The 56497-nt window shown below is 36.0% G+C and overlaps 2 protein-coding genes across 2 annotated transcripts; both read right to left on the bottom strand.

Moving 5' to 3' along the window:
• Positions 1–904: 904 nt before the first annotated feature.
• Positions 905–3600, bottom strand: LOC106053566 (uncharacterized). Its single transcript, XM_013209147.2, has 2 exons — positions 3440–3600; positions 905–1264 (listed from the first exon to the last, which is right to left on the bottom strand). The coding sequence occupies exons 1-2, from the start codon at positions 3485–3487 to the stop codon at positions 956–958; spliced, it is 357 nt and encodes a 118-aa protein (XP_013064601.1). The 5' UTR covers positions 3488–3600; the 3' UTR covers positions 905–955.
• Positions 3601–30674: 27074 nt separating this feature from the next.
• LOC106053570 (neo-calmodulin-like) lies at positions 30675–51583 on the bottom strand. The gene is made up of 4 exons (XM_013209152.2): positions 51552–51583; positions 35726–35891; positions 32267–32355; positions 30675–31924 (listed from the first exon to the last, which is right to left on the bottom strand). Exons 2-4 carry the CDS (start codon positions 35861–35863, stop codon positions 31726–31728), a joined length of 426 nt encoding a protein of 141 aa, XP_013064606.1. The 5' UTR covers positions 35864–35891; positions 51552–51583; the 3' UTR covers positions 30675–31725.
• Positions 51584–56497: the final 4914 nt, after the last annotated feature.

Genomic DNA, 56497 nt, shown 5'->3' with positions numbered 1-56497 from the left:
TGAAAACAGCTTGATTCGGATTACATGTTTTCTTAGGAGTGAATCTTACTTGGATAGTAATTTCACAAACTCACAAAATTACCTAGATTTTGGCTTCGCAATTCTTCTTCAACTTGTTCACGATGCCTATTGAGTGCCAGATTCTGTTTTGAGAGAAAAGAAATGATATCCAAGATTCTATTTAGGTAGCACTATCAGATTATTTTCTTAGTGAACAATACTAAATATAACTTTTATTACATTAGAAACAAATTCAACTTGAGATAAAAAGAAATCAATGTAGTAGACACTAGTATAACACGTCTTTACAGTCTGGCAATATGGAGTCATCCGTCCTACCTAAGACCGCAGACGACAGTACCACTCATCTTGCATAATTCACAACCAATCGCTAATCTTTTTTCACTGTCACCTTAGAAACACACACACATACACTGTGGTATTCTGTCTATGAGTGAGAAATGTTTGGCTGCACATCCATGTAAACCACCCGAAACCCGAATAAACTGCCATTGAAAAGGCCCAACTGTAAGCATTGCTCAATAAGAGAAGATTCAACATCCAATTAATTGTCCTTGTCCTTTATCTAGGTCTTCAAAGTAATTTCTCTCAAAATTTGGCCATATGGTTAAATATTCCATCACATTAGCTTCAGTTATAGTACTTATATCGAATATGTAATTAAATCACCGTTTGAAAGAATAAGCAACAACATTCAAATTATTCGGAAAGTTTCTTATGAACAGAAAGTCTGACTATTTTTTAAAGACAGACAGACAGAAAAGTATTCATTGTGTACTGCATTTCATATTTTATTATGCCGATATTTATTTTTCATATTTATAACTGTCTAATTATTAAAAATAAGGAAAATATTTAATAAAACCTTTAAGAAAACTCAAAGTTTTTGCAGATAGTACAATTTAATGCACATTTATCTCACATAGAGCTACATTCACTTCATGATTGAGTTGCAAAATCCTACAGTTCCATATTTCGGATCAATCTGTTCAGGGTTTTGATAAGGAAGACAGTAATCATTCAGCATGCAAGGACATAGGTCAGTCTCGTTCCAAATGCCAGCTGGTCTTTCACGACCGTTACCATACACGGAAGTGTAGCACTTGTCCAAAGTAGCTCCCGTTCTGCTGCACTTTCCATGAAGGCAACATCCTGTGTGTCCGCAGTCTTTTGCAAGTTGACAAGCTATGGGTCCGGGGAAATCGCTACTATAAGGGTTATTGACTGCTTTTGAAATAGCGAACTGCAATTGAAGACAAAAAAAAATCAAAGATCATGTATATATAACAGGGAATTATATATATAATTATATTATATTATAAGGGCTTGAAATAGTGTGTATGTGTGTGAAAAATCGATACGAAGTAGTTTATCAGAAGTGTTTCAAATCACAAATGTTTTTTTCTTCTAACTATACTACGATGAAGCATATTGTTAAAGTGTTTTCACGCAATATTTAGGCCTACGTGTCCTTGAAATTTTTAGTTCTGAGTGGTCTGTCTGTTCCTCTTTTGTCCGTCCGTCTGTCCCAATTAGAAAAACTATTGCAAATTCAATTTCACCCTTCTTTATAGTTTGCTAAATTTAGGCTTTCCGAAAGAAAATTCTTTTGTTTTTAAAATTAATTACGCAATTTTTTCCCCTAGAAATAAAACGTTTTTTAAAGCAATATTAAATGAGTTTTATCATATCTTACTTATAATTGCTACCTGGAAGAAGATGTTATAAATTCTGGTTATCACTAAACTTATATAATAAGTAAATTGTTTTATTTGATAAGAATTTATAGTGAAAATTCTTGTTATTGTTTTTTTTTTGCATATAAGCAGCCACAACTTTCTCTGCGGCCATCCACAATCTACAAATGTGTAATACACGTGTTTATGTCTCTTGTTTCCAAAAACGTGATAGTGATGATGTTATTACACAGAATGGGCTATAAATAAGAAGTGTTTATGCATACTCTGTAATAGGGAGTTGTGGGCCCTTCGTTTGTAGGATGAAAGAGACAAAAAAAAAATGGGCATACGAGTTTGAGGGCTAGAAAAGTGTGTTGAGGGGGGGGGGAGCGTTGTAATGCGGGCGGCTTAAGAGTTTTCCAGGCAAAATAAACATGTCTACCAACTCAACTAAGCTGGCTAGAAGAAGAAGAATACCAACTCAAGATAGCAATATTCGGCGACTGACATATTTTTAAAATATAAATCTCAAAAGCACAATGGATTCTTGTTTCGGAAGTTCGGAGGCTTCTGCAGAAACTGCGACAATTACTTGACGCCCCCATACAAAATTCGTTTTTTTTTTTTTGTTTGTTTTTTTTCTATGTCGCTTGGAGAACTATCAAGATTGATTTCCATCTAAGGATTCAATAAAGGCGACTAAAAATTATATTTATGTGCCATATTATGACGTTGTTCTTATGGGGTAATTATTTCTTGAACAATTAGGTCCAAGGAAGATATTTCCATCAGTAGTTCTTTCTTGTGTGTTGATAAAACATCTAGAAATACAATGCCATATTGCTTCTCCTTTGATAAGACTCCCAATGAGGTATTTCATTTTTCTAGTCCTAGTAAGAGTCCTAGTTTGATAACTTATTGACTAAAGCTTCATAATGGTCACTCCTCTTTGTCCAGTGTTTATTATGACTACAATTTTTTTGTCAGTCTATTTTTTTTTATATTAGCCATTTACTTGTTTGTTCTATTGCCTAATTCTTTATTCTTTGGAAAATTACAGAAAGACTTTTTCTAGTCTTAAAATAGACTAATACTAGAGTGTAAAAACATGTTAATGTGTTTGTTGAATGTTTAAAGGGGCGAGTATTTTGGTGTAAACAACTGTCGATCTTTATAGTCAAGTGATATTGTGTATCTTATAATCTATGTGTTTATCCCGTAAGTAGAAACGTGTTCACGTAAACTGGGAACATGTATGAGTATCTAGCAGTCACATGTGTTAAGCGTCGGCCTGGGTCAAAACTTAACCGACATTTGAACATTCATTTAATTCCATTGTCTTTTTGTAAAGAACTTGTCTGCCCTACGTTCAATAAAATAAACGTATATGTTTATGTCAAAAATAGTTGTTACATTTCAAAATAGCCAATATTCCCCACAGGCAACGTTTGATGACTTATAGATTATATTTATGTAGATTATTTTCTCATTGTTTTCAGTTTAAAAAAATATTAAAGAAGGTTGATATTTAAATAACAAAGCATTAATGGTAAAACAGTCTGCTGGCTAGTCACTTGCATTTGCAGACAATAAACGAACGTGTTATGAGAATCATCACATGCAAGTCTCGGCTACTTATTAGCGTCTGTACCTCCTTAGTCAAAAAGTGTCTGCATATAAAAAAAAAAGTCGAATGATCTAAGAGCAGTCAATTACGTATTGTAGGTTATTCAACTTACTTGAATCCCGTACAGAATAAGAATAGAGACAAAAGTGTAAATCACCATGTTGACTAGGAACTAGTCCGGCAAGTTGTGGTCTAACCAAAGGTGGGCCTAATTGTGATAAATAGGCGGAAGCAGAATAGCATCTAGGACACATGAGACACACACAGGAGCACGCACGCACATACATGACAGGTAAAACAGCGAGAAGTTAATGACCGAAGAGAGAGAAATACTAAAACGGATTCATTTTGCGGAGTTTGTGTTTGTTTGTCATTAAGTTTCTTTCACCTTGTGAGATTGCTTTATCTTAGCTTATTATACACCAAAGGAGAACATCAATCGGCTTATGAGCAAGTCGATAAATAGAATACCAATAAATGTTCATCTCTGTGACACAGATGCATTACCATCTTTATACATCTTGTGGGCCTCCGATCAGCTTTTTGGACCTCGTCACTCTACTTTATACCTTGCCTGAGCAATACGTATTCAAATAGAATTGCTTTATTTACCTAAAATTTAATAAGACAGACTTTGTTTTAGATGCTACTGAGTATAAACAATGGTATAAACGTAGCTAACATTGGCATCAATTTTTCTGAGGCAGATCATGTGGAAGTGGTTGAGCTTCTTTATATACTGTTAACGTTTCAGGGGCGTTCAGGAAAGTTGGAAGGATGAATGCCCGACAGACCCCACGTTTTAAACGTGTGGTGATGCCTCTTCTGTTCCGTATACCACAGGATGTAATGGCCATGGCAATTCTCTAGTCAATTTCATTATCCATGTTTCGTTTCGGGAGAGTGTACTTGCAAGATATATGAATTTTTATCCACTGCATTCATTGTCTGTTTACAGACTACCTCAGGATGCACTGGCTTTGACTATTCACAAGTCAATTCCTGTTTCGTTTCGGGAGAGTGTACTTGCAAGATATATGAATTTATCCACTGCATTCATTGTCTGTTTACAGACTACCCCAGGATGCACTGGCTTTGACTATTCACAAGTCAATTTCTGTTTCGTTTCGGGAGAGTGTACTTGCAAGATATATGAATTTATCCATTGCATTCATCGTCTGTTCGTTTATTTTGATTGTTTGTTGTCTGAATTCTTTTCCTGGAGCTGGCAGGTAGAGCAACAATATCTTGTTAGTATTTTTTGTGAGACCAAATCGATAGATGCTTTGAAAAGTTACTGACGACGCCCTTTAATTTTGTTTTGGAGCAGGTATTTAGGGCGTAGTCATCGGCAAACAATAGGTACCTAATTGTCTCCAAGAATATCTTAGATAACTTTTACTGCGCGACTATTCAAAATCTGCTAACCTATGGAATAACTTGGCAAGGCAACGTTCTCTCTAAACTGTTGCGCTGCTGAGGCAAAATTAGTTTAAAAGCATTAAAAAAAAAACATCACACGTACAACACTACCATATTTAAATGAACTTTTTAAAAACAAAAATGTCTCAGAAAAATCGGAAAAATCTTTGAATGACAACAGCCACCCGCTCCATCATAACTATGTCGTCGTCGCGAAGTGGGCGACTTCTCTATCAAGACTAGAACCGAGCGGTACAAGAACTCGTTCGTTCCTTACTCGGTCAGACTATATCAACGCCACTCGTTGATCAAGAAACATGAAAAGGATCATGATATCTGTGTGTAGTCGCTCAATGAACTCTTTATGTTGTGTCTGTTCTATTTATGTGAATGTTTCTGTTGTGTTGCTTTATATGTAATTACAACAAATATCAATACGGATCAATAAACCTGTCTTAGTCTTTAGACACTCAGGTTTTCGCGCATATACTCATAATACTTACGAATATAACCCGCACACGAATATACCCCTCACAAATTACAAAATAAGTAAAAACAAAATCGAACAACCCGCACACTTATATGTGCAAAGCGGGACTTGTCCTACGATTGGCCAGAATGTGCATCGGCTGATGCTCGACCTTAAAAGATAAATGGTCACCAAACATTTAAACAAAAAGTAGAAGTTCTGGTTAGGAATTTTGTTTAGTTGAGCAGTCTAAAATAAGTTTTATACGAAAAGCGCATAACCCAGGAGGAAATTTTTTTTTTTTTTTTTAACAACGCAAGAAGTATGCGGCTATTTATTCACGTGGCAATCAACAATACGGGCATTCTTGTAGTTCGAACTTCGTAGTGTATAGTGTGCAACATGTGCAAAAATAACACAGTGCAATTAAAGTGTATTGATTATATTCAGTACTTAGTAGAGTTTTTTAAGCTTAAAAATAGCAAAGCGTAATTCATATACAGCCGATTTAAATGAGTAAAATAAATTTTGTAAACCCTGCACCATTGTATACCCCGCACAACTGCCATTCGTTTGTAAAGACTTCTAAAAACCCCTGGTTATGTGCGCGAAAATATAGGTCACTATAAGTTCGATTCATTATACATGCTGTACAGACAGGCAGAAGTCCATTATTAAGCTTCTTTAGCTGTAGTTTTTTTATTTTCTATTCTTGAACGTCGTGGCTGTTGTCCTTTTAGCCTACTTCATTGTTCAACCAAAAACTTAACACTGTTAGCTTCCCTTTAACTTCTATTCAAAAGACTAAAATAATTACTTTAGACTTTAGCCATAGTCTATGATAAAAATCTATAGGTCTGTGAATCGATCAATCGCGGATAAATATAATATATAAGTCATTGAATCACAGACGGTCCTACAAAAGAGAAGTTATAGCAGTTACTTACGTCCATTGCGTATTCTCATGTCCTGGAGTGCGTGCTAGAATTGTTCAGTATTAGGGTCCTAGTGATTGTGAGCCTAGTGTTAGGTCTGTCTGTCTTACTATCTGTCTGTCAGTCCATAGTCTGTATGTCTTCTATCTGTCTGTTTATCGTTTGTAGGTCTTCTGTCTGTCAGTCCATGGTCTGTATGTCTTCTATCTGTCTATCTATCTGTCTGTCAGTCCATCGTCTGTATGTTTTCTATCTGTCTGTCTATCTGTCTATCGTCTTTTGTCTTCTATCGGTCTGCCTATCCATCATCTGTATGTCTTCTATATGTCTGTCTGTCTGTCTGTCAATCGTCTGTATGTTCTATCTGTCTGTCTATCTGTCTGTCCATCGTCTGATATCTTCCATCTTCTGTCAGTCCATCATATGTATGTCTTCTATCTGTCTGTCTTCTTCCATCTTCTGTCAGTCCATCATATGTATGTCTTCTATCTGTCTGTCTATCTGTCTGTCTGTCCATCGTCTGTTTGTCTTCTATATGTCTGTCTGTCTGTCCATCGTATGTATGTCTTCTGTCTGTCTATCTGTCTGTCAGTTTATCGTCTGTATGTCTTCTATCTGTCTGTCAATCTGTCTGTCAGTCGTTCGTCTGTATGTCTTCTATCTGTCTGTTCATCGTCTGTATGTCTTCTATCTGTCTGTCTATCTGTATGCCTTCTATCTGTCTGTTCGTCGTCTGTATGTCTTCTATCTGTCTGTCTATCTGTATGTTTTCTATCTGTCTGTTCATCGTCTGTATTTCTTCTACCTGTCTGTCTCTCTGTCTGTCTGTCCATCGCCTGTATGTCTTCTATCTGTCTATCTATCTGTCTGTCCATCGTCTGTATGTGTTCTATATGTCTCTCTATCCGTCTGTCTATCGTCTGTTTGTCTTCTATCTGACTGTCTTTTCATTGTCTGTCTGTCTGGTCATCACTGTGTCTATCGTCGGTCTATCTTTTCTCTCTTCACTGTCCTAAAATTCTATCTGTCCTAAGTCTGAATAAATTTGTTGTGGATTTGTTTGAGGTGCATGCGTCTGCGCTGTCTGAATCTGGTCTCTGTTTTGTCTTATGATTGCTACGTAGAATTGAGAGATGTCGTTGTAGTATACGGGTGGTGAATGTCAGTGTTGCCCGTCCCCCCTACACTTGACATCAATGGTTGGACTTAAATAGATTCGCGAGAACCTCCGAGAAAACGTTCTTGCAATTAGAATGCTTCAAATTAACATTCACATTCCTCTCTGCCCAACCCTATGGTTAGTCACTTAGTGCGCTAAATAGGCCTACCGAAAACTTTCTAGATATATTGTGTAGTATGCCTAGTATAGTAATAGCATATAAGTGTGCCTTAACTCAAACTAAATCTTTCCCAAGAACATGGATTTAATCATTGTCGTAAACAAGAAATTACACGAACTACATGCTGGGCTAATATATTAGTCTATATTGGCTAAGAAAATAAGTTATACAACTTTACATTTATAGATTTAAGTCACAAATTGATTTGTGCACACTTACCTCTGAAAACTCTTCGATGACTATTGAGTTTCCATTCATCATTTGGTGTAAAAGTGGTGATTAAAATCTTTAGTGATGGTTTCTTTGTATAATAAGTAAACTACTACCAACATTACCTTGCAACCAAGGACGCCTCGGGACTTATTTAATTGAAAAATATAGGCGTGGTGCGCACAGTTGGCAGTCCTGTATATATATAGTCTATGCTTTAGCTAACGTATTAGGTTTACGAATGTATTTGATATTCTTTATCTTTCTTTACTAGATCACAATCGTTGTTGGCGATTGGTAAAATAGTAAATGTAACCTTGGCGATGTTTTCAGATGTGAAGAGACCAAAAATAAAAACTATACGGCAATACTTACAAATTGAATATTACGTGCTAAAGATTAAGAGTAACCTATTCTAGAACAATCCAGATAACATTTCTTGCACACACACACGATAAAACCTGTTCTGATGACATTATGTATGGTGTAACACAGCTTAGGAATAATGAGCTCGATACGATATTTAAAGTCAAATGAAAAAAAAAAAGATTGGCATTAACATAAAACGAAATCACGAAAAATATATTTAAAAAAAATAAATACTTTAGAAAAAACAACAACAAACAAACAACAAAGCTTATATTAAGCTTTTTGGATCAGTCATGTAATTACATTTGTTATTGATCTTAACTTACGTAGACACCTTGAAAGTCGTCGTTAAACCATTGGGGGGTCTATTTAGACCACTTTGGGAATCTCTGGCTTAGATAAAGATATTTCTTGGAAATCAACATTGTTCCGTCTTAATTAACCAAACATGCCAAGATGACAAATAGAGAGGAAAGTGTTATATACGAATTACCTTCCAAACTGAGTGTATGCCTAGAAATGTGTACATATTTATTTAAAATCTAAATGAATTTATCAAACATTTCTCTTCTCATCATTTCCCCTGTCCCTTGACTTACATCATAGCGGTGCTGTAACAGCATAACCAAATCCCCTCCGCTTATCCTCTTTTAGACCTTGTGGTCTATAGGGCAGATGATATAAAGGTCATCTGTTTCTGTGGCCCACGGTTAACGAGGGTGTCATTTTGCCAGCACAACGACCAACCGCCTTTACTTTTCCCCAATTAGTGTAGGTACCCATTAGAGCGGAGTGGACTCAGAGGCGCCCAAGGATCCCGAAATTAAAAATCACAGGCTTCACCAGGATTCGAATCCGATACGCCCGGATCGGAAGCCAAGGTTTTACCGCTCAACCATCGCGCCTGCAGCTAAGAATACAGTTTTAAATTTACTAGGAAGCGGATGTTACTCTTCCAGATTTTCCACAATTTCATCATGACAGATGATGCCGGTTACAACTGGGTTTTCAACATTTTAACTGCCTATTTACAGAATCCTTAGATCAGATTCTCTTAACCCTGATCATACAAAATACTGCCTTAGAAAATAACAAGCATGAGCTACACGTCTCGTTATGCATTTTATAACTTACTATTGAAATGTTTTACGTTAAATATAACTTTAAATGTTTTAGATATATATTATATAAGAAATGGATGGCTACCTGGTCGTGCGGTTTGCTCGCTGGACTGTCGTTCGGATTTATCGACGGTCGAGGGTTCAAACCCTGCCCGCTCCCATCCCCCGTCGTCCTGCGGGAGGTTTGGACTAGGAAGTAAACTATCTTCAACTCTGAAGGAACATCCGAATTATGTAAAACATTTTACAAACAAGAAATGATGCAGAAATCTGGAGTTTATGTACCAAAGTCGAAAATGTTTATATTGCAATTTGAAGCATTTGTCTTATTACTAGAGTCTTTAAAAAGTATAGCCAGAGCAACATTTTCGTTTTGACCCGGGATGATTTGTATTCTATGGCTCCATATTTTAAAGCCCTGTCTTTTTTCATTGTAAATATATTTAGTTTGACAAGTCTTTTGTAGCTCAGAATCGCGCTTGCCTTTGCATTGTTTTTATTACAAAGCTTCTAACAACTCTGTCTGGTAAAAAGTGTGTACATGTTAGTAGTTTGGATCAGTCATGTAGTTAAATTTGTAGACAAACAATAAACAATGAGTGCCATTAGAAATACTTTTTTAGCAATTGTTTTTGTTTAGCGCAATTTCATGCTTTTAGCTTTCTCTATACGCTATGATCCTATCACTTGTCTAGACCAATTGGAAAGGGGTAGGAAGAGAAAGAAGGGGGTATCTGGGGTATCTGTTGTTTTTTTTTTAATGTGAATGATCTGAATTCGAACTTGAGAGCTAAAGCCTTCTTAGGTTTCTCAAGCTAGCGGGGTAACCACTCTGCTAACGAATAGTCTATGAACATGGAAGATTGCATAGTTATCTATTGTTTCTATTTCATGTTTTTTCACTCAGATGACAAGCTAAAATAAGGGGGACTAATTCAGCTTATACCACCACTTTAGTCAAATACTTATTTGAGATACCAAACAAAATAATTTATTACCAATAATTAATTAACGTATTGGTTAATTTTTATTATTATTGATTTTTGTGTTATCAGGTAAAATAAATAATTGTGCACATTTTCAGCTTCATCCGAAATAGGGAGTCGGAGAAAATAACGTGTACAAACTTTTGACCAGACAGACAGACACACAGACAGATTGACAGAGTGAGTTGATATAAGCTTTGTAAAAAGGATTGTTTTATATTTTGCTTGTTAAAATTGAGAATATTAATGCGTAAGATGAGATGAAATTATTGTTGTGGTCCAATAAATGACATTGTAGTTTTATTACAAGTTTTTCACTAACATCATTAAATTGCACAAACAAAAAGCAAAATTGAAAAGCAGACAATACCGTGTACTTTTTAACAGAAGACAACCGATTGCACTTAGTGGGGTAGAGTATCAATCTATGTTGCTGCAAAACATATCCCGTTCTCGATGCACTTTCGCGAGACAGACAACACAGTTGCCACATGCCTTTACACGTTCAAACAATGAAAGTCTACCGAAGTTTTACACCACTCAATAGCAGAGTTGATTTAATTTTCTCCCTTTTTCCTATGTCTAATCTTGTGTACTACTGCTGGCAAATTGATATAAAAAAAAATGACATCTTTAAATTATTGTAGGCCTACACAGTCAGCGTATTGGAAATTCTCATACATAATGGAAAAACTATAAATAGAATAAATAGTTGGGTTCTTTGGTGTACCTGGTGTACGCATCAAAGAATGTCTTGATAAGTTTTTTATTGTAAAGATATACGAGCATTTTGTGAACTTTTTAGCGCTTCAGAATCAAATTGACTAAGTTCTTCCGTTTATTGCACACAGTAATTTCAATATAAAGAAGCATTAGACTTTCAGTCTATGGACTAAAACTTATTTTAATAAACAAATGGTCAACTAACTAGCGGTGCCACGCATTGAAATATATTTTAAATTTAGACGGCTCAATTTGGCAACAGTGAAGTTCAATTAAGCGTCCTTGACATTGTCTAGTTAATTGTGAAAATCTCCAACATAATTACTATAATTAGTATATTTCATTCCAACACACACAAAATGTTGACATGTCACGACTGCAACACTAGAGAGGTAAACGTCTGGAACAACAACAACACTATCTGTCATGAAGGCTTAGCCGTAACGCACCGTAGCGCAAGAAAGTAGGTTTTAAAATTATTTTTTTTTTACATGGTCCTTCAACCACACATAATTTATCATTATAGTCCTTGACCAGCCAACATGGATATAATATGGAAAGTTCTGTCAGTCTACAATATGTTGCGCTTAGGCCGGCTCACTCTGTCTGTCTGGTAAAAAGTTTGTACACGATATTTCACTCACACCTAATCTCGGATTAAGCTGAAATTTTGCACAATTATTTCTTTTACATGACAACACAAGAATCAATTACAAAAATAACCAATTAGTTAATTAACTATTAGTAATTAATTATTTTGTTTGGTATGTTCAACAAGGTTTTTTTTTTTATGTTTTACTTGCGAGTGCCTCAAGTTGAATTATTATACCATTTTTACAAAGCTTATATCAACTCACTCTGTCTTTCTGTCTGTCTGGTAAAAAGTGTGTACACGTTGTTTCTAACTCCCACAACCATTCTCGGCTCAAACTTTGCACATCTGTTCATTGACAGGGACAAGACATGAATCAATTTTACAAAATAATCAATTAATACCAACAAAGAAAATTAATCTTTCCGTATTCATCAGTAAGGCTAAATATGTAGGGGTTCGTTCTCTTAGATAATTGAACACGTTATTTCTGCCACACCCATTCTCAGATCAAGTTGAAACTTTAAACAATTATTTATTATACATATCATAACATGAATCAGTTTAAGAAATTAACCAGTTGTTTTTTTTATTTAGTTTGATATTGAATACGGAAAATGCATTATTAAGAAAAAGATATAGTTGTAAGTGCGGAGTTCTTTCCATTTGATACGTTTTTATATTTTCAATGTCAGTTCCTACTATTAGGTTGCACTTACGTCATTGGAAAAAAGTTTGACGTTGTTAGGGTGGGTAGAAATCTGGCCGCGAATGTTGAGTGACGTGCAAAGTTTCAACTTGATCCGAGAATGGGAAGTGGGAGAAAAAACAAGTACTAACTTTTTTCCAGACAGACAGACAGACAGAGTAGGTTTATATGAGCTTTGCAACAAAAAAAAATATTTACCATTTCTACTGTACAAAACGAACGGTATATGTTTAAGTTCTGGCCACATACATTTTTACTGTTAACATGTGAGAATTTATGGCTAGATTTATCTTCTGTTGTGAAGTAATTTGTTATATTTTTTGTTAGATAACTGTCTAATTTTGTAAAGCAAAGAAAAAAGTACATAGTAATGGTGACAGTTTTCCAACATCTTTCCAACAAAAAATGTATTATTTCCAAAAAAAAACCCAACAAATATAACAATGTCAAACAACATACATTTTTTTTCTGCACTAGTGTGTCACTTTTCTTTATTCAACATGCGCACTAATTCTGGCCAGCTATCATGGTACGAGTGTACTTAGACCACAAATTCTTTTTTTCTGGTGTCACATGACGTTATATTCAATTCAAAAAAGTTAACAAACAAGATAGTCTGCGTCATTACCTCCCTTCACTGATTTCTTACGCTATTTTCGAGCTCGTTGTTCACTATAGGTGACACTTGACATCTCAAGGCATCTACAGAATGTACGCAATAAAGTTTCAAAATCATACTGATCTCTTCATAATATAACACGATAATTTGCATCATAACTATTGCCTCAAAACATTTTGGGGAAATTTGCATACTTCTGAATGTTATTAATGCTATTAATCTCTTCATTCCAAGCACTAAAAAATTGGAAAAAAAAACGTATCCTTGAAAGAAAAAAAGATGCCATACAGAGTTTAGACTGTGTTGCCTGATTTGTAAATGGAAGTTTTGACAAGACGAATGGTTGAATGGTAACAGTTTAGTTCCACGGAATGATGTGTGTAGAGGGGTGCGATGTTGAAAGCATACAAAGCGTGTCACCGACGAAATGGTAGCGCTGAATGCATTAATGTAGAGTGTGGGCCAGAAACTGGCCGCTTCAATGGATGCAAACGGAAAAAAAAAGTGGGGGGGGGGGGGGGGAAGAAGAGTAGAAAAAGAAAAAAGAAGGGAAAGTAAAAGAAATAAAAACGTCCAAAAAAAAAAAGGTGTGTGTATAATTACTTCAAAGGTTAAATATTGATGTCTTGAAGTAGTTTTTTTTTTTTTTAATGTGAGGGGTGAAGGTGCTAAAAGTACAGAAAGGCAATTGAATAAGAGGAATTTTGTAAATAAAGGTTGTCAAAATACATACTAAAACTCTTCCCTTCTAGTATTATACACAAAGTTTCAAAAGCATTACTTGTCTCTACAAAACCAAAAGAGTATTATGCTAATCAGCTTCATCGTTGTTGCTAATACTTCCCAGATTGTGAAAAGAGTTTGTATTGAGGATGATATGCCCCACTTGGCCACTAGTACGATTGGACTTTTCACCACTCGTAACTTTTTTATTACCCAAGAATCGAAGTAATTTTGAATGATACTAAAAACGAAATTTGTAGATCTTTTCGGATAAGTAGAAAAATATCAAACAGTAAAATAGATGAGTCTGTGCAGCACCTGTAACACTGCACTCTTAGCAGTGGTGTAACAAGTTAGGCATGGGCACTGGTTCAAAAAATAATGGGTTATATGGTATCATGGTGGGCTCCTTTAAAAACTCGAAGGTTGGGCGTGACACCAAACAAATCAAGACTTCCTGAACGTATCAGTACATTTATATAAATAAATATATATATACATTACATATATATATAAACAAGAAAAACATTTGCAAAAAATACTTTAAATAACAAAAAAAAAAACAAAGCGTACCCTGGTATATTTAGCGTAATTATATCAATTAGTTTGGATCAGTCATGTAATTAAATTTGTAATAGATGTAGACTAACAATAATAAATAGGCCTATATGCGATTACAAATATTTTATGTTTCTGTTTAGCGCTATTTCATACTTTTATCTTTCTCAATACGCTATCATCCTATCACTTGTCTAGACCAGTTGGGAAAAGGAGGGGGGGGGGGAAGTTACCTCAGAAAATGTTACCGTAATCGCTTTTTAAATGCAAAATAATATTTTAAAAAATCTTGTTCAACCAGGGCTCAAGCCTTGTCAAGGGGACTAATTCAACTTATACAACTTTCTTTTGCTCGATACTAAACAAAAATTACCAATAATTAATTATTGTTTTGTCAGGTACAAGAAATAATTGTACGAAATTTCAACTTTATCCTACCAGAGATTGGATGTGAGAGAAATAACGTGGTTATGGGTCCAGATCTCATGATCCCATTCGGGCCAAGGTTTCTACTCTACAGACTCTTAGGACTCGAAAACGATGCCTTATTATTTTTATTAGACAGCAGCTTTTAGTTAGGCAGTTTATTTTTTTATTTGATGTATTTAGTACATTTGAAAGGAACGTGAAATATTTCAAATACAGTCAAAATTAAGCCATCCAATTTTCATCAACTTTAATTCAAGCTTAAAGGTTTAATACAATTTTAGACAAGAAAAAGGTAGATCTCCATACTGGACTAGAGAAAGAGAAGTACTGACATTGGACAAGAATAAGGTAGATCTCCATACTGGACTAGAAAAAGAGAAGTACTGACATTGGACAAGAATAAGGTAGATCTCCATACTGGACTAGAGAAAGAGATGTACTGACATTGGACAAGAATAAGGCAGATCTCCATACTGGACTAGAGAAAGAGAAGTACTGACATTGGACAAGAATAAGGCAGATCTCCATACTGGACTAGAGAAAGAGAAGTACTGACATTGGACAAGAATAAGGCAGATCTCCATACTGGACTAGAGAAAGAGAAGTACTGACATTGGACAAGAATAAGGTAGATCTCCATACTGGACTAGAGAAAGAGATGTACTGACATTGGACAAGAATAAGGTAGATCTCCATACTGGACTAGAGAAAGAGATGTACTGACATTGGACAAGAATAAGGTAGATCTCCATACTGGACTAGAGAAAGAGATGTACTGACATTAGACAAGAATAAGGCAGATTTCCATACTGGACTAGAGAAAGAAAGGTACTGACATTAGACAAGAATAAGGCAGATTTCCATACTGGACTAGAGAAAGAAAGGTACTGACATTGGACAAGAATATAAAAAGGCGCCCTAAAAATACAAGGAAACACCAAGGCGCCTTGGCTGGACAAGCAAACAGCAATATGTCCTGACTGGACAAACAAACAGCAATATGTCCTGACTGGACAAACAAACAGCAATATGTCCTGACTGGACAAACAAACAGCAATACGTCCTGACTGGACAAGCGAACAGCAATACGTCCTGACTGGACTAAAAATGTGTCCTGGGCTGAAGTAGGCAAAGGTTATCTTTGGTTTGTCCAAGATTTAGAAACAAAGTAAGTAGATGATAGGTATTCAGCGGAACAGGAGGAAGGATACTGTATGGAAGAGAGGTTGGAGCATCAGTGGAAGTACTAATCAGGATCAACAAACAGAGAAATTAGGTGCGTGAAATTCAACCTTGTATTTATTTTAATGAACTCAATTTATATTCCGTCCTCGGCACTTTATAAAGTAAGATCTCTTATCTATAGCTTCATTTTGTATAGCAAACTACTCAGTTCTAGCCAGACTGTTTCACTTCTAGATAACGACTTAAAGGTTAGCTTAAATTGAACCTAAATGTCCAATGAACATCCACTCTGTGTCAAATATGAATTCTTTGACTTAATTCGAAAAATTTATGAAGTTGTTTTTTCTACTTTTATAATAGGTATCTACGGGAGGGAAAATTGTTTTTCTTTTTAATCCTGACGGAAAACACAACACGCCTCTGCTTTGAATGTACCGTAAGCCTTTTTTTTCGTTTATTAAAATTGTTATGCAAATTGTTATGATTTTCAATGCATCATCCCTTTTTTATAATACTAAAATATTACGGGAGAATAACAGACGAAAAGGCCTATGAATGTATAGAATGGACTATAAATAGGCCAACGTCAATAGTCTCTGTCGTAGATTAACGAATAGAGGAGAAAAAGAATGACGGTTAGATGGACAGAACAACGGACAGACACCAAACACAATGAAAGAGTGCCATTGAATGCAAGAGAGAAGAGGATTGAGAAAAAAAAATGTGGTTTTAAAAAGATTTCTGAACCAAGTATTTCATTCATGACTTGGACAAAGCGACCCGGCCACGTTAGTGTTACCTGGCTGTAGTTTTTGTAACTCCAAGGATATCACGTGTTGGAATTTTTTTATGAGTTTTACCGTAACGGGAAAAAAATATGTTTCAAGGATCAAAACAAAAACAACCTAGAAAAAAAAAGTAGGCCCAACCTATATATCGTCCTGAGGGCTATATAAGCCATCACCGCATTGATTCTTTGAACTCAACTAAAGCAGTAACTGCAGCTTTTTTTAAACGAGATTGTAGTAATCGATGCATCTGTAAACACTAGGTAACTATGAAATACATCTTCAGACATAGATCCTACATACTATGTGCGTGTATATATATATATATATATATATATATATATATATATATATATATATATATATATATATATATATATATATATATATATATGCATTATATATATGTTACGTTACTTCTATTTATGACAGTACAGTGCAGAATAGTAGGCTTGTTATTTTTTAAAGCTCTATACCATTTTGATGATATCTTTAAAATGAGTTCAAGATATCTGTGTTTATTTTGTAAATGAATATCCTTTTATTGTGTGGTCTTTAAGAAAGTGTACGTTTAGAAAATCTGATCTATTTGTTATTTTTCTAAAAACGAATTCGAAAAACAGGACAACCAGGATACCCAGGTCAACAAAAGCAGGCAGACATAAACTGATAATCTGGTCTACGTAAAGAAGACAACTGATTTCTAGTTCAACGTTAGCAATAGTTGGAAGCGCCATGGAAACCTGTTTGTTTTGTTTTGTTCTTCTTGTCACTTTACTGGTAAGTCAAGTAATTTATCTAAAAGTCTTTTATAGTTCATTTTGTGATCCATTGGCAACCTACTTATAGATCTGAACATCAGTAAAATAACCCTCACATGTTCTAAATAAAATAAATTGTCAAACTAGGGAAAGCAAACCTAGTCTTTAAGTATGTTAAGGAGTGTTTAAGAAAATAAAACCATTGTCTTATATTGACCATCAAGTGATATTTACTGGTTTGTAGACGTGAATTCTAGTCTAGGCCTGACGTTTTCATCCCGATTAAGTGTTAGTGTTCCCTCTAGGTCCCCAGTTGTGACACAAAATGTTAGTCATAGTAATTTTAGTAAAAAAAAGTTAAGTTCCCCTCTCAGACTTTGCGATCTATAGGGCAGATGATGTAAAGGTCATCTGTTTATGTGGACCACGGTTAACCAGGCTGTCATGTGCCCAACTTAACGAACAACCGCCTTTACTTTTCCCAAACTAATGGCAGCTAGATTCCAAAATTAAAAATCCCAGCCGGTAGTTGGTTCGGTAGCTGTACCACTCAGCCACCGCGCCTCCCATAGTCATTTATGTGGTTCAATTTAACTTACTGATGTGCATAACGTGAAGCTTGGATAGATCTACCAACTTGTGTAGTACTACAGTAAACAAACATTTCGAATTTTCCATGTACGTGTTCCATTGATTTTCTATATCTTCTTATTATCTCGATATATAATTCTCTTCGTGGCCCAACCATGCGGGACACAATGATGAAAAAGTCATGGAAAGATCACTCTGTTATTTCTGCAAGTCGGACTACGTTACCCCACGTAACCTTAACGGTGAAAGAGAGCGAGGCTCAGAGAAAAAAAGAAGGGGGGGGGGTATGCTTCGCCTTGGGTCGGCTCGTTATTAATATTCTTCTTATTCTTATTATTTTGCTTTGGGACGAGTGTAGATAATTGAGGGCAGGTGCTGTTGGAATCCAGAGGCTTTATTTTTTACACGAGGATAAGCCCCTAACGAATCTTTTCTTATTATCGCATGAAAAGTTTCTGAACCAGGGATACGCCTTTCACCTTTCTAGACTTTGGCTTTGTTCCAAGTACTAAAAATAAAAATTAAAAAGTTCAATAATAGCGAACAACGCTGTCAAAGAAATAAGACGAGTTTTTGTTAATAAAAAAAAAAAGCAAAAAATGTATAAGTCCTCCTTCAGTAGCGAAATGACTATGGATCATCTCATTAATGATGAGATGAATGCCTGGGCATTAGCTGTGATCGGAAAGATGTCACCCACACATCATCCCCTCCCCTCCACGCAGCTGATGTATCTTAAGGAATGGAAAGTGCCGATACAGTTTGAGGTGAGCGGCGTCGCAGGCTCTGCCAGGGTGTAGCACTGAGTGTTGCAAACTGCCTAAGGATCGCCGGCTCCTGCTATTTCCTCAGTGTTGACTCCCGAAGTCTTTTCCATGACTGCAGTGGTTTGAATTCGGTGTTTTCCTTCTCCTATGTGGGTAGACAGCAATCACTAAGGAGCCCTTCCTGCCTAAATCTTACTGGTTTAGGCGCCATTTACTCACATTCGCCCCTTATTCTGTTAGTGAAAACAGTTCCGTCGGACTCAATATCTGAGCCGGTGAGGCCAGAAGTTGGACTGGTTTTCAGAGACTATTAGGAAGCATCTTTAGACACTGGAGTGCTTAAATCCATTATCACTTCCGCAATGACAACCTTGCAAAGGATGTTGTAAGAAAGCAGTCATTGAAAAGAGTGGGGGGAAAAGCTGTACTATTGAATAAATGTATCAGGAAAATGAAACGAAAATGCATGAGAACTAAAGAACTACTTATTTTGGACTTGGATCACCAGTAGATGAGTTGCACAGAGGAATAACTGATAAACAGTGACACAAATGAAAATAGTGTTTAAAGTCATCTTAAACCCCCCAATTAGAACCTTTCAACCTTTTGCATTTATTCTGCTTCACTTTCATACTTAAATATAGAACACTATTTGTGCCAAATTTGAATAAAAAATATTCATAATTAAAATTAGTATCAAGCCATCTTTGAACAAAAAAAAAATGAAAATGGTTAATGTGAAAACGCAAAAAAACGATAACCTCTGTGGTAAAGTCTAACTCCAAATTAATTTTTTTTTTTTGTTATTTTTTAATTTCTGCTATACAAGCTTGATATAATGCAACTTCTAGGCTTCTTTTACCATAAAAGCAATTTAGGATGATTATAAGGTGGAAATTACTCATTAAAATTTTGCGATTAGCCGAGCGTTAACCAGCAACATTACCCTTAAAACTTGTATCTTCTGTCAGTCTACAGCTGTTAGCAACATGTACTTTACAACTTTCTAAAAGTAACATTCTATTCCATTCCCATTCCAGCCACACAAAGCAAAGATAAATTTAAAGAGTAGCCTATATTATTTTGTCGCATCACATGCTCGAGATTTGAAACTTTAGATATTGAAGATTCAGGGTCACCGTGTCACGTGACACGGAGTATTCTTCGTCTCCGACGTTAAATGTCACGAAATGGATCGATCTAGTTACAGGACGGACCACGTGCTCGAAACAACATTTAGTTCGCCTGCTTTTAAAAATAACATAGGTCTCAGACCATGGAAGTCTATTGTAAGTTGATCCTGTAGCCTACACATTTATTACGACTGATGAAGAGTTTAAAAAATAGTAGGCCTACTAAAGTGGCACAGTTTTGCAAACAGTTTACAAAGCTTGTATCATCCAGAGCCTCCGTTTGGTGGGGGTCTCGTATAGGCTTAAAACACGCATTTTCAAGAGGAGACATCTTGTCTTCTATGTTATTGTTGGAGTACACTAGGTTTTAAATAAATTGCTTAATTTTCTCCTTCACCCATTCTTGGACCAAGTTAAAGCTTTGAACAATTATTTATTGTACCTAAAAAATTTAAAATAACCAATTAGTCAATTCATTATTAATCATTAATTATTTTGTTTGATATTTAAAAAAAAAATACTTGACTAATACAGTTGTAAATGCGGAGTTATTCCCCTTAGATAAGCTTTACTTTTCGCTTTTAAAAGGATTTGTTATATTTTGCCTGTTTAACCCAGTGATGATCATATCTAAATATTAGCCTCGTCTTGTGTGTTTAGCAGAGTGTGAGTTTTTAAGATATCTTGGCATAAAAATATGTTAGCAATGTAACTTGTCTGTTCGCTGCTTTGTCAAAAGATAGATCTAAATATGACACATGCCAACAATCACGATTGTCCAAATAACCAGCAAGAGTATTACGGCTTATAATTATCTTCTTTTCAGAAGGAAAGTAAAGGATTCTTATTTTCTATAATTATTGATTTTTAAAAATGGATTTTCTCAAGTCAAAATTTTAAAAATATTTAAATAGATTGTTTCTCAGTAGACTCATTCATCAGACCTTGGAATAAACATTTTTAAAAAGAGTAAAAATTTTTTTAAAGTTCTTCATATATTATTTCATATATTTATATTAATGTTTTAAACACATGAAAATCATTTTATGATATCTCTATTTATAAGGAAAATTTGACTAGTGAAACAAAATAATCTAAACCTTTCTTTATGTGCTTATAAACACAAAAGCAAAGCCAAAATGTGTTACTAGTCAACTGAGTAGAACAGAATGTACTCCTTATTCCCCTTGCTGTGTCAGCCTTCATTTAACTCCTCTATTACCTACTTCATCCAACTCCTCTATTACCTACTTCATCCAACTCCTCTATTACCTACTTCATCCAACTCCTCTATTACCTACTTCATCCAACTCCTCTATTACCTACTTCATCCAACTCCTCTATTACCTACTTCATCCAACTCCTCTATTACCTACTTCATCCAACTCCTCTATTACCTACTTCATCCAACTCCTCTATTACCTACTTCATCCAACTCCTCTATTACCTACTTCATCCAACTCCTCTATTACCTACTTCATCCAACTCCTCTATTACCTACTGCATCCAACTCCTCTATTACCTACTTCATCCAACTCCTCTGTTACCTACTTCATCTAACTCCTCTATTACCTACTGCATCCAACTCCTCTATTACCTACTTCATCCAACTCCTCTATTGCCTACTGCATCCAACTCCTCTATTACCTACTTCATCCAACTCCTCTGTTACCTACTTCATCTAACTCCTCTATTACCTACTGCATCCAACTCCTCTATTACCTACTGAATTTATAGTCAAATCTTTTCCAAGGTTAATGTTTCGCTTTGACTATTCTACAATTTTTGGCAGCTCCGTTTTAGTCTAACAATTTACCCTTGTAATTAGCGTCTGTGTAACCTTAGTGACTGAACGTGATGATAATTTGTTTTAACTTAAGGACAATGACGGACTAGTAATATAGCGAAATGTGGACTCATTTTGACGGCTTTAGACTATTTAGAGAAAAGTAGGTTTTTATGGATGTAGAGATGTAGATTGACGACATTCGACGGTTCCCTTCGCTATTATTAAACTTTTTGTTCGACATTCGCTATCAGCGTCGCATATTGTTGGCCTTTCGACTGTGTTATTGGATTTCGTTATTTGAGTGTTACCTACGTTTGACTTTTCTGCAGACACAGCGCGGAAGCGTATACTAGAAATTTGTAGATAAATGCTGCATTGTGTGCTTTTTCAAACAATGTAAATATGCAAAGGAAAAAAAAACAGAAGGTTGTGTGATAATCATATATATATTTTTTCTTTATTTTTTTCATGACATTATTAAAGCCCTCTAGGACCTTACTGGGAGAAGCTTAGAGCTCTCCCCTAGACTCTAGCTGGCTAAAATTAAATTAAATGAAATGTTTTCGTCTAGGAGGGCACCTCCATTAACATTTTGAGAAACACTGGACTAAGCAATGAAGGCAAGACTATACGTTTACTTTAACAGTAGTAGCCTGTAGGCCGCTCAATATGACTAACGATCTAATTAATGATGTAGTTCAGGGGGTCATATTAAATGTTATCATGCCGAAAATAGCTCTGCTGCAGCCTAATTGCAACTACGTTTTCTGGCATCAATGCGTGAAGGATTAAGTCGTAAAAGATTATTTGAATTTGTAACAGCCAGCAAGAAAATGAATTGTTAAGTAAAGAAAATAAATATTTAAGTATTTATTTGTAAGTGATACGAGCTTAGCTGCTGGTGCCAGATTTAAGCGTGTCGTCTTACAGTGCTCTTGTGCATCATTGCCAGTTCACGTCAGTTGAAAAGAGTAAAGCCGGTTAAATGAAATAAGAGCTTCAGGTAAACGTGGATGACGAGCTTATTTGGAGATAATAAACCATTTAGTCCTGTAATTTGACAGAGGGGAAAAAAATTGCGTTACCCTTAAAGTTCGTGGTTACCCTTAAAGGTTGAGACCTCTTAACCTTGACTGAAATAATAAAAAAAAAAAAAACTGTAATGTTTTTGTTTGTTTTTGTTGATTGAACTAGTTCACACACGAGTGTTAAAATTACGCCACTCTTGTATTTGACCTAGAAAGGACATGAGGTGGTGCTGGGGAGGGGGAGGATATACGGGAGAAAGAGGAACCATGAAGTTGACTTAATAAATTTGGGTTTGCCTCCGTCAGTCATAAAACGCCTAGGGCTCATCTCGTAGAGCTATTCTTCTTGTGACTTTAATTGAGAGCTATTAAAATTTAAAACTGACAGTGACCTCAAATGTGCTATTAGAGCATAGAATGGGTTGCCTGAGCCAGCCAGGAAAACCAGTGACTTGGCCGAAATTAAGTCATTGGTTTACATGCATGACGCGTAGTACGTAATCATTTTCTTTTTGAAGTAACGTCTGTACTATATACGATAGATATCATTGTGTTAACCTTTAAATACCTGATAAAAAGTAGGTCCAAAATATATAAGGCAAGCGTTCCGAGCATTATAAGAATGTATAAAACGAAGGTATTAACTATATAAGACTCGAAACTCTGTACAATGCAGCCTGTAACTTGGTGCTATACGGCGTGTAACAATGTGAAATACAACCCTTCAAAACTTCTGCATAAAGTGCTAGAGCCGGCATGTTAAATAGAAAAGAAAGCAAAAAATGACTGCATCGGTCGGAGACACGCGTCATTGCATTGCAACCTGAAAGAGCTATTGCATCATTTGAAATAAGGTAATGACAGTCATTAAATTAAATTTAAATCAAATGTGAACAAGAATGAGTGAACTGTATACAGAAGCCATATAAACATTTTAAGCGTTTCTCCTTTAACTATCCCATAGTCTGTTTGACCGTTGGGCCACCACACAAGCTCTGTTTACGGTCTTTATCCATTTATCTCTGTCTTTTGTCTTGGATAGAATCTATTTCTTTGATGTTGTCTTGAACGTCTTCCCATCTCTGCCTCTTCTTCTTTTTCCTGGTACTGTTCCAAGAAGGAATATCTTTGCAAGCTCTGACGAACTTGTGATATGGCCATAGAGTTTTAGTTTGCGTTTTTGAACAGCAGTTAACATGTCATCGTGGGGTCCAATGGCTGTATTAATCCTGTTTCTAATCTCTTCGTTTGTGATGTAGTGTTTGTATGTGATCTTTCTGTAGCATGTCCTCTCTAGCTCTGCTGTCAGCGTCCAAGATTCGCAAACATATAAGACTGTGGCCAAGACCAGTGGTGCATCAATCTAATCACTGGCCAGAATCGCATAGTCCACAGCAACACTTGCAAAACAATATGGAAAGACAAAGGCATAGCCCTCGACACTAAAGCTTATTTAAGGGGAATATCTCCGCACTAAAGCGTTTCAAGGCCAACGAAATAACTAATTGTTAGATTAAACGGGATTTTAAATAGCAAAAAAAAGCTTACCAAGGCTAGATCCATTTAACTGAAGTCTCTAGATACAGAATTGACCCGTTTTGACGAAAACAGCATACGTTATTTATAGTTCAGTGATTCAAGAACTATTAAGTTTCCTATTTCAATATCATGCAATTTAGAGAATGGGAATATTTCTATTTTGAGATGTTAATAGCAGGAGATCAAATTTCTTTATTTGAAGAGCTTCACAAGGTGCTATCTCATCATGTTGAAATTCGCAGTGGTTTCTAGATCAGGCAGCTCTACATACTTTGTTTTCTATAGTGGTCCCAATTTGTTGTAACCTGTTCGGGGGGGGGGGGGGGGATTATTCTATGTTCGTTTCGGGATCACTTGTAATAGGCTTAGCCAATGAATAATTTTCTTTCAGTTTGAATGATTAGTTTGATGACCGAATGTACGCAAAATACACATATCTAAAACAGAAGTAAAACGTTGGTTGTGTTGCTGTTGTTGAAATTATTTTTACATCAAGTTCTATGTTAAGCCTTTTACTTATATATTTTTTTTTAATGTAAATATAAATAACTATAGTGTAAAAGAAAAGAATAGCAACCAATCTCGTCATTTTTTCGTGCTATTTTGTATCGCATGAGTTGCTTCCCGTCGAAAAAGCGCATGCAGTCACATAGGCAGACAGGCGGAAATGGGCTTTGAATGAGAAAATGCATAAAGATGTATAGACTAGATCTAGATCTATTCTTAATATCATCACACATCTGTCAGGTCTATCTGTATTGTAGGCGTGCAGGATTTGCTGGGATAAGTTTTAGATTTATTTAGAATCAAAATAGTTATGTATAGGACTGAAACTGATGACGTGACTGTTCTGAGGAAGTGACATACAAGGTGACATTTTTGTTGTCCATTACCATAGGCGACTCTTTAGCTATTTAAATTACTGTGAACTCTTTATCACATAAACTACAGATGTTCATTTCAAAAAAAGGTCACAGAGATACCGGATCAAAATAATGATAAAACTAGGGAGAGCTAATTGATTCGCATCTAGCAGGGTTACTACCCCCAACTACAAGCTGCGAGTATCGTTTGCAGCACTGCTCGTGTAATGGTCCACACCGTCAGACTTTCTATCTGAAATGTCTTTAAATGCTTAACTTCAAGACATCCACAATGACTTAAAATTTAAATATAGGTGAAATTTGGTTTCAACGATCATTTCAATATTTGTAGTAAGCTTAAATATTTTCAGATACGTATCTGTGCTATGTGTACTCTTTACGCTTACTTATTTTGTTGTTTTGTGAAACCATAAACAAGTTCTATCCTTTAATTCCGCCACTTACAAGTTCTATCCTTTAATTCCGCCACTTACAAGTTCTATCCTTTAATTCCACCACTTACAAGTTCTATCCTTTAATTCTGCCACTTACAAGTTCTATCCTTTAATTCCACCACTTACAAGTTCTATCCTTTAATTCTGCCACTTACAAGTTCTATCCTTTAATTCCACCACTAACAAGTTCTATCCTAAAATTCCACCACTTACAAGTTCTATCCTTTAATTCTGCCACTTACAAGTTCTATCCTTTAATTCCACCACTAACAAGTTCTATCCTATAATTCCACCACTAACAAGTTCTATCCTATAATTCCGCCACTAACAAGTTCTATCCTATAATTCCGCCACAAACAAGTTCTATCCTTTAATTCCACCACTAACAAGTTCTATGGTTCTATCCTATAATTCCACCACTAACAAGTTCTATCCTATAATTCCGTAACAAACAAGTTCTATCCTTTTATTCCGCCACTAACAAGTTCTATCCTATAATTTCACCACTTACAAGTTCTATCCTTTAATTTCACCACTAACAAGTTCTATCCTTTTATTCCGCCACTAACAAGTTCTATCCTATAATTTCACCACTTACAAGTTCTATCCTATAATTCCACCACTAACAAGTTCTATCCTATAATTCCGCCACAAACAAGTTCTATCCTTTTATTCCGCCACTAACAAGTTCTATCCTATAATTTCACCACTTACAAGTTCTATCCTTTAATTCCACCACTAACAAGTTCTATGGTTCTATCCTATAATTCCACCACTAACAAGTTCTATCCTATAATTCCGCCACAAACAAGTTCTATCCTTTAATTTCACCACTAACAAGTTCTATCCTATAATTTCACAACTAACAAGTTCTATCCTTTAATTCCACCACTAACAAGTTCTATCCTTTAATTCCACCACTAACAAGTTCTATCCTTTAATTTCACCACTAACAAGTTCTATCCTTTAATTCCACCACTAACAAGTTCTATCCTTTAATTTCACCACTAACAAGTTCTATCCTCTAATTTCACCACTAACAAGTTCTATCCTTTAATTCCACCACTAACAAGTTCTATCCTTTAATTCCACCACTAACAAGTTCTATCCTTTAATTCCACCACTAACAAGTTCTATCCTATAATTTCACCACTTACAAGTTCTATCCTTTAATTTCACCACTTAAAAGTTCTATCCTTTAATTTCACCACTAACAAGTTCTATCATATGATTATACTTCAACACTTCAATGTTTTTAAAATGTGAATGAATAAGCTTGTTTTTCACTGTCTTTCCCAGGGACTGAGCACATCTAAGCAATTTCTTGTAAACAACCTTTCTGTGTATGAATCAAACGACAAGGAGCCCACGAAACCATGTGCCAAAGCTTCACATTGTGGTCTGGGAGGTTGTTGCCTGCATGGTTGGTGCAGCACCACTGGCTCCACCTTTAATAAGTGCTACTCCAAAGTCAGACAGAACGGCCGGGTTAGGCCTGTTGGCAACTGGAAAAAGACTGACGTCTGCCCGTGCGATTACATGTCCTATTGCTTCACCCAGAAACCTTATAAGAAGCACCCAAAGTTTGGAATCATCGGCAACTGTTTCCCAATCATGCGTTAGTGACAGAATGTGAGCTCATTGGCTGATGGTTTTTAGTTTGGAAAATCGCTAGTAGGTCAAGAAAGTGTATCTATGTTCATCGTAGTTTAGTTAATTGAAGCGGGTGAAAAAAGTTGTGAATCAATTGATGGTAAATAAGCCGATTGATAAAGAGAGACTATTGATAAAAGACTCGAACACCAAGAAACATAAATAGATCAGAGACGACTAGAGAGCCAGATATAGAAACTTTTAAGAGAAACATAGACCTAGTGACGGATAGAAGCTTAGAGATGACGAATGAGAGACAAAGAATCACAGAGAGAATCACATATAATGAAAAACAATGTTAGTGAGAATAACTGACAACAAAATGAAACTTCAAAGTAAGAGAGCAACATTTCAAATACATCAGCCGTGTACTTATAACTGTGTTATTCAAAGGAGACAGACACAGTGCACTAAATAGAGAATGAAGATACAAACCTCAAACAAATATAGTCTCATTATTATTATATTTTGTTGATTCATATCATACGTTATTGTTCTGTTAATACAAGTGTTTGTTGCTTGCACATAGTTTATCGATGCAACGATATTATATGTATCTATTTATTATGTGTCTCAAATGTTGACGCAAACAAACAAAAATGGCAAGTGTGAATGTGATGACATTTTTATGGTTCTTTATTATTACATTTTTTTCTTGGGGTAATAGATTTTGAGTGCCAGCTAATGAATTTGAATTATTTTAGCTGCTAGTGTTGAATGTGTTTATGAATGACAAAATAGTCAGTGTGCTTGCAGACTACAAATTGTATGTGTATTTTAAGATTAATGTACTATTAGTTATGTGATTTAAATGTTATTGTTTTTTTTATCGAATGAAATAAAATTGATTTCCTTACTCAAAAATTTCATTTTTATACACCTCTAAAAAAAGTTGCCATTGTTTTTTTAGTTCTTATTGCAAGTCATTTGAGAAAAGCCATAGAAACGAAGACTGGTTTGGTCTTTGACTAAATCTAATCAGACGGTTCAAACAGAATCACAAATAGAGTTTAGTTTCCATGCAAACTTTTACATGCTGTTTGTTATGCTATGCAGGTCAAAGGGCATGATATAATCTCAGAGTATGAAAAATGGTTAAAATCCCGAGAAGAATCCTTTGTGTCTGGCAGCATATGGGCCGCCTAGAACGGAGGCTAAACAGGCCTGAGCAATCGATGATAACACAGTGCAGAACGGTTCACTGCTTTAAAGGTGCGATACTTGGCCGAGTTGCGGTAGAACTATGATTCCCTTTGTTACCACTGCGGGGAGTCAGAGGGAATAGTGGACCATATCTTGTATGAACGTCCCAGCTTCGAAAGTGTGTCTCCAATGTCACTCAACCTGAACACGTGTTTTTTTTCCTCATCTCACCATATAGTCCAGTATGAGAGAAATGTAATAATAAAAACAACAAAAAGAGCTTCTATTAAGCGTAGTTGTATGTAGGAGGAGAAAGAAGGTATCTGGATGATCGTTTTTTTAATTCATTTATGAAAAAAAAGAAAAGAATGTGAACGATCAGTACTCGAACCCGATGGCTTAAGTTTCCTAAGCCTTCTCAAGCCAATACACTAACCACTTTGCCAGCGAATCGCTTATGAAAATAGAAGGTTTTATAGTTATCTATTGTTAGCTTCAAACTTTAAAGCGGCGACCTATAAAATGGACTAGTTCAACTTATACCACCACATCAGTCAAGTACAATTCAACTTCTTCCCTTATTCAAATACCAAAAAAAAAAATAATTAATTAACTTTTTTTTTTAAATTGATCCTTGTTTTTTCAAGTAGGCCTAACAGACATAATTGTGCAGAATTTCCGCTTAATCCGAGATATTGTTTGGGAGAAATAACGTATACAAACTTTTTACCACACAGACAGACAGAGTGAGTTTATACAAGCTTTGTAAAAAAAAAATCGAAGTTGTTTAATTATAATAGTAAGCCATTCTAAGTGGTCGTTCTTATAACCTAGTGCTTTCCACTTTGCAGTCTTTCCTTTCTATGAGGCTAAATTTGGAAATTATGCATTGAACGAACACCCCTTAAAAATCAGTGTTTTGCATAAGTTATAAACTTAAGGCCTGGGATTAAATCAAAAGGGCAAACGGTGCTAGCAGTTCTCCCAAGCTGAATGATTTTCAGTGCTGTCTCAGTGTGTTCGGAGCTAGGGTGGATATTGTTATATTTGAAAACAAGCCGTTTATTAAGCGTCGAGTTTTCAAAGGCTAAATGTTGCATTAGGCAGCCTGCTTTCTTGGGAATTGTCCAGTGTAGGCTAGTTCTCTCAGTATCATCCCAGTTTACCTAAATACCAGCGGCTTTTATATAAATATTCATCAATAACAATGCGTTTTTTTTTAATATAGATAGATTTTTTTTAAATTAATAAACACTCCTGATGTAGTTATATGTCAGAAATAACCTGCACCCATTAAACCACTGTTACATCAGATCTGAACAAAGTTGTCTCCTTTCCATTAGGACTAAAACAGAAAGATTTAAAAACTCCATTATCTCACGTTCGGTCACAGTATTACAAGGTCATCTGTCGTCATCGAGCAGTAGATACAAGTCTAATGCATAAAGCGTTGGTTGTGAGTGTGTATGTGCAGGGCCGGCCCTACAGATTGCGGGGCCCAATGCGAAACGGATTGCGCGGGGCTCGTTCTGGGTTGCGTTAAGGAAAATAAGTGAAAATTAAGATTTTGTATTACAAAATAAATTCGTCTTTGCATTTTATTCATACTTTACTAAGTACAAAATCACTGTCAAATTAACTTTACGAGCCATCTACAGTAGACAGTATTTTTCCAACAAAAGCAGATAAACATTTAGATCTGCCTTTTAGTTTTACTATCGACTAGCAAAATATCGCTTTTGACTTTTTTTTAAAGAGGTCTAGATAGATTTAGATCTATATTTGTATGCCAGGGACTATAAAAGTCAATTAAGTATTTGAACTTCTTGTTTTGTTTAAAATTCGCTTTATTATTATATTTTTATTAAATGAAAGCTGACAATGCCGATTTTTTATCGCTAGTAGCATTGGCGTTGTTCATATTTAATGACACCCCAAAATGACAATTTTGTCTGATTTTAAGGAGATTTGCATCAGTTTTCAGAAGATTTTTATAATTTCATGAGATTTTCATGACTTTTTAGAATTTCAGGATTCCAGAAACCCTTTAATAATAAGTTAAAATGGTTTAATCTAATAATTTACACCTAGAATTCGCGCGGGGCCTATGAGAGTGCGGAGCCCAATACGGCCGCATAAGTTGTAGTGGCTTAGGACAGGCCCTGTGTATGTTTCGTGTGTGATTGTTGTTCGTATTTTGCATCTATATTGTTATTGTTACAGCAGTTACGCTGAGGTGTTCAATTGTAGTCAAACTGAATCTGTATCCGATTGGAACATATAAAAAATATCTTGTAAATGTCCATGCAATTTCATTGTAGGTTTTAATTTAAGATATATAAGGAGACTACTGACATTAACAATGACATTAAAAACATATTTGAATTGAGCTAACTCTGGATGAGCAACTAAACAATGTACAGAAAATCAAACCAAAAGAAAACAACTTTCAGCACCAATAGTTTTATTGGACTTAAAGAATGTGAGAGAAAAAAAATGTACTCAAGATGCTAACCTATCCCAGCATGCAAGTGAAGGAATCAGCAGCTAGTATCAATTTATTGGCAGTTACAGTGGCAGAAAATGTTTCAAATGCACAATATTAAAATATCTCATATTGCATATAGTGATTTACAGTGGCAAAATTTTGTTTTCATCTGTAATAAATACTTCCAAAAATGTATTTCAAATAGCCACTATCAAATGCCATTATTTCTTTTTGAATAAAAGTTACAGTTTGTCTTTTTTAAATTAAAAAAAAAAACAAGTTATTTTTTTTTATTTTTTTTAATGCATTTTCTCTGCATATTTCCCCAATAAATTGTTTATTATAAATAAATGTTTAATGACAGCAGGCATTCTGAACACATCTACTTCTAATCATATAAAATGAAATATATGAATATGAAAAAAGCAAACATATTTTTTTTAAATGCAGAATTATTTTTGAAAGTCAAAGTTCTATCAACCCTTCTTTCTATTTTTTTTTTTGTTTTCTTACAAAAATCTAAAATGATAATTGCATCTATCAAATGACAATTTATCATTTTTAAAAACTAAAATAAAAATGGATATTGACTAATTATACATGATTATACAATGTATTTTTGTATATTGATTCCTTTTTGATTTGAGCAATAGGAATTAAACTTCTATAGAACTTCTAAGCTACATACTCTACTACTCAGGTATAAAATATCTAATTGATACCCGTTCTCATGTGCTATATGTTTATTTCATTTTTCTATGAAAATGATTTTTTTCAAAAACAGATAATTGCTATTGGTTTTAATTATCACCAATATAAGAATAAATACATTATGCTATTTATTATTATAGTCACATTTTTATTAAATCTAATAAGCTATGACATAAAAGTAAATCTCAAAATAAAAAATTATCAAAGTGTAGTTACTGTTAATCTCTTACAAAATTTAAAAAAAAAAATCTACTTTGAGCAAAATGTATCATATTAATAGTGAATGAGGTGATTGCCAGTTAGGCACAAGCATCCATGAACTCCTCAAAAGATATTTTACCATCCCCACTTTTATCAGCATTTCTCAAAATCTCATTTGTCTCTTGGTCTGTAAATTTGTGGCCAGATGCTTCCAGAATTTTTTTCAGCTCATTTTTGTCCAGGTAACCACTGTTGTCAGCATCATATTTCTTAAAGAGAGCTGCCAGTTTGGCCAGACTGAAAAGTGGTAAAGAAACAATGAAAGTTTGAAGAAATGCATTTTTAAAACCAGAATTTGAAAACATGAGTCAAGTTTTGGATGCCTACATTTATTTCTCTACAGACACTTGTATTCTGTTTATTGCTATAGTAATAGTTGTGCATTGATTTGAGGGCTATCATTATTTATTAAAAACTAACTTTCTTTCTAAAGATTGTTGAGCCATGTAGGTCTACATAGTCTGTTACTTAAGCCAAGTGTGTGTATGTATCTAAATTTAGTTCTAACTTTAATTAGCTTATTAAATATACATACAATATTTTAAGTAGAATAGACAGAAATATTGGAACATAACTCACAAGTCTTCTAATCTGTTCATTCCTTTTACAAACTCATCTAGAGTTATCTTCCTATCTCCCTTTGGTCCATCAAAGAAAACAAAAGCATCCTAAAAATAAATAAAAGTAAAATGAAATTTGTGAATAGTACATAAGATATTATATTCTAAGGGGAACTAATACCATACTTACTTAAATTAAATTTACGAATACTTCTTTAGATATAATTTTCCAAGGGGAACTAAACGTATTCAAATTCATTGACATTTATTTGTTTAGTTATCTCCCATATGCAGGCCATGCACTTCATTTACAGCCCTATCGCGTCAATTCCATTTTCTTTTAATATAGATGAGAATTCAAGTATATGCCAAATAAAGCCTACATTAGTATCCCCCCCCCCCCGGCCCTTTTTTTTTTAAATCAGTGCTGTGGCAACCTTGGCGCGAAGAGGTCCATTGCTAACAAAAAAAAATCTGATTGGGGCTTACACGGGCCATTAAAACATATATCTAGCTGTCTGGTCGCATGGTATGCGTTCTGGACTGTCGTCTCGGTGGTCACGGGTTCAAACTTAATCCTCCACCAGCGCCCCCGTCCTTCGAGATATTTGGACTATGTCTTAATAATTCTCATTTCTCTCGGAACGTCCGAAACATGTAAAACAAAGGAAGAAACAATAATTAATAAGGGCAATAAGGTGCAAATGTTAACGTCAATATTAGTCTCTACATGGGTCTTTATAGAGACGAAGGCCTAATAATACAAAGAGGAGGCGCGGTGAAGCGGTAAAGCGCTTGGCTTCCGAACCGAGGGTCCCGGGTTCGGTTCCTGGTGAAGACTAGGACTTTTAATTTCGGGATCTTTGGGCGCCTCTGAGTGGGTACCTAACACTAGTTGGGAAAAAGTAAAGGCGGCTGGTCGTTGTGCTGGCCACATGACATTCTCGTTAACAGTGGGCCACAGAAACCTGACCTTTACATCATCTGCCCTATAGATCGGAAAGGTCTGAAAGGGGAACTTTACTTACTTTTACATAGAGGATTGCTCGAGTTGGATTGGGTCACACTTAATCTCACAGTTTATTGACTCAAAGATGACCCAAAATTAAAAATCCCAGTCATCACCAGGTTTCGAACCTTGGACGCTCTGTTCGGAAGCCAAGCGATCCGATCGCCTCATGGTTTACTTATTAATATTTGATCTCTTTGTGCCTGTTTCTGTATTTCTAATAAACTACAAATCTGTTTCTTTTTTAAGAATGTTGTTAATGAACGATTTGATATCCCCCATTGAATTATAAACGACTATTTATATTTTGTATTATATGAAATCGTTCAGATTGTACTCTTGGTGTGTGTATATATAAGGAGACACTATAGACTTTTTTTTATTTAGTCTACTTATGGAAATGAAATCGACCTGCGTATCGCCAAGGCCTTTGCATCCTATGCCAGACTGTTTAAAAATGTCTGGAACAGACGTGGTATAACCACAAATACAAAGTTAGGGATCTATCGAGCTGTCATCCTCCCTACATTGCTCTATGCCCCAGAAACGTGGACAGCGTACAGAAAACATGCAAATAAACTGAATCACTTTCACATGACATGTCTAAGAAAAATACTGAATGTCAAATGGCAAGATAAAATACAAGACACTGAAGTCTTTCAAAGAGCGGGTCTGCAAAGCATCCATACAATCCTGATGCAGTCCCAACTGCGATCGGCAGGACACGTCTGCAGAATGGAAGACCACCGCATCCCTAAACGACTCTTGTATGGCCAAATAAGCGAAGGAAAGCGCTCGCAAGGTGGTCAAAGAAAGCCCTTCAGGGACACCCTGCTTCTCTGAAGGCGTTCAGCATAGACCCAGCCACCTTGGAGACAGAGGCACATGACAGAGCATCATGGCGTCGCGCTGTGAAAAATGGCGCACAGGTTGCTGAGAAAAAGAGAACAACGCTGGCAGAAGAAAAACGCCTGAGAAGAAAAGCAAGGCCCACAACACTAGCTCCAGCTAGAATAACCTGCCCAGTGTGCAGCCGAACATTCCGGGCTCACATAGGTCTCACCAGCCACATGGGGAGGCATAGAACTCCAGTGCAAAGCCCTCAGCCCCCTGGATGACAAAGTGGTCATCATCGAACCACGATGGACGAACTATATATATACTAAACTAAATATGTATATAGTTTCTCCTTGTATATAGGCCCTACACATGTCTGTTATGATTGCGGAATCCTCGAGATGTTATTCACATATAGATGCTACTTTGCAAGACAAAGTGACAGAGATCAATGTGATTACTTTTAGTAAGTTTCCTTTCAACTCTGTGCGTTTCTTGTTATCGCACTAAACATCTGATTCATTCAATGCTATTTCATTTTCAGTGTTATTTCATTTTCAGTGTTATTTCATTTTTATTTCTAAAATGAATTCTTAAATAGGTTTTGAGTTATGTAAAGGCATGTCCCTTGAAGGGAGTACTTTATATCACATTCAATGAACTGCGTCCCCACAATGAGAGGAATACTTTTGTTGGCTTGTCTATACGTCTTGATCAGCTAAAAATAGTTACCTCCCCACCACCGCCACCACCTGGCGTGTTTATTTGCGTATGACAGAATGTCCTGACATCAGGACGCAGTCAATAAACGATGTCAGTGTTTAAGTTGTCGTGACATTTGCACGTGTCGTCGCTCATCCAAAATTCACGGTCGATATTAGCATTGAAAGAAAATAAAATATTTCTCAATATCTATCTATCTATCTATCTATCTATCTATCTATCTATCTATCTATCTATCTATCTATCTATCTATCTATCTATCTATCTATCTATCTATCTATCTATCTATCTATCTATCTATCTATCTATATAAATCTATCAACCAATCTCCACAGCTGAGCGTAATTAGTAATGTCAAAATCAATTAAAACATTTTCAGTTTTAGCATTTAAACAGTAATACATAATTTGTAAATAGATATTGTTGCTGAACTAACATTAAATTATAGCTTTTATATAGCGCTACATTCATGCTTATAGCATGCTCAGAGCGCTATTGTTAAAGATGTACCTGCAGATATAAAACCTATTTTGCTTTATTATTTTTTTTAAATAGTACTAAGGTTAAAATACAAATAGCAAATGAAAATGTAGGGCGTCTAGTTCTAAGATCGATGAAGTTGGAAGTATTGAGCAGTTTCTTAATTCTAATGTTGCCTGTCTCCATTGTTTGTCTAGACTCCAAACAAGACTAGTTCCTGGTGTCACAGTCTCTGAGCAGCCAATGCAAATCGAGTTCTGACGTCAAATTGATTAATGCATGCTTTAGTTTCTACTTTCATTCCGTGTTGCCCTTTACGTTCTGTATGGCCTGTGTCATCAGTGATAGAAGAATCGTGACAAGATGGCTTAGACTGACAGAGCCTTTGCCATCAAGGTTTTTTAGAAAGCCGTTAAGGTGAGTACTTACAGCGACCTGTGAGTCGGTCATTTTGCTGTTGCCCCGACGTAGCATGTCTCTCATCTCCAGAACATCCAGAGCCCCACTTTGGTCTTTGTCTGCAGCCTTGAACAGTGCCTCCCATTGCTCTATTGAACATCTAGGCATGTTTGACTCAATAGTGAAATGATTTGATCTACAAATAAAAACAACAAATTGGTTTAATAGTTCGGTAGTTTGATGCGATTCAGTTCTCAATAAATGTTTGAATCTAATAAATCCATAGCGATCGTTATTTTTCTTCTTTTGCGTGTATTGTTGTATTCACAAAACCACCCCCACCCCATAATACAGTGGCGTAGATGGGGATTTAGGAGCCCGGGGGGAGGCTTGGTCTATTTGGGGGCCCTTGCACTTTGACATTCGACGTCATGACATGAGATAATGGCGTAATATTTAATTTAAAAACAAATTTTCAACACTCATTTGTGTGTCCCCTTTAAGTGGGGGCCTGGTTGGATTTTCAAATTTAGCCCTCCTGCTCCCCCACCCTAGCTACGCCACTGTCTTAGTATACAGCAGCCTGCTCGTTAACTGTTGGCCAAAAGAAACAGATGACCTTCCCATAATCTGCCCTATAGACCACAAGGTCTTAAAGGGGAACTTTACTGACATCAATAGGCATTTATATATATATACATATATCAAAAATATTTATAGATGCTGAATTGTTAAAACATTTGATAACATTACACAATAAAGGTTTTGTAGGGAGAGTTTTAAAACCTTTAATTTCTTACATTTCAGGTTCCACTGTGTCCTATACATCATCATTAGCTGCCAGCACTAATACTCCAGACATCCGACTAAGACAAAAATCGTTTTGCTTTTAACCTTCTCAGAAGTACTATCTCATGATTTGACGACATTTTGGATTCTGATACCTCCCTCACAGTGTTTGTTAGTTCCTACTCGCTACTGTATATGTCACCCACCACCCTCTTTTCTCTGTCTCTTATTTAGAAATGTTCGAAGAACCATGCTTTAAAAAAAATGCTTTCTCCTTCCGCATATTCATTCATTCATTTGAGTGATCACCTTGCCAACCCCAACTCCTTACCCTTTCCGTGCACGCTCTTGAGAAATCCGCGAAACTCCAAGGGAATGGAGGTGATATGTATTAAAGTACGTCACACTCAAGAGCTAACACACAGAAACTCACGCACACACACACACACGAACACACACACACACACACACACACACGCATATTGGTCGAAGTGGAATAAGATAAGCAAAAAATTGCCGTGACGACAGAGCCAACCGAGATTCACGGCTAAATCGATGCAGTTATCATCATCAATACCAGGTCCGTGTGCGACAGACGAACTGTACAAGCCAAATTTTGTATTCAGCGGGCCTCTATAATTTGTTATCAAGACTCCCTCTCTTCTAACCAACGATTGGGTAAATGTGAACAAGGTATTGAGTGTATGGAGGTCGGGACATACATCCACTTAGAGCGAACTAGCTATACCCTCTCTACTCCATTTAGCCATTAGTCTAATGGTATTGGCTAAGTGGTCATATACTGATTTGTTTCAGATGTCGTACTGAAGAGCTTTAGTAGCAAAATTATATCTCGCTCAGGGAAGTTTCAACGCTGATTGGTGTTACAAAGGCATAGCACTGTTATGTGAACTGTTTTGGCCCAACTAATTGCAAATATATACAGGACAAATTTATCATAAACAATTTCTAAAAGCGTATTCTTATTATCATAAACAACTTCTGAAAGCGTATTCTTATTGACTCTTTGTATTAAGTATACACTTTGTAAATGGCAAATATCTATTAATGAAGAGTGCTTTAGTTGTCTTGAAAGTAGCGCACCTCTCACATACTCTATGCCAACACGAGAACCACTGAACATAGACGTACACTGTCACCTGACAAGGAACTGATAATGATGGCAATTTTCGTACATTCAAATATCTATTCATAGCAACGATTTGTCGATGTGTAATTGTCTGTCATTAGCGAAACTTCGATAATTCTTTTTTTCCCCCTCAACCGAATACCCTGAGGTAGTCATTGATTTCTTGGGTTCGATTATAGAGTCAACAAAACTTCAACTAAGAGTATAGTGTCACTTTTTAGTTTTGTAGATTCAGCTTGTGATTTCACTGAGAAGTAATAGTTTAAAAAATAATCATCGTTTCGATTTGCGTGACGCGTATGACGTACAGACCCAGTTTTTTTTAATAAGCGTAGGACAGAAAACTGATTGCGATTAAAAAACAAAATCCACAAATGGCATTAAGAGGTACTACATACATCAGCCCGGAACATATCCAAGTGCATCGTCTCCTATTCCTTACATAATTTATCCCCGACACATTTTTAAATACCACATCCCTGACCATTTACTACATACACAAAATCAGGGACCATCCTCTTGATAACTTTACATGCACCATTATCCAAGCATTTCCTAGATATCTCAATCCTGACTATTCCATTCATAGCTAATCCCCAACCATTCCCTAGCTAGGTCTATGTCTTCCCCAAACATTCCCTAGATATCTAATTAATTCCCGAACATTCCCTAGATACTTCATCTACTAGCATTCCCTAGATCAGAGGTGGGAAAATTACGGCCCGCGGGTCACATGCAGCCCGCCGGCGAGTTTTATGCGCTCGCAGACACCTACAGAAATCAGGTGTGCCCACATACATATAAAAAATGCAAATATATTAAAAATAGTATCTCTATAAATTATTGAAACTGTCTCATTATAAAAAGTTTCAAGTAGACGAAGATTATTCTTATTGGCTTTACTTCAATATACTCTGTCAAAGACAAAACTCCAAGCACATTATGACCTGAAAGAGAAGTTCCAGTCAGTACTTCCACGGAAGTTTTATGGGTGCCAGAAACTGTATTTACACACTTTAAAAAGTTTTGCTGCTAAACTTTCACATTATTTGGGTACACACACATATATGAACAAATATTTTTATGTGGAGACTAAACAAGTGTAAACAAGTGTAATCCCAGGTCGATGGTGACTGACTAATTTGACAGCAGACACAGGAATAACAACTTAAAACAACTAGTAAGCTGGTTCCACTGTTCCGGAACATAACAAACGAGTGTAAACAGTTAAATACTTCACATTACGTACAACTGTGGCATTTTTTGGTGAAATGTTGTGATATAAAAAAAAGCAATTTTTTTAAATGGTAAAATTGGTTTCAGAAATTGCTAACTCTTGTTGTTGTAATTCCTAAATTAAGAGTGTGAAAAAATGAAAAGTAAGTGTATAATACAGTATAAATATGAATTTAAAGACATTACAAAACAGTTAGCTGGCGTATTTTCTAAGTTGTAAGAACATCAATATATCTACATATGCGGCCCCCCATTCCCCAAAATTTTTTTATGCGGCCCTCGATACAAAAAGGTTGCCTACCCCTGCCCTAGATACATCATTATCGATCATTCCCTAGATAAGTCATCGCCGAGCATTCCCTAGATAACTCATCCCCGAGCATTCCCTAGATAACTCATCCCCGAGCATTCCCTAGATACATCATTCTTGATATCTTTTCAATGACCACTTACTGGACAGTGATGAAAAAAAAACGGCTCTAACCATTTTCCTAGAAATTTGACTGTTGATGTATAGCGTCGTGAAAAGAATTACTCTAGTTTGACCGTTATAATTTTTCAAAGTATGAAAAGGAAATAATTTAAATTTGGCCAGAGAGCTAGCTAGAAAGTTAGTAGAGAATCGGTTAAAAAATTTTAAAAATTGCGAAATTAAGTTGAGTCGCCAGCAGCCACACCTTATAAAAAAGTCATGTCTTTGTTAGAATTTAAACACATAATAGAAAAGTTCTCGCAATTAGTTCACATACGAACGTTTAAAAATCAATTAGTGCTAAAGCTGTCACGCCATTGATTTCACTGGCAATTGTATAGACGTCACACAAGAGAACATTTTAGTCACGTGATAAAGAGCTACTTAGCAAAATGATGTAAGAGGACATTTTATTTTTTGCTCATTTGCGTCATTGCACTTTTTTTTTCTAATTTAGGTCTACTACATATCCAGAATAGCTCTAATTAAAAATCGTAGGCCTACTAATATTTAATATGTGTTATTACTACTTTTTTATGATTTTGTAATTGCACGATGACAATTGTGTTTATCCTTTTCTCTCTCTCTCTCTCGCTCATCTCTCTCTCTCTCTCTCCTTCCCCCCCCCCCCCCCTTTTGTTCTATAGCCAGTTACGCCTCTGTCCCATTAAAGTAAAAGAAATGTCAATTTGCCTCAAGTTATGTAGCAAAGAGAAAACAAGCACAATAAAAAATATACTTTAAAAAAAAATACTTTAAAGGGAAGAGATCCACATGTAAAGCTATATCTCTCAATACTGCTAGATTTATTTCATTTTTTCTATATAAAAAATGAATTCAGTACCACTAATTGCTAATTAAATTGTTGATTTTATGTTTGATTCGTGTCTTGTTAGAGACAATGGTTGATTGCTATAGTTTCAACTTGATCCCAGAATGGGAAGTGGGAGAAATAACGTGTACAAAATGTGTACCTGACTGACAGATATGCGCTAAATTCAGTATCCACATAAAGTTAATCTACATGATGATGCATATAATTGTATTTGTAATAGGAACATAGAACGGATAGTTTGAAAAGGTATTTCTTCTCAATTTTAGAGCGGTAATGCATTTCATCTTTTCATGATTTGAACAACTTATTGCGCATCTGTTTATAGATGTCTGTAATTCTATAGTTTATATTTACCTCTTAAGACAGAAATAAAACGTATGTATAAAATTAGGCAACTAAATCATGTTAATTTTTAAACGCAAATAGAGCACCATATGTGAGAAATTGATCAACTTCATAATTGACTCATATATAAAATGTTATAGTGTGTGTGTGGGTGTGTGATGAGGTTCAAATGAGAAAGGTACACCAGGCCTAGGGATAACAGTTCCACTATTAGAGTTGTTTCATTTTTATTACAAAGCTAATATCAACTCAGTCTGTCAGACTGGTAAAATGTTTGTACACACTATTTCTCCCACACCTATTCTTGGATCAAGTTGAAACTTTGCACAATTATTTATTGGCATAAACAAGATATGAATCAATAAAAAATGAACCAATTAGTCAATTAATTAATGGTAATTAATTATTTTGTTTGATACCAGCAAGGAAATTATATTCTTCAGTATTCACGTATACGGCTAAATATGTAGGGTTTCGTCCCCTTAGATAATTGAACTTATTATTTTTCCCACACCCATTCGCGGATCAAGTTGAAACTTTAAACAAATATAATTGTACCTAAAAAAATACATGAATCAATTTTAAAAAATAACCAATTAATCAATTAATTATTTTGCTTGAGGCTGAATAAGGTAAATAACCTCTACATTTTAGAGATATATACTTGTAAATGCGTAGTTTTTTCCCTTAGATAAGCTTTGTTTTTCTTTTTTACTAAAACATATGTGTTTCAATGGTATCAGTGGAATAGTGCGATCTATTGACTACCGTGGTTCTGACTCGGAAACAACAATCCATAACAATTTAATGAGATTGTGTTGGTTTGGTCTATATAGTCTATAGTACTCTTATACTACAGTGCTTAGCTAAAGAGCGATAGAGCTAACTAGAGTTAGCTAGAGAGGAAGCAAACATTATTTTAAAAAAGACAGTTTGAGAATCACTGCGAGTTAACAAGAGATAGGGGGAATGAGGATGTAACAAAAATTAACAATCGAAATCTCACAGACACAAATATAGCACGTACACATTTTCCTTCTCCTCTTCTCTCCCTCTCCTCTCTCTTAATGTTTCTCCTTTACAGTTTATATTATACATGTGAATGCCGCGGTGTATAAAAAGCGATAAGCTAGCTATAAATCCGGATAAGCCTTGTGTAATCAAATACCTCCACCTGTTAGTAACAGTCCCGTCAAGAGCACACACTCACACAATGACCACTATCTACTGCTCACACATTTTTAATAAGGTCGTCAATACCAAATAGTCTTTATGTCAGACGAGAAATACATCGAGTCTCCAGCGCTCCTCCTCCAGTCTAGGAAAACATACATACCTGAAATTTGAATACGACTCGTGAAAAAGACTTTCCCAAATTTCATAGTTCTTTATCTGTAAGCTATAAATAGTGTCTGGCTGTCATGTGCTAGCTGACGTATTTTGTTACTTAGTTTTTAGTCTGTAGTCTAGATAGAAACTGGGCTTGTTCTGTAGTCTAGATAGAAACTGGGCTTGTTGTTCCCGCACAGAGAACAATGTATTACGTTCAAACCCAAACTTCCTGCAGGACGGACGGCATGAGATGGCAATGCGAAAGGTTCGAACTTGGGACCACGCTGACGAAAGGCTCCCAGTCGATTCACTCGACATCTATTGGCTTGTATTTACATAACAATAAGATATGACAAGTATAATTCAGACATTGTTCTTCCGTTACTTCCTTTAAGGACACCAAAAGCCTTTTCAGATGTGCCATATAATGTGCCAAAAAATTATAAAAAAAGTTTTATTATCTTCGTGTTTATGTTTATTACTGATCACCTAAAGCAGAGCTGTGACAAGACAGAATGCAAGTTTCTCACTAGATTACGTTCTCATGCACAGACGGGGGTTCGAATCCTAGTAAACTTATTGTTATTATTTACTTTCTGGAGAGAGGGGTGAGAAATAGGAAATTGGGTTACTCAAATTATTTCATGGGCATTTAAAATTCACAAGAAGTTTTTAACTTCACACTTGGGTGATTTAGTATTGGTTTTTAATATTTCATTCAACCATAAATCTTTGTTTAAATAGGCCTTTAAATCTTTGCTGCTGTTTTCATTAAATATAGGTCGAAATTCTCTACATATTGACTTCCATGACCAGGTGGCTGTGGGGGGGGGGGGGGGGAAATTTCGATACAAAACTGTCGATCATTGCAACGTGCCCCCCCCCCCCCCCATTTTCCTTATCCACTTAAGCCCCTTACGGACTAAGGCAAGGTCACGTCCGGTAAAAAGGTGTAACCAGTATATGTTAGTAGTCTACTACCAAAAAAAAGGGAGAGAAAACTGATAAATATCTCTAACTACTGGATTTTATTTTCATGCAGATTTCAGATCCAGTTCCTTTTCATCAAATTATAATGGCTTTTTTTCAATGAATTAACACTACAGTTTATTGTTGGCAAAAAAAAACAACACAACACAGAAACTATTGAACACCGAATCACAATTTTTCATGTTTTCATTCAAAAAGTGTAAATGTATGAAGAACATCTTCCAATTTAAAGGTCTTAGAGACTTAATACACACTACAGTGGTATATAAACAGATAGAAATAACTGACCTTAAGGAATGTCACCAGAAGATGCTGGCCATATCCCTCAAAACTACATCCTTAACCAAGAAGCCCGAACACGACACTGGCCCAGAGTCGTAGTAAGCTTATTGACGCTCCCCTTCCCCATTTACCATGAATATCAATCACATAGGCGGGTGGGGCATTCTTCCCCCCTACCCCCCCACTCACTATGCCTCTGCTTTGCCTGGCCCCAAACAAAACAGACTATATGGAGGGCCCCTGATTTGGAAACCACTGCAAAGTTCATCTCATATATTGGTCTAGTCATCAGACCACTCCAATATGAAAAGTGAGAACGAGAAAGAAGAAGTAGAAGTCGACGTTATCCTGTTTGATAAACCAAGTCTATGCAGTAGGATTTCTCATATTTCATTTGTGTGCTCAGATATGTAGGCATTTATGCGTGCAACAAGTATTAGGCCTAATTATTCAAGGCCTGTAAGCTCTCCCCCCCCCCCATTACGGCCATTTTTTTCGACTTTTTTTTTAAAGGACAAGTTTTATTAGCCATTCTTTTTGTTATAGCACGCGCATGTCTGCTTGAACTGTTAAGAGAACCCCTGGTATATAATACCGGCCTACTACAAAACGTAGCTGTATTTTGACACATGTAACAGCTTAATGAATCACACTGCCAGCTGTGACCGTTGGCTTAATGATTTGACATTTCACTCCAGAGCGTTGTTTGTCCATGCTGCCAATGTATAATATGTCATCGAAGATTGACCCAAGCACTTGTTCTCCTTTTGCCCCATTAGATACACGAGGCGAATATTATTAGCATTCCTAATTCTGTTTGGATTTAAAGGAAAAAAATTAGAATCCAACAACTTATTAAACTAAAAACGAATTTTGCTATCTAACTTGAACTTGTCCGACCCACCGATTTCGAGCCCGAAGAAAAAATATTACAGACATTCTAAATCACTCCCTATTACGTTTTAAAAGCTTGCATGTGCAAGGTACATACATAGTTTTAGTCACTTGTGTGACACCAACATTTTTCCTAGAAATTTCATCAATAGTAAATTGTTCATATACTCGTATTCGTACAGAGTAATATGATAGTTCATAACTTTGAAACGCACCCGTCTTTCCCCCTTCCCCGAACATAATTTAACTTAGTCTTCACCTCAGTTTATTCCTTTCCCTTCCTTCACATTGTCTAAGTAAAAAACAAAAACATCCACAACTTGTTCATTTCTCTTTATACCAATGAGAACAATACACTTCTTTTTCCCAATGTGTTGTTGCTGTTTGCATGTTTTTATATCATTTGAATTAACTGTATACTCTTGCTATTGGCGTTCAAACATCTAATACAACATTCTGTCACTGTGACTAGAACATTTGACACACTACACGACAGTTATCTTCAAAATCTCTAAAGCTTTAGCTTTCTCAATAAAAGAAAAATGCGACACACCTGACCTGGTTTATATTGAGACTAGTTTTTTTTTCGGTAAAGCAATGCAATAATAGCAGTAGCAAAATAAAGACCAGGGCACTATTCGACTTCACAAGATATGTTGATAAAGCTTGTACCATGTCTTAGGACATGTCAGAATAGAATTGATAAGGATTTATTCAGCCAGTGATAAGGAATGACGTAATTATTGCGTTTTCTTGAAAAAGTTGAAATTCCGATATACAGTTTCTGTTAAATCATTGGGGCAATACCTACTGAAATCATTCTGGAAGCTTATATTACCGCGAAATACTCCTTAGATATAGCTTTAGGAGCCTCTGTAATTGAAACAAGCCATTAAGACTCCAGAGCGGGTATGTCTGGTGTGGGAACACATCAAGTGAAATGTTTTGTTTGTCTTCAACTCTTCCTTTGCCTTCCACTATTTCAAATGTTTCATGTTTTATTTTGAGTGCAGTTCCTATTTGAAAGTGGTCGTCTTCTGACCTGCTTTTTATCCCAGAATTACTCTTTCGGCTAAATCTTCCTGTCTCTGACCAAAAAGAGTGACCCGGTACGTTTTTTTCCAGCAACTAGCTATGTCCTGTTCTTTGTCTATCAATATGGGTGTGTTCCAATGTTTCATAATAAGCTTTAGAAAATATACTGAAACTGTTACATTATACGCATATACCAGACAGTTAACAATTTCGGATATTAAAATATCTTGATAAGTTTTAACATTTGGATACCGAACCGAAAATCTTTATTTCCAGCCCTCGTGGAGTCTTGAATTCACACTTGGGATTGGAAGACGTCTCTGAATTCACCAGGTATGGGCTTATATGCCGATAACGGAAAGTAATGAATGTTGAGGTTGTTCGCCACATGACATTATCATTGACCATGATCTACAGGCACAAGTGAAGTCTAGTTGCCTTATTTTTTATAGATCTTAAGGTCTCAGTACGTTGTCTTAAGACACGATATGTTAAGTGTAATATTTTTTTCTCTGAAAAACAAAACGAACTTAATACGCCTGAAATCAAGGTTAAATCTGCCTCTAGATCTATCTTTTTTTAAAGATGTTGTATCAAATGCCTGGGGAAGTGGGGGGGGAGCCTTGAAGTGAAGCGTGACCTGGTTATACTTAAGTACGTCATTTGTCAATGTTTACGCAGTCTATTACTATTGCTCTTTGCACATCGTCAGTCAGACCTTTTCGTAGTTTACCTTAAGTCACGTGATTTAAGACAACCTATACCCCCGCAGACAAATGAGTTTCAAACGAAACGTGACATTCTCCTACTATGAGTCTTCACCGCAGCTGAGAAAGGGCTGTGGTGGAGGGAGGCAGGTTGTTCTCTACGTTGTTTCCAAGAAATAAAGGACAGTTTCAACTTTTTGAAAGCGATGTTGACTTATTTAAGCTCTTCTTACAAATACAGTTGTAAACTTTACTATTCGATTGAACCAATTCTGTAGACTATCCGAAAATGTAACTCTTTACCGCTAGCCAACAACATCTCTTCATTCGTATTGGACTAGTTAGAGAAATACATGCACAAGTCTGAGTGATGCAAGCAGATATCACTTGTATCAGATATTTAACGTCACTGAGTTGATATCAAATTTCCCCAAGCTAGCTGTCACTTATTAAGAATAGTAAGCCTAGAAGTTTCTTAGGAGCGTGATGGCCGATACTGAGCGCTGTTGAGATCGAATCTTTGTGAAGACAGCGATTTTTGAATTTCGGGATTTTTTAGCAAGCCCCCGAATCCACCCAAATGTAATGGTTACCTGACAGTTCGGGAAAGTAAAAGTGGTTGGACATTGAGCTGTCCGCATGACAACATTAACCGTTGGCCGTAGAAAAAGATAATCTTAACATCATCTTCCCTATTAATCGCAAGGTCTGAAAGGGGAACTTTACTAGCTTAGAGGTCTGGAAGCTTAGATACACAATTACACAGAATACAGGCGCCTATCACGGACAAATCATCACTCTGGTCAAAGATGCGCCTCATACTGGTCAAAAATGCACTGTCATGTTTCAGTGTTCACGCAACCATGTTCTCTCCCTTGGTGTCCATCTTGGAGTGATCTTTGTTGTGTATGTAACAACTGATCCAAGTTATGACTCGCTATTCCTTATCATAACTCACTGGTGTTGTGTTGACATTACTAAAATGAAAGGTTGTATTTTCAAATACAAATGTATGCAAACAGATAAAACAAAAAGATATTTTAAAAATCTGGTAGGGATTGAGAACTGTTTATATCAAGGTGTACGTTCTAAATTGAATTTTTTTTTAAGTTTCTTCAGCATTTGTATGCGTGAAATAATAGTTACATTTAATATGATATACAGGAAGTATTTCTAAACTACTTCAAATGACTGAGTAACATTATCTTATCTTATCTTATCTTATCTCATATAATACAGACGTTACTTGAAAAAGAAGATGATTACGTCCTACGCGTCATGCATCTAGTCATGCATGTTAATTAATGACTTAAATTCTGCCAAGTCACTGGTTTTCCTGGCTAGCTCTGGCAACCTGTTCCATGCTCTAATAGCACTAGGGAAGAAGGAGTATTTGTACAAATGTGTCCTAGCCTATGGTTTTCAATTAATCTGGTTTTAAACTTTGTATACAAAAAATGTGACCGCGTGCGGGTATGTATTTCTGAAAAAAAAATAAATAAAGATTAAAGTGATATGTGACAATAGCTTACTCTGTGTGAAAACTAACTGGTACTTTTACTATGAAGATAATGTACTGTTTTAATAGTATTAGGTCAACGAAAGTATCCATTGGTTAGTAGACAGACCGACCAGCTTTCACTTTTCCCTTATAATAATTAATACACTTCAGTTTCAACGACTTCTAATTCTAGGCTAAAATCTTATAGTCTCCAATAGGACCATCAATACTCGCACTCTCTACCCATATAGCCAACTACAGGCATTTTTTTTTTTAGATATAATACAAAATTAAAAATAATTAAAAAAAAACTTACCTATTTAGTTATTAGCTTTATATCAAGCAAAATACTTTTTTAAAAACAACAACAAAGCTTATCTAATGAGAAGAACTCCGCATTTGCGACTATTTCTCTCTATAATGTAGAAGTTATTATCTTAAAATTGATTCATGTTGTTTTTTTTTGGTACAATAAATAATTGTTTAAAGTTTCAACTTGATCCGAGAATGGGTGGAATGTGTACAATATCTAGGCCTAAGGGAACAAAACCTAAATATTTAGCCATATATGTGAATACTGAAGGATTAATTTCCCTTGTTGGTATAAAAAATAATTAATTACCAGTAATTAATTGACTAATTAGCTAAAAAAATTTTTACTGATTTATGTTTTGTCTACGCCAATGAACAGTTGTGCAAGGTTTCAACCTGATCCGAGAATGGGTGGGGGAGAAATAACGTGTACAGGCAAACAGAGTGAGTTGAGATAAGCTTTGTAAAGAGAGTCCATGAAAGTACAGCTGATTTTACTTATTTCTTTAGAGCAGAATCGATAGTTTAGATTTGTATTGAATGTACAGGCAAACAGAGTGAGTTGAGATAAGCTTTGTAAAGAGAGTCTATGAAAGTACAGCTGATTTTACTTATTACTTTAGAGCAGAATCGATAGTTTAGATTTGTATTGAACAACTCACCACAGTCACGTGCTCTATTTGAATACCAAGCAGCAGACGACCATGTCGTGACGTGGGATAACTGTGATTATACGTTACGTCAATTATGTGCAGATTCAATGAATAGCCAATTATGTATGCCAGTGATAAATACGACTGTTTGGCACACCTACGTTATGTATATCAAGCTGCTTTCAATAGCTACAGGCAAATAGGATTGTATACATATTAATATAAATGTAAATCAATCCTTGTTCAAGGAGGTGAAAATGAAGTTGCTAAATACTGTTTGGGATGCCATCTACTGATCTTCCAATTATACAACAGAACACTTGTGACGGCAAATTGACGCTCAACATTGCCAGAGGTTTTTGTTTTTTTTCGATGCTCGATAAGTCTCCCCAGGCAAAAAAAAAAAAAAGATGTTTTTTGTTTGTTTTTGTTTTACCGAATTTCTCAAAATCTATGTGGGAGAAAGTAAAATTCTTAAAAGGCCTACAACCAGTTAATATCATGCTTTAAATATGTTGTAAGATTCTTAAGGAAAGTAGAGGATGATTTTAACAATTAATGAGATAATAGATTTGAGCGCACTAAAAGAATAGAAAATCTGAGAAAAATGAGTTGCTTTGTTTAAAATACAAGAAAATAAAACACTAAATGGCAGTTCATATAGAAGATATACTTTGAGACCGAAAGACGTCATATTTAATTAATGTTTCGTCATACCCGTACATTATTTTTCTACATTGAGAGTTGTCATGTTGTGCTGTTGTTTTGTTATTTTTTATTATAAATTTTTTTTTCACAATGAATATTTTTTTTTTTTAAATTTCCAAATTTTAACAACCTTTAAACAAGTCTGTTTTTTGACTGGCCAGAACAAATATTCAGTCTCAATTTGGCGACTTTGCCATGGTTTCAAAACTAAAAAAAAAAAAAAAATACTAATGAGAAAATTAAACTGGAAGAAAGCGCTGCATTGGATCATTCGTTTTGGTACTGTGAACATGAAAAATTAATACTGAAAACAAAAAGTATATCTATGTTTTAAAACTCTGGACACACAGTAAAAACAAGATTGTAAAACCAACAGTTTGAGCGTATTAAAAAAAAGTTGAGGGAGAGAAAGAGAATTTATCAAAGAGGCCAGTTAGGACGGTAAGAAAACAGCTCTACCAGGGAATTAGATGCCAGTTAGGATGGTAAGAAAACAGCTCTACCAGGGAATTAGATGCCAGTTAGGATGGTAAGGAAACAGCTCTACCAGGGAATTAGATGCCAGTTAGGATGGTAAGAAAACAGCTCTACCAGGGAATTAGATGCCAGTTAAGATGGTAAGGAAACAGCTCTACCAGGGAATTAGATACCAGTTAGGATGGTAAGGAAACAGCTCTACCAGGGAATTAGATGCCAGTTAGGATGGTAAGGAAACAGCTCTACCAGGGAATTAGATGCCAGTTAGGATGGTAAGGAAACAGCTCTACCAGGGAATTAGATGCCAGTTAGGATGGTAAGGAAACAGCTCTACCAGGGAATTAGATGCCAGTTAGGATGGTAAGGAAACAGCTCTACCAGGGAATTAGATACCAGTTAGGATGGTAAGGAAACAGCTCTACCAGGGAATTAGATGCCAGTTAGGATGGTAAGGAAACAGCTCTACCAGGGAATTAGATGCCAGTTAGGATGGTAAGGATACAGCTCTACCAGGGAATTAGATGCCAGTTAGGATGGTAAGGATACAGCTCTACCAGGGAATTAGATGCCAGTTAAGATGGTAAGGATACAGCTCTACCAGGGAATTAGATACCAGTTAAGATGGTAAGGATACAGCTCTACCAGGGAATTAGATGCCAGTTAGGATGGTAAGGATACAGCTCTACCAGGGAATTAGATACCAGTTAAGATGGTAAGGATACAGCTCTACCAGGGAATTAAAGAATAATCCAATCAGAAACCCCATTGGTAACGAACCATGCTGAGATAACTCCCTTAGAGCATGTGAAAGAAAGCGGGCAGTGAGTTTTAAGGTCGCATTGTCCCCGTACAAGGACAGCCCTAATGCCGCACACGAACCAGTGATCTCTCTCTCTCTCTCTCTCTCTCTCTCTCTCAAATCCTTAAAGAAGAATCAGAATACAATCAAACTTCATATTGCAAGCATACATCTTTTCAACGGTGTTCAAATACTTTCAGTATTTGTGTTTCTGTTCTCCGCCTATGATCAAAGAGCGACTACCGATCAGCAGGTAGAAGACTTTCTTTTGTGGCTATGAAACACTATTATGGTGAGACATTCCTGTCACATAGATCCAGTTGTATATCATAGCTAACAGTGAGCTCTGCCAGGAAGTGAGTCTTTTCTGTTTGGACAACATGTCGTTAGATGAGATCATTGCTGCCCAGCCATGAACAGCATGTCTTGCTTTCATTTCTCATGTGATAAAAGCACTTACAAACTATAATGACGTGAATGTATAAGTTTCAGACCGTTGTTACCGGTCGTTATCTGTTAGCACCATACTGCTGAGTGCTGGTAGACAACTAAACCGCTGTAGGTGTAATATATCTTATCTAATAAAACTGCAAATAACTTGAATAACTTCCTTATGAACAAAACTAAATATAACTTTAATTATAAAATAGACAAAATCAAGTAGTGAAAAATGAAATAAATGTACTAGACTTATGTAATATTTTTTAACAAAATCTAATTCACAATAACAAAAACACAACCTTTCAATCTTACGTTCTGGATTCGTCTCTCCTAACTAAGACCAAATGACGACAATGCAATCTATGTTGCATCAATCACAACCAATCGCTAACCTCTTCCCACCGTCACCATAGAAACACACTCACAATAACACAGACGTACTATTCGAAATGAATATGATTTGGTCCTAGTTCAAAACTATTACAAGGATGGCAGTAGTTGACCGCTAGAATTGTTCGAACTCAGGATCATCGTTGATCTATTAGTAGTTTTATTCACCAGAAACATACATTTTGAGAATATTTCAAAACAAGGAGATAACAGCATTTATGGATATAACCACAGGAACAATATTTACCATGAATTATACCTTATGCCCTATGTACTGTACAATGACTATCGAGTGTACAGGCTAATTACATTTCAAATGAATTTAAATATTTTAGCAAGCTTCCTGTATTACTAAAACTGTAAAACATACCACACGCTAATATTCTGTTTACACGGGGAAGGGTTGGGCACAACAGTCTTGCTTATTATGACATATCGTGGAGTTGATATGAAATATGTGAAACTTAGAATTAACACTCGCAATAGATAAAAACCTATGGTGTATTACCTCCCTTTACAAACTAAGCCAAAGTATTTCTCCTTTTTCAAAAAAGACAAAAGTTTCTCTAGTCCTCCGAAGTTTTTACCGAGTGCCACAAAGTTAAAAAAAAAAAAGGCTAAAAGAAAAGAGAAAAAAAAAAAAAGAAGTCCTACCTGTTACCTGTGTGGCTGTGAAGGAGAGACTGAGTCGGTAGTAGACCTTACCAGTCACTACACTCTGGTCACAAAATGTCACAAATGTCTCTTTTTGCTTCAGGGGAACCAACCAATACACGAGCTGTTGGGGAGGCCAGGAAGGAGGGGGGGGGGAGGAGAGGGTGTGAAAGAAAGTGTATGGTAGAGAGGGGGGAGGAGGCGGATGATAAAATACTCAATATACTTGTGTGCGCTTATACATCACACACACACACACACAAACGATGTTTCCACAGTAACTGAACTAGATGCCAGGAATCTATAAATGACACGATCGCAAAATGAGCTCTTTGATAAGTAGTAGAGAGAAATAATTGTATTGTTGATTGTTGTCTACCTGCGTAGGTAATTCGAGTATGGAATTTCGTTTTGTCATTTATCTGTAAAGTATCGTCTAATTCAATGAAATAGTTTATTTACATAAGTACCGGGGGTGGGTCTCTTTTAAATCCAACACCAGGCGATTTTTGTATGTTTTTTTTAATTCTATTTATAGTCACTTTAAAAGACATTTCAGGAATGACGGTTGAGTGGTGAAGCGATTAGCTCAATGACTCTCGGGTTCCAATCTCTTTTAAGACTGGGATTTTGAATTTTGGGATTATTGGGGCGCCCTTGAGTCCACCCAACTTTAATGGGTATCTGACATTAGTTGGGGAACGTAAAGGCAGTTGGTCATGGTGCTGGCCACATGACACCCTCGTGAACCATGGGCCATAGAAAAATATGACCTTTACACAATCTGCCCTAAATATCGCATGGTCTAAAAGGGGTACCTGACTTTTTACTAAAAACTTTTAGAAGGTTGTTTTTTTACGATAAGACTTTCCATTTTGTTATTTATTATAAAACGCCTAAATTACATACATGTTGCATAGTTATTATATTGTTTAGTATTTATTTCAAAGTAAAGCTTTCAGATAGTTCCTAGAAATTTGACACAGCACATGATTTTTAGCGCCCCCGAAAGGGGAAAAGACGCTATTAGTTTTGTGCGAAATGTCTGTCCGTCTGTCCGTCCGTCCCGTTTAGATCTCGTAAACTAGAAGAGATATTGAAAATCCGACTTCAGAATATTTTAGACCATTCAAAGTTCTGATGCAACGGCTACTTTTTTTTTCCTGAAAGCGAAAATTCTAATTTTTAAAATCCATTATGCAAGCAGTTTTTATAAGAAAAAGCTAATTAGTATGCATTATATGTTAGACCTAATTTAAGACGAATAGTAATCTTATAAATATCATTTTTGTGAACATTTTTTCTATATAGCGGAATTTTTTTTTTTGGAGTATATGAGATAGAGCCTTTTCAAAACAAATAACTTATTTAGTTCGAACCGAGGGTCCCGGGTTCGAATCCTGGTGAAGACTGGGATTTTCAACTTCTGAGTCTACCCAGCTCTAATGGGTACCTGACATTAGTTGGAAAAAGCAAAGGCGGTTGGTCGTTGTGCTGGCAACATGACACCCTCGTTAACCGTAGGCCACAAAAACAGATGAACTTAACATCATCTGCCCTATAGACCACAAACTAGTTAGGCCAGGTTCACATCTAACTTTACATTCACTTTCACGTATCCTTTGATCTGCGGGACGGTTGGGGCACTACACAAGATCTGTTAACCTTCTTTCTCCATTCTTATCTCTCATTTGTCTTTGATATAATTTCATTCGGATGTTCTTTCGGAAAATATTGAAGTCTACCTGGGTGGACCACTGGTCGTGCGGTTTGCGCGCTGGAATGTCGTTTGGATTTATCGACGATCGAAGGTTCAAACCCTGCCTGCTCCCATCCCCCGTCGTCCTGTGGGAGGTTTGGACTAGGAAGTAAACTATCTTCAACTCTGAAGGATTATCCGAATTATGTAAAACATTTTACTTCGGGGGCCGATTTTGAGTTTGTGTTTCCACACAAACTGTCTTTTGTAACCTTGTTTTTCTTAATTCTGTAAAGAATAACTTCATACAAAATAAAACAATTCATCTTCCCACACATAAAAAAAAAATATTGTGTATTTTACTTGTAATTCAACACGTAGGCGCACACAATCAGTGTACCAAAAACCATGTAACAGACCATATGCCAAAGACTATCATATACACGCCCAACAACCAATCACATTACGCATATAAAGTTCTTTAAAAACATGTATTTTTTCATCCTTACAATATTGTTACGTATTTCTGAATCTTCTGGCTAGATGTATTAGTTGGCACACACATAAAAACACTGCAAAGAACTTGACGACTAAACTTTCAGTTTCATATAACTTTAATGACTATTAACTCTAACAATTCGTTACTGTAACATGTAGCGTAGAAGACTGTACAATATCTGTCAGTTTACAGTTAGCTATACTTCATTGCAATTCATCTCTTCACTTCGTTGCAATTCATCTCTTCTCAACTTGCATCGAGCTGTATTCCACAGAACAGACCAACGACACACTTCCCAGTGTCGCTCCAGGTCTCCCAAAGCTGAATCAAATCGTACTCAAGTCTACCGAATCAGAGCCGTACACGTCTTACATCGACTGTATCGACTGTAACGGCTCAAGACCACTGTAGTTCGCTGTATAGACTTTAATGACAGTAGTCCACTCCAGTTAACTCTACCCTAGTTAACTTGCGTCGAGTCGTACACATCTCTCTTCTACTGTCTCGCACAGTAGACAACAGTACCGACGACTCACTCACGACTGACTTTAACATTAACTCTCTGGCTTATATAGAGTCCCTAATCGCTTATCCAAAGTTGCACAAACACGGCTAGTATCCTCTGGAATAACATGTGAGGAAACGTCACATCCTGTCGTTGTTTATACATGTCGATTCCAGAGAACACCTGCTGCAGTGTCATCTCGCCGAGGTCACACGTAGTGACCTCTAACTGTCACTGTTCATTTGTAACACTGTCCCCTTCGTAGATCAGTTCGTCCTCTGGAACAACACGTGAGGGCACATCACATCCTGTCTTTGTTTATACGCGTAGATTCCAGAGAACACTGGTTGCTGTGTCATCTCGCTGGGGTCACACGTTGACCTCTACTTGTCACTGTTCATTTGCAACAATATTATTGGAATCATTCTCCTTTTCTACCATACCGAGGAAACACTAAAACCAAAGTCCATAGGCTTTCAGTCATTTTGAACGTCATTTTTTTACATTTATTTTTGGAAATGTCAATAACTGTGTTAGGTAAAAAATACCCATTAATCGTTAAGTTTCTCAAAATCTTGCTTAATTTCCTTTCAGAGTTATCCTAGAGAAAACTAACAATCCTCACACGTTAATCTTTGCTTACTTTCAAAGTTATCCTAGAGTAAACTAACAATCCTCACCTCACTCTTTGCTTACTTTCAGAGTTATCCTAGAGTAAACTAACAATCCTTACACCTCACTCTTTGCTTACTTTCAGAGTTATCCTAGAGTAAACTAACAATCCTCACACCTCACTCTTTTCTTACTTTCAGAGTTATTCTAGAGTAAACTAACAATCCTCACACCTCACTCTTTGCTTACTTTCAGAGTTATCCTAGAGTAAACTAACAATCCTCACCTCAACTCTTTGCTTACTTTCAGAGTTATCCTAGATTAAACTAACAATCCTCACACCTCACTCTTTGCTTACTTTCGGAGTTATCCTAGAGTAAACTAACAATCCTCACCTCACTCTTTGCTTACTTTCAGAGTTATCCTAGAGTAAACTAACAATCCTCACACCTCACTCTTTGCTTACTTTCAGAGTTATCCTAGAGTAAACTAACAATCCTTACACCTCACTCTTTGCTTACTTTCAGAGTTATCCTAGAGTAAACTAGCAATCCTTACACCTCACTCTTTGCTTACTTTCAGAGTTATCCTAGAGTAAACTAACAATCCTCACACCTCACTCTTTGCTTACTTTCAGAGTTATCCTAGAGTAAACTAACAATCCTTACACCTCACTCTTTGCTTACTTTCAGAGTTATCCTAGAGTAAACTAGCAATCCTTACACCTCACTCTTTGCTTACTTTCAGAGTTATCCTAGAGTAAACTAACAATCCTGACACTTCACTCTTTGCTTACTTTCAGAGTTATTCTAGAGTAAACTAACAATCCTTACACCTCACTCTTTGCTTACTTTCATAGTTATCCTAGAGTAAACTAACAATCCTCACACCTTATTCTTTGCTAACTTTCAGAGTTATCCTAGAGTAAACTAACAATCCTCACACCACATTCTTTGCTTACTTTGAGAGTTATCCTAGAGTAAACTAACAATCCTCACACCTCACTCTTTGCTTACTTTCAGAGTTATCCTAGAGTAAACTAACAATCCTCACACCTCAACTCTTTGCTTACTTTGAGTGTTATCCTAGAGTAAACTAACAACCCTCACACCTCACTCTTTTCTTACTTTCAGAGTTATTCTAGAGTAAACTAACAATCCTCACACCTCACTCTTTGCTTACTTTCAGAGTTATCCTAGAGTAAACTAACAATCCTCTCCTCAACTCTTTGCTTACTTTCAGAGTTATCCTAGATTAAACTAACAATCCTCACACCTCACTCTTTGCTTACTTTCGGAGTTATCCTAGAGTAAACTAACAATCCTCACCTCACTCTTTGCTTACATTCAGAGTTATCCTAGAGTAAACTAACAATCCTCACACCTCACTCTTTGCTTACTTTTAGAGTTATCCTAGAGTAAATTAACAATCCTCACCTCACTCTTTGCTTACTTTCAGAGTTATCCTAGAGTAAACTAACAATCC

This window comes from Biomphalaria glabrata, chromosome 1 (genome assembly GCF_947242115.1).
Source record: "Biomphalaria glabrata chromosome 1, xgBioGlab47.1, whole genome shotgun sequence".
Taxonomy (NCBI): Eukaryota; Metazoa; Mollusca; class Gastropoda; family Planorbidae; genus Biomphalaria; species Biomphalaria glabrata.
The sequence above is the reverse complement of the archived record's forward strand: the minus strand, read 5'-3'. Positions and strand labels throughout refer to the sequence as shown.

Excerpts from the sequence above, each read along its gene's own strand:
- LOC106053566 (XM_013209147.2), bottom strand. The coding sequence starts at position 3,487 with ATGGTGATTTACACTTTTGTCTCTATTCTTATTCTGTACGGGATTCAA. Across the intron at positions 1,265-3,439 it reads TTATTCTGTACGGGATTCAA|TTCGCTATTTCAAAAGCAGT; the intron begins GTAAGTTGAATA and ends CTTCAATTGCAG.
- LOC106053570 (XM_013209152.2), bottom strand. The coding sequence starts at position 35,863 with ATGCCTAGATGTTCAATAGAGCAATGGGAGGCACTGTTCAAGGCTGCA. Across the intron at positions 32,356-35,725 it reads TGACCGACTCACAGGTCGCT|GATGCTTTTGTTTTCTTTGA; the intron begins GTAAGTACTCAC and ends ATTTATTTTTAG. Across the intron at positions 31,925-32,266 it reads ATGAACAGATTAGAAGACTT|TCTGGCCAAACTGGCAGCTC; the intron begins GTGAGTTATGTT and ends ACCACTTTTCAG.